Source organism: Pinus tabuliformis, chromosome 7 (genome assembly GCF_031772625.1).
Source record: "Pinus tabuliformis cultivar Carrire ecotype Pingquan chromosome 7, CPIR1, whole genome shotgun sequence".
Lineage (NCBI taxonomy): Eukaryota > Viridiplantae > Streptophyta > Pinopsida > Pinales > Pinaceae > Pinus > Pinus tabuliformis.
Genome location: NC_142293.1, coordinates 454,673,111 through 454,745,199, shown reverse-complemented (window position 1 = coordinate 454,745,199; position 72,089 = coordinate 454,673,111). Strand labels below are relative to the sequence as shown.

The 72,089-nt window shown below is 38.2% G+C and overlaps 3 protein-coding genes across 3 annotated transcripts; all 3 read right to left on the bottom strand.

Moving 5' to 3' along the window:
* Positions 1–28,545: 28,545 nt before the first annotated feature.
* On the bottom strand, positions 28,546–29,652 carry LOC149247927 (uncharacterized). The gene has a single exon (XM_089446238.1). It carries the CDS (start codon positions 29,650–29,652, stop codon positions 28,546–28,548), a length of 1,107 nt encoding a protein of 368 aa, XP_089302364.1.
* Positions 29,653–30,083: 431 nt separating this feature from the next.
* Positions 30,084–31,853, bottom strand: LOC149247926 (uncharacterized). Its single transcript, XM_089446226.1, has 2 exons — positions 31,145–31,853; positions 30,084–30,772 (listed from the first exon to the last, which is right to left on the bottom strand). Exons 1-2 carry the CDS (start codon positions 31,851–31,853, stop codon positions 30,084–30,086), a joined length of 1,398 nt encoding a protein of 465 aa, XP_089302352.1.
* Positions 31,854–33,269: 1,416 nt separating this feature from the next.
* LOC149247925 (uncharacterized) lies at positions 33,270–35,926 on the bottom strand. Its single transcript, XM_089446219.1, has 2 exons — positions 35,888–35,926; positions 33,270–34,121 (listed from the first exon to the last, which is right to left on the bottom strand). The coding sequence occupies exons 1-2, from the start codon at positions 35,924–35,926 to the stop codon at positions 33,270–33,272; spliced, it is 891 nt and encodes a 296-aa protein (XP_089302345.1).
* Positions 35,927–72,089: the final 36,163 nt, after the last annotated feature.

Here is a 72,089-nt window from a genome sequence, read left to right as displayed (position 1 = left end):
ACCGAACACACTAATTGACCTAGGGGCAACCATAAACATATTGAGAAAACAAGTTATGGACACACTTGGTCTTCCTAATCTTCAATACACACCAAATTTGTTGCAATTAGTAGATAGATCTGTTATTAAACTAGATGGTGTGTTAGAGGATGTTTGTGTATCCTTTGATTCTTGGGAATATCTTGTTGATTTTATGGTCTTAACACCCAAGAACAATCTAGGAGGACATCCCTTAATTCTAGGAAGACCTTGGTTGGCTATAGCAGATGCTTTCATCGGCTGTAGGTCAGGTGATATGTTTATCTCAGATGGAAATTCTACAAATAAATTTACATTATACCCCTCTGCAAGAACAACAATAGATACAAAAATTGAAGAATGGACAGAAGATGGAGAAGACATACAACCTATTTTTGTCACTGAACAAGTAAAATAGGAAGACAAACTTTTAAACTTGTTTGAGAATAGTGAATCTTCCTCACATTATGAGCATAATCGAAATGAATATCTCTCCTCCAAACAAGTATCATTGTTTTCCATGGAAAAATTTGGGAATTCCTCGATAGAAATATTTCCAGGAGAAACCTTAAATACCAATGAAAACTTGGAAGACATTCAAAAGAAACAATTGATAGAAATTTTATAGAAGCATTCTTCTGCTTTTACGTGGGAATATAGTGACATGAGAGGGATTGATCCTAAAACTTGTATACATCTTATCTACGTTGAACAAAATGTAAGACTAGTTAGACAACCTTTGCGAAGAATGAATCCAAATCTAAAAGAAATTGTTAAGGAAGAATTGCAGAAATTATTGAATTTAAATTTCATTTATCCAATATCTGATAGTCAGCGGGTTTCACCCTTGGTAATCGTCCCTAAAAAGAATGGAAAATGGAGAGTATGCATCAATTATAGGGAATTGAATAAAGAAACATTAAAATACCACTTTCCCCTAAATTTCATAGATCAGGTCTTAGACACTTTAACAGGAAAAGTATATTTTTCCTTCCTAGATGGGTTTAGCGGATACAACTAGACTTAGGTAGCCCCTGAAGATCATGGTAAAACCACATTCACTTTTCCATGGGGAACCTATGCTTACCGGGTACTTCCCTTTGGATTATGTATTGTTCCTACAACATTCCAAAGTGTATTCCTTGGTATTTTCTCTAACCTTATCCATGATTGTGTGGAGGTATACATAGATGATTTCACAGTCTATGGAGAATCTTTCAATGAAGCACTAGGGAACCTGGAGAAAGTTTTAATAAGATGTCAAGAAACAAACCATTCATTAAGGCATGAAAAATGTTTCATTATGTTTAGCAAAGGAATTGTTTTAGGTCACCATATTTCTGGAGATGGAATTATGGTAGACTCATCTAAGGTGGAAGTCATTTCCAATTTATCAGTGCGAAGTTGTCAAAAGGATGTCAGAATTTTTCTCGGTTTTACTGTATATTATAGAAGATTTATAGAAAACTTCACAAAGATTACATCCCCACTCTTTAAATTACTTACAAATGACTATGAATTTAGTTGGGATTTCGAATGTCAAGTTACCTTTGAAGCATTGAAAAAGAAAATTCCTGAAGCACCCATCTTAAAAGGACCTAACTGGAAATTTCCTTTCCATATCTCAACAGATGCTTCATATTCAACCTTAGGAGTTGTTTTGGGACAAAAAGATCTCACTCCTTATGCCATTTATTATACCAGTAAAAATTTGACCCTTCCAGTGTTAAATTATACTTTAACCGAGAAGGAGTTCTTAGCTGTGATTCATGCCATTAATAAATTCAGACATTATATAACTGGCTATGAAACTTTTGTCCACACAAATCATTCTACCATTAGATATCTAATGAATAAACCAGTCACTAATGGAAGAATAATGAGATGGCTCCTACTTTTACAAGAATTCAACATAACAGTTCTAGATAGGCTAGGAAAACAATATACAATTGTTGACTTTCTATCTAGAATAAAAAATGAAAACAATGATCAACCCGTAGAAGATAAATTTCTTGATGAATATCTTTTGTAGTATCTACTAAATCACCTTGGTATGCAGATATTTCTAATTATTTGGCCATAGGAAAAATTCCATTTCATTTAACCCCCAGTGAAAAAAGAAGAACAGTCCGCAATAGCACATCCTACTCATGGATAAATGAAGAATTATATAAGACAGGACTAGACCCCATCATCAGAAGATGTGTTCAAGAGGATGAAATACCAGAGATACTAAAATCTTGTCATGATGAGCCATGTGGAGGACATTATTTTGACATGAGAACTACCTACAACATCCTGCTTCTAGGATATTATTGGCCTTCTATTTTTAACGACACCAAAGAATATGTTAAGGGATGTCACAGTTTTCAGAGAATGGGAAAACCCACTCCTTCAAATGAGATGTCATTACAACCATAAGTACTTATCAAACCATTTAAAAAATGGGCGTTGGATTTTGTTGGACCAATCAGCCCACCCTCAAAGCAAAAGAACTATATTTTGGTATGTATTGATTATGTCACTAAATGGGTAGAAGGTAAAGCACTTCCTTTCGCTACTGGAAATATTGTAGTTTCATTTCTTTTTGAGGATATTTTTACTCGTTTTGGTGTGCCAAAAGAAATTGTAACAGATCAAGAGACACAGTTCACATCCAGACTAGTGCATAAGCTTGTGGACCAATACAAGATAAAACATCGGAAGTCGACTCCATATCATCCACAAGCCAATGGACAAGTTGAGTCCACAAAAAAGGTATTGAAGCTATCCTTACAAAGACTATACATCTACACAGGAAAGACTGGGTGGAAAAACTTCCAGAAGCCTTATGGACCTATAGGACTACATGGAGGAATACTATAAGACATACTCCCTATCAACTTGTTTATGGGAAACAATTATTACATCCAATAGAGTTCCAGATCTAGACCTATAAGACAACAATATAGTTAGATCTTAACTTGTTAGAAGCCCAGATGCAAAGGATGGCACAATTAAATGAGCTCGATGAGATCAGACAAGAAACCTTTCAAAGGACGAACTTAGTACAAAAACAAAGGTCAAGATGGCATCATAAGTACATTAAAGAAAAGAAGTTTCATCTGGGAGATTGGACATTTCTCTTTGATTCAAAATTCAAAAATTTTCAAGGGAAATTCTAAACTCATTGGCTTGGACCTTATGAGCTTGAGAATATCTTTGATAATGGTGTAGTTAGAATCAAGACTATTGATGAAGAAAGAACCCCTCTATTAGTAAATGGACATTGACTCAAGCTTTACCAGAGACCATTAACAAGAGAGGAATTTGTCAAAATATTTCAGGATAATTCAGAACTAAAGATGTTCAAGAAGAATTCTTCTTCTTTTCCACTTTAGATATTTTCATTCAGTTTGTTTCTTACTATATATATATATATATATAGAACAAAAATATAATAAATAAATTATATGTGTATATATGCATATATATACATATAATAATATAGAATAAAAAAAAATCGTATAAACATGAAAATCAACATGTTGTTGGCATGTTGACGCAGAAAATTTAAAGTGAAAACCAATTTATTGGCACTTCAAATTTTATTTTCAAAAAAATAAATTAAATTTAATCTAATAAAGTTTTCTTTCTCTTAAGCTGCAGACACAACAAATTTCCGCAACTCATCCAACTTTTTGTAGCTTGGACAAGTTTCCGTAGGCAAGCAAATTTCTGCAACCTAATAATTTTGAAGTTTACAAGAATGTGTGATGATCTGGAATAAATGACTGTGACAAGATGCACCTGCAGAAGATCAAAGGACAACAAATGAGGTTAGCAATAGAAAATTAAAGGTACATGTTGCTTTAATTTAACAATAGGGAAAGATATATAGCATGTATGAGTAAGGAAATACATTACTAAAGTACAATCATTATAACCTAAGGGTAATGGTTGTCTAATGAAATATCATGTGTTACCTCTCTAAAAGGTCATGTCACAACATTGTGCCAAATCTGCCAAATTAATGATCAAATCACAAGTTTGAATGCACCTAACGGTGAAATCCATTTCCATAATCCTCTATATAACCCATCCATTCATCCCTATTCCTACACTCCATTCTTTCACAATCATACCATCTTTCAACCAACCAACAAACCCAACCAGTCCCATTTTTCGGTCAACGTAGCCAATTTTCAAGGCAAAGCATCCTTCAGCATGGGGGTAATTGTTAGGACTGATCCAACAGGGAAGCAATTCCTGGAGGGGTACCCACAATGTAAGGGGTTGCTGCAAAGAAGACAATGGCTACAGTTCATTAAGCAGTTTAGCTGTTGGCACAAAGAGGTAACCAAGACATTTGGATGTTCCTTTGATGGAAGGGAGGTTGAAATTGGGGACATCAAACTCACAGTAACAGAATCCATGATTGCTAAGGCCACCAGTTTGCCAGTGCATGGAGAAAAATGGTTTTAAAATAGAGGGATTGATTGCGAAGACTAGAGGGTTTTCCTTAAGAATCCAAGCATGGACACAGGTATACAAAAAAGGTATTCCAAGCTCTTCTCCTAAAAGTAAATGGAGAGACTTATTGCTTGTGCTTCAAAAGTTTATCACTTGTGAGGGTAGGATTGTACAAATGTACTTTTATGATATTAGAATGATGATGCACTTCCTAGAGGATCATTAGATGAATCTCCCCCATTTTGTCTTGAATAGCCTCAGGAAAATGGCTACAAATGTTCAGAAGAAAGTTTAGTGCATAGAAAACACCATGTACCATCATGGTCTGCTAAAAATATTGGTCGAGTTTCACCTCCAAAGTACAACAGATGACTGGGAAAGTTTCGTGATAAGGAATAATTTCGAGGAAAAATGCCCAGAAAAACCAAGTAGCAACAAGATCCTTAGAGGGAGAAAAATAACCATAGAAATGACAAGCAAACAAGCTCCTCAAACTTAGACAGAGGTAACAGAAGAAGAGCTGCCCATAGTAAAGATTTTGCAAAGAATGAAGAGCGGAAACCCTAGAAGAAAGAAAGCCAGCCCAGGAAAATAACAACTCTCACAAATTGAAACCCCTTCTCTAAAAGTAAAATCAGATAATAATATGAGGAAAGCGCAGAAAATACAAACCCCAAGGTTGCGAAGAAGCATAAGGTTGAGAATGACTCAACAAACAACCCCAAAATCTACAGAATACATCAACCTGGAGGAAAATGAGCCGACTGAAGAGGAGCCAATAGAAAACACTCCAACGGAGATTGAACTATTAGTGGATGAGCCAACTAGAAGCCTTGGGGATCATCCAAGGCAGTCACCAAGATCATCACCATAGCCTTACAACTCACCTCTAGGAAGCTCAATACATAGTCCAAGTATTGACCCTACACAGCAGGAAATATATGACTACATAGAATCACTGGAAAGGAAGGCGACAATAACAAAGGAGACAATATAGAGTCCTGGACAAGTGATCCAGATTTAAACAGGAACACAAAAAATTACAAAGGTAACCATAAATACAGAGATGAGATAACCATAAAAATAGAGATGCAACGGAAATACTACTTCATTTCATTGCTGTAAAATAATAAAGATATGCTTACAAAGAGAAATGGAAATAAATCAGCTAGGGTGATGGTAGCTTATCTCTGAGAAGAGATGTGGCGGCTACAGGCCTCTGAACTATGTTACAATGAGGCTCGAAGGCCTATTTATTGTTCAGAAACAATGGGAAACCCTTAACATTCCAAAACCTAACCGTAGAAGATGAAATGCCAAATTATGGGCCCCGTTTGGGTAAATTGGTACATCAATGTCCCGGGGTTGTAACTTTGGCATACAATCTTCGTTTGACGCGTACAATAGCTTGCTATAAAGATCTATCTGAGAACTACAACTTTGGGAAGAGCAACATCGGTCCATGGACCCATGTTTCTCCTAGATTTCCCAAAAAACGTCATTTAGGGCCTCAAAACGGCTCTGGAAGTTCAGGATGCGAAAAACTACTAAAAATAGTAAACTGTGCTACAATTTAGGAAACTAAAAAATTTAAAGAGACTATTGTGGGGGTCAAAATGGGATAGGTAGGTGGCCACTAACATCCACTGGATCATTCCTCCCCCCTGACGAAGAAATGGTCCCCATTCCGTTGAGTTCATCCATCTGCTGAACTTGGTCCTTGGTGAGTTGTTCTGCAATATCTAACGTGTCTAGTAAAGGTGGGAAGCATGGTAAAGGGCGGTACACATTGAACACATGATGTAGGTGGAGGAATGGAGGAATATTGTGCTCCAAAGCATTATTTCCCACAACCTTGGTAATGGTGTAAGGACCATGTCAGTGTGGTCGGAGCTTCTGATGGGCTCTTGTAAAGCGTTCTTTCTGCAAATGCAACCAGAATTTGTTGCCCACCTGAAGCTTGTGTGGTACCCCTATGGGTGAGGAGAAGTTGTTCCCGTGTCTTGTCATGACCATATCCCTTTCTTGTTGCTGCTGCGTGGAGGAACCCTTCGCGGGGGTCATGGCGATGATCTTCCCCTTACTTTGGGAGTGAACCAGACAGAGGAATTTCCTAGTCTGGGAGATGAGCTTGTTGCCTTTCTTAGTCGTGGTCAAAAAGGTTGTGGTAGGTGGGGCTACCTCCGGTATCATATATAATGAATTACACAAAGAAATAATGATATCATGAGGCCTTAACTCATACACAACATGTCACCTCCACAAGTATGGCTGGCCTAATAATACATCACAAACATCTAGAGGTGTAACATCACACAATACCTCGTTTGCAAAGGGCTTGATGTTGTAGGGAAGCCGACACTGCTGGCGAACTTTGAGATCTTGTCCTTCGTGAACCCACCCGATACTGTACGACTGTGGGTGTGGGGTAGTCGGTAGGCCCAACTTCTTCATGACCTCTATTGAAATGAGGTTCTTTTGGCTCCCACTGTCAATAATGAATTGCAGTGGCGAACCCTTCACCCACGTCTATGAGTGGAAAGGATGCTCCCCCTCCTCTGGATTTTCGGGCTCATTTTTCTGGATCTGGCGGTGGCAACAGTGGTGCTGGGATCCGAATCAATGATCTACTTCCCTTTTCTATTCCCCTTGTCAGGTTCTGGCTCAAGGTTGGAACATGCATCTGATTCAGAAGATTTAAACTCAGCCACCAGCAACTGCTTGGTCCGACACTCACTTGTGTTGTGAATGGGGGTCTTGTGGAACTCACACCACTTTCTTGTGTCCTTCTTCGACTTCGTGGTGTTGTTCTTTTCTTGCGGTTTTGACGAGTTGTCTTGGGTCACCCCACCTTGCCTTTTTCCTTTGGTCTTCGGATTCACAGATCCAAAGTCTCGCATCTTCTGTTTAAGCTTATGCTCAATCTTAATAGCGTATCGGTACACCGTGCCGAGAAAGGATATGTTCAGGAACTCCATCTCTTCCTAGATGTATCTGTGTAGGCAGCCATGGTATTTGAGTACCAGATGCAGATCAGAATCTTTGATACCAAACTGTGTGTGAAGGGTATGAAAAACGTTGGTGAACTCTTGCACATCTTGGTCCCTTCCCTGCCATAGCATGGGCCACTTTATGTATTTGACCTCGTAGCTTTTGACAAGATAGTATTGCTCCTTGATGGCATCCCAAAATGAATCCCAAGTGGGTGCGACCAAAAATAGTGAGCCTGTGCTTTCATCCTTCTGCTCGCAGCAAGTTTCCCACCAGTCCTTGACATGGGCGGCCACTTTGAGAAGAGTGAAAATAATCTTTTCCTGGCTCAAAAATTCATGAACAGAAAAATACCCATCTAGCATATTTAACCATTTATCTACGACATCTACATCTATTTTACCCTCAAAGATGGGGATTTCAAAATTGAATTGTACCTTAAAGGGTGTGGTGTTTCCAAAGTAGCTGTTGGAAGTCGATGCGTCATCTCTGGGTAGCCGTTGAAGGATCTACGCAAAGTTGTCCATCATTGCATTCCTTTGTTGCTCGAGGGCTTCTTCGAGCAAGATTTTGATAGGATCTCCTGCCCCTTCATCCTTCTTCTCATTTGCCATGGGAGGCTATCAAATTTGTGAGGCTGGTCTTGCAAAGGTTCGACCAGTTCAAGCCCTAACCCCTTATATCCCAATCTCATTGAGTACATGCAAAGAAAAACAGAGAAAAAGCAAACCCCTCTGATACCATTGATCCAGATTTAAACAGGAACGCAAGAAATTACAAAGATAACCATAAATACAGAGATGAGATAACCATAAAAACAGAGATGCAACAGAAATACTACTTCATTTCATCACTTTAAAATACTGAAAATATGCTTACAAACAGAAATGGAAATAAATCTGCTAGGGTGATGGTAGCTTATCTCTGAGAAGAGATGTGGTAGCTACATGCCTCTGAACTATGTTACAATGAGACTCAAAGGCCTATTTATTGTTGAGAAACAATGGAAAGCCCTTAACATTCCAAAACCTAATTCTAGAAGATGAAACACCAAATTGTGGGCCCCGTTTGGGTAAATTGGTACATCAATTTCTCGGGGTCGTAACTTTGGCATACGATCTTCGTTTGACACGTAAAATGGATCGTTAGAAAGATCTATCTGAGCACTACAACTTTGGGAAGAGCAACATTAGTCCATGGATCCATGTTGCTCCCAGATTTCACAAAAAACATTGTTTAGGGCCTCAAAACGTCTCCAGAAGTTCAGGACCCGAAAAACTGCTACAAATAGTAAATTATGCTACAATTTAGGAAACTAAAAACCTAAAAGAGACAATTCTGGGGGTCCAAATGGGATAGGTGGGTGGCCACCAACATCCACCTAGATTAAGAAGGATGCAACCGGGTAAATGCACAATTGACCTCAAACATCTTGAAGCAGGAGATCTTTGAACTGGAAATACTGAATCGATATCCTAAAAATGAAAATCAATCCCTGAAGACATAGAGTGAAATACAGATCACCAAGAGTGATAATCTAATCCTGCATTTAAGCCTATGGTATAAGAAAAACAAGAAGCTGAAGAAGCATAACAGAATTATGTAGAGAGAGATAATCAATTTAAAGTACAAAATCCTAATGAGGAAGCCTATAATTCCAATATCTGTCAGAAAGAAGAAAACAATGAAAAGAGGAAATAGAAAACACGTGACACACGCAGAAGGAAAGGAAGAAGTGTATGAGTACATACAACATCTCCAGTTTGGGGGAATGTAGAGTCTGAAGATTGCCCTACCATGACATCTCTTTTGCCCAATAATCCTCTCTTTTTCATATATATTTACCACTTAATAAAGCCATATCTCCAAGGTTTTGATGAAGGTATGCATTAGTATGTTTTCTTGCTCATATTCAGTTGTATACCCTATTTTTTTAATTAAAGTTGTAATTAGCTACCTAATCAACCTGTTTCTGCAGCTAGTCCAACATTCAGTAGCTTCCTTCATTATTCGCGAGGTTCTAGAGCTCCAGTTCAGCAACGAAAGGTGCGGATGGATAGAAGGTGACTGCCTCATAGATACCTTCCTATCGACTCGAAACCATTTTCCAAAGGTGGCATAGAAGATCGCAGTCAAACCCTGAGTCAACCACTAGATTAATGCAGAACCGAACCGAGATCAGTTGAAACCTTATTGTTTTGCTTTCGAAATAGAAAAATGATGGTTTCAAAATATAAGACTAGACAGGGTTAAGAGATATTAGGCTTAGGATTATCATACAGTAATGCAAAAGACATGCTATAAATTTAATGGCCACACTGTTATTTGGGTGCGCGCCGAACGAAATGTTTTTTGAACAATTTGTGACTTTCGTGTGAAAGAATTTGGTTTCTTTGTGCAAGTATTATACTAGTTTAAAGCTCTAAACTGCTATGTGGAGGGCCCCTGTAATCAGTGTTAGGTTTTGACCAAATAAAATCTGATTTTCTTGAATTATTGAATTACTCTGTTTTGTGTGATCATGCTGTATAATGATTTCAAATTGTTATCTGCATAAGAATTCTACTTTGCTTTATACCTATATTAGGTTGTTGCTTACTTTGCTTTATACCTAGTACTGCATACTCATTTCCTTTACTTATTATCCCACATAATTGAAGTGTGTTTAATTCAGAAGTGTTGCTTGGATTACATTGCTTGAGCAAATATTGAACAAGCGAGAAGACTTATCCTAAAACAATTGAGTTCAACAGTATTCCTTCATAGATGCTAGAGTAAGATTATAATTTACACTTAGAGGATTAGGAGTTGTAGGAAAAAGATGTAAAATCAAATTATAATAACCTAACATAAGTAAAATCACTCTAGCATCATCGACGAACTGATTGAATAACGATTAACTGCTAGGAAACTTATCCTTAAGAATGATAGCATTGGCACAACTAACAAACATCACCATGATCCTAGGACTAGACTTTGAAAAATACATAACAACATACTAAAACAACTTCTAAGCACATATTGTGCACCTATACTTCTTAAGTCTACGCACCCTGGTTGAAAATTTATGATTTCCAATTCAAGGACATTAAATTGACCAAACAGGGTTATTGGAGGGGACTTTATTATGATTAGAAATATTGAAGAGAGGAGAGGAGTCTGGACATTAGATCCCTCTTCCCTGGTATTCAATGACTCCATAGAAGATCGCCACTTGGTTAACATTCTCCTCAAACACGAGCTTCACACCTAGAAAAATAGACGAGGAGGATAGGACAAGGTGGCCAGCCGGTTGGATCAATTTCCCCTTTCAGAACATCTTATTCTACAAGATCCAAATGTTGTTGAGATCATGCTCTCCCTTGGCTCGGACCATTGATCGGTCAATCTGGCAGTGACTCTCACGGTTGCTCCTCGGAGAAAGCTCTTTTTATTTGAAAACTTCTGGTTATGACACCCAAGTCTTTTGGAGAAGCTTGAAACCTAGTGGACCACGATGGAAAACCCCCCATGCAATAAGATGCAATCCTTCCAAAAGAAACTTTAGGCATTGAAACTCAGAATCAAAACCTAGAACCACAAGGAGTTTTGCAACATTTTCAAGGAGAAGCACAAGATGGAATCTTTCTTGGAGGAAGTTGAGAGTATGATAATATGGGATGGATACTCCTTGGAAGTGGTGGAGGAAGAGGGGCTCCTCATCTGAGATTTACAATAGAGAAGACTTCAAGAAGAGATTCGATCGCATAATAAATCGTGAATTCAGTGATTGCCAAAGGGCGAGTGCAAATCTAAATTTTTTCATAGATCTATTATCAATCTACTGGCACTGACTATGAACAACAAGAAGATATTTAGAAGGAATTAAAGACCTATTTCTCCTATTTACTTCAAGATGATTGCTATGATAGGACATAAGCCATCTAGACGATCATGCAACATATCCCTTCCCTGGTCTCTCCTGCTCAGAACAATGGCTTTCTTAGTCCCATCATGCTCTATGATGTGGAAGAAATGGTCAAGGCCATGCCCTCTAATAAATACCCTGGTCCTGATGGATTCACTATTCAATTCTTCAAAGCGAGCTGGTCCTTCCTGAGTCAAGACATCTGGGATCTGGTGGAGGAATCCCATCATCTTCATCAAATCTGGTCTGGTCCTAATTCCACCTTCCTCATACTCATTCCTAAAGCCCAGTAGGCCCTGTCACCCAATGATTTTAGACTGATAGCCCTCTGCAATGTCATCTATTAAATCCTCTCCATAATTTTGGTCACACATCTGAAACCTATCCTTCACCACATTATCAGCCAGGAGTAATCAGGTTTTTTTGAAAGACGCCATACTCTAGATGACACTGTCTAACCCCATGAGACCATCCATTCCATGTAGGTTCACAAAACAAGAGGCATGTTGCTAAAGTTGGATCTATCAAAAGCTTATGACCACCTGAACTGGGATTATCTATTGGAAATCCTCTAGGCTTTTGGATTTGTTGAGGATTGGATCCATTGGTTCAAATCATTGATCTCCACCGCTTTAATCTAAATCCTGATCAATGGATCCCCCTCACCGACCTTCACGCCTTCTAGATGAATCTGTCAAGGGGGCCCCATATTGCCATTCCTCTTAATCATTGCATGAGAGGTCCTAGAAAGACTGATCAAGGCCACCAAGAAATTGAACTTGTTGAATGACATCCACCTAAATGGAACTAATTTTCATATGACACATGAAGAGTTCATGGACGATAATATTTTATTTGATAAGGCTACTATGATGGAAGTGAACCAGTTGAACAACATTCTTGTGGACTTCCAAGATGCTTCAAGCATGTTCCTAAGCAAGCACAAATCGAGTATTTATTTCTTCCATATTCCCTGGACAGTTCAAGCTTGCTTGGCTAGATTTCTAGGTTTCAACATCAGATCTCTTTCCAATAAATATCTAGAGGTTCCTCTTATATTTAATCCCCTCTTCATTACTCCTTGGAAAGACCTCTGCTCCAAGATATCGAAGAAGTTGTTGAACTAGACCTTCCATGTCCTCAACCTAGCAAGAAGAGAACCCTTTTGAAATTGGTATTGCAAGCCATGTTGATGTATCAACTGTCTACCCTCCCTTCCCCCAAATGTATCTACACGGAGCTAACAAAAATATTCAACCAGTTTTTGTGGAGTAGAGCCTCCTTGGGCTAATATATGGTGGAGATGGATTCAGGGGGGAGATGAGATTTGAAAGTCAATTTGGACCCAAAAATACAAACATGGGAGCCCTTATCCAGGAACCTCTTCCGAGAACATGATCGAAAATTTCAATTCCTGTCAATAGTAATAGTGATCTGATCCTAGACCATTTCTTTCGGGAAGTCAAGAAAGGTAAGTCATCCTTCTTTCAGCAGCACTCCTGGCAACAATTTCAATGTCTCGATCAAGATCAATCCCTTTCATACCTAATGCCCCTTTTCAACTCGATCTCAACTATTCAGGTGGCAGACTACTAGATCAAAAAGGCTGATAATCAGGGATGGCAGAGATGGAACTCAGATATAGTGTGGTCACTGTCTATTTCCTAAGGAGCCTGTGAGCATCTAGGTGCCCATATTTCACAGTGGCATGCCCATGTATCACTAGAGCCGGATCAGCTCAGATGGAGGTTCTCTATTACTAGAGCTTTCTCTGTCACGAAAGCCTACCTCATCACGACTAATGTAATGACCCATTTGGATAGCCCTTTCTGGCAGCAAATATGTTGCAGTAACTTGTCGCCACGGGTAGCACACTTTCTCTAGCTAGTTGGCTACAAGCGTGTATTAACCTGGGGTAGATTACAAAAGCGTGGATTTGTTAGTTTGTCTATGTGTCCTCTATGCAAGTAGGTGGAAGAATCCCTAATCCATCTCTTCGATGGATGTTTCATCATGCGTGAAGTATGGGACAAGGCCTCCATTCTTTTTGGCCCAATAGATCACCACCCTGAAGACGTTTGAGAGCTGCTCGAAGACTATCTCACTTTGGGGCTACTTCTTTGAAATACCTGGAAAGATAGAAAAAGAGCCATTTATGAAGCGAAACCACCTATCAGTGCTCATATTTGGATCCAGATGACTTCCAACGTTTGAGAAACCATACTAGCAGAAAAATGGGATCCTGCAGACTGGGATGTGACCTCCTGAATCTTAGATTCTATCCTAGCTTAATCTCTTGTTTAACTTAGTTTATCCCAAGGCTTCTACCCCCATACCTTCCTCTGCCCATTCCCCCTCCAGATTTCTCCCACACCCAAATGGTTGTATCTAGGTTAATTTCAGTTGGGCTTTTAAGGGAAATCCTCACCCGACAGGTTTTGGAGGTACCCTCCAGGACTCCTCAGGCTCGCCATGGGCAGTATGCTCAGGCTCATGTGGTGTAACAATGAACAATGTGGTGGAAATGACTGGACTCAAGGTCAATATGAGCCTGGCCTCTCACCTTCATTGTAGGAGGATCAGAATAGTGGGATACTCATGCCTTATTATTGATATGGTCCAGAGAATTATCGATGGCACCACCCCCCAAAAAGTGGCCAAAAGTTGGCCCTATATTCTCAAAACTCCCGCATCTAGTGAACCCTAACCTCTTCTGAGTATATCACTACCAGCGATGTGCTTTGCGAGGGTAATAAAGTAACAAATTATTTTTCCAACCATGACTTGACCACTCTGTAGAGAGAATTCAGGATGACATGGACAGACATTAGATCAAAGGCTTCTCTCGACCCTGGAAAACTACATTATGTGCAATCATTATTAATGTTTAACGTTGAAGTACCTAGTGAGGGTGACCATATTGCAGTCTACTTGGCGGTGCATCAGATTGTGGATCCAGAGGGGTCTCCATAGGCCACACAAAGGAAATGAAGGACTGTTGGAATCCGTACCCTGCTCCCCATTAGCAGTGTTTAAAATCACACATGGACATGCAAGTGGTCATTTGCAGGAATTGGATGATGAGGAGAAAGTGTCAAGAGAGAAATACGTGTAGTTCATTTGTGTCCTGGCTCAGGTTGTGGCTTGGTGAAGAAAAACAAGACGAGAATTTCAAATGTGGACAGGAGGAGAATTGGCACCTGCATTAGGCATGGCCATCGGATATGGCAGAAGAGTTCTATATCTCAATTAAAGTATTATTTGTTCCCAAGACTGGAATGTGTGGCTAGGGAGCAGACACAGGGTTATCCTTAATCTGACTCTATCTCTGGTTAGAGGAAGATTCATTGGAGAGTCAGTTTGCTAGGGAGAGCGACTTCAAGTGCCATCTCTAGGGCGTTTCGTGCTCTCTAAACCCCAGGATCTGTGGCGTGCCTTCCTACTTCTTTACAGGTTGTGGTTACAGTGCTGGTGTTTGGGACTTTACGCTCTTTATATCTGGTATAGTAAGTGGAGTTTTATTTCAATATAGTCAATTCATAATTTCATGGTGTGTTTCTCAAGGAAAGCAATATGCTTCCCATGGTGGTGCGGTCGGTGGTGGTGGTGTTGGCTGTATGCATTTTTAGCAAGGGCGTACCCATAAAGGGGGGTTTTTCCCATGTATGGATGAATTCCAATAACATGGAGAGCCTAGCTCAGACTTTGAGTCAACTGAGACCCATCATTCTAATGCGGACACGACCATGTTTGTAGGCCATTCCCTAGTCAGCGTAGAAGCTCTAGTCACCTTGGAGTCCATTATGGCCAAGCTGAATAACATCCAACTCAACATTAATACACTGAGGGAGAATTGTCACATTTTGATGAAGACTGTCTCTTCATCCAATGTCACATTACAACAACTATGGTCATCCATGGTCAACCATGGTCCAACGTCGCACTCTGACAAAGATTCTCTCAATATGAAAGCTAACAATGGTCAACGATGGTCGAACATTGCATTATGACAAAGATTGTCTTAATATGAAAATAAATCATGGTCAACCATGGCCCAACGTCCCATTATGACAAATATTGCGTAAATATGAAAATCGACCATGTTCAATGATGGTTAACCATGATTATTTTAGGGTTTATAATATTTATCTTAGGGTTTATATATCTTAAGTTTATAATATTAAACCCTTAGGTTTAATTTATTCCCTTCGATTTTTAGTATTAATCCCTTACGTTTATTAGTCCCTTGGTTTTATAATATCAATCCCTTGGGTTTATAATCATCGCAAACCATGGTCAACCATGGTCCAATGTGACATTTTGACAATGATTGTTTCGATATGAAAATCAACCATGTTCAACCATCTCCAAACATGGTCGTTCATGGATGACCATGGGCCAACGTCACATTATAACAAAGATTGCCTCAATATGAAAATCCACCATGGTCAACCATATTCAATCATAGTCAACCATGGTCAAATGTCACAATGTGATAAATATTGTTTCAAAATGAAAATCAATCATGGTCAATATAAAAGTAAACCATGATTATGCACGGTCTACCATGGTCCAAAATCACCCATTGTTAACCATTTTCAGCAATTATCAACCATGGTCCGACGTCGCATTGTGACAAAGATTGTCTCAATGTGGAAATCAACCATCGTCAATCATGGTCAATGATTGTCAACAACCATGGTCACATTGTGACAAATATTGTCTTATGGTCCAACGTCACATTGTCACAATCATGGTCATCAATGGCCAACCATGGTCCAACATTGGATTGTGACAAAGATTATCAATATGAAAATCAACGATGGTCAACCATTGTCAATCATGGTCAACCACGCTCAACTTTGGTCCCACGTCACATTGTGACAAAGATTCTCTCAATATGAAAATCAATCATGGTCAACCATGGTCCAACATCACATTGTGGCAAATATTGTCTCAATATGAAAATAAACCATGGGCAACCATGTTTGTTTTAGGGTTAAAATATCTATCTTAGGGTTTATATACCTTTGGTTTACAATATTAATTCTTTGGGATTTTTAGGTTTTTAGTATTAATCCTTTATTTTTATTAGTGCCTTAGGTTTATAATATCAATCCCTTGGGTTTATTAATCTAAGGGTTCATATTCCTAGGGTATAATATTATTGATAGGGTTTATAATATAAACCCTAGGGTTTAATATATATCTTGCAGATTTATTATCCAATAGGTTTATAATATAAATTCCTTGGGTTTATATTCCTAGGGTTTAATAATTTTTTTTTGTCTGAAGCAAGTGAAAATCCTTCTATTTCCATCAACCAAAAGAAATATTACAATATATACAAAATACCAGACTAAAACATGGGCTTCGGAGATATCCAGGCCATTCGGCCATGAATATAACCCTCCAAACTAGCTAAAGGACCCTCTATTCTCACATATGGTACTCTCGGTTAACTGATAACTCTCCATCAGACTCCACCGTGTCTTCAACATAAACTTACAAAGTTTGAACTTACAAGTGGCCCCATAAATTTTCATGACTAAATCGGACCGTTCAATCCTGCTACGCAAATGAACGGCTTGGAGAAATACTGGAAAGCCAAGATGCACGAGCCTTACGGTGCGATGGAGGGTGGTAAATCGTAGCCTACCATTACTACGTGTCGAGAGCCTAGTTGAATCGCTCTCAAAGCACCCAAACTACTTACCACTTAAAATCATAGCGATCGCCTGCAAATCGCTTGGAAACTACTTTAAAGCCTAGATAGCCAGCCTGAAATAGGAAAATATTAGAGTTTCCTTCGCCGGGAGGATCCAATTATTCTTCCCTCGATAGCTTATTTCTGGACTCTCAAATGACGCAACTGCTGACTGAATGTAATAACCCTGAGTAGAAATATGAAGGAAAACAAGGTTGGTTATCTTACCACAGAGGCTAATGAAACCAATCAGAGTTTGACCTTCTTCAAGGTGCCAACCACGGAACTGTGTTTGAATCAGCATACTGAGCTTCATTCTGTGCCTTCCCTTCTTGCCCAATGTCTAGAAACTTCTTTGTCCTCTACTGCCTGTTCATTGCAATGAGCCTTTAATCTGCTCTGCGGTGCCCCTAGCCACTTCATCTCAATTTTTCTTTCCAAAGTAATCACTCCTTGGTTGGCCAATAAATTCGCTAATTTATCAGCTTTCCGGCGAACATGATTAAAGCTAACAGTTCTGAGACTTAGGAGATGTTTTTGGATTCTTTGGTACACTCGTAGTAGTCTCCAGTGTTTTGAGACCCTTTCTAGCGCTTTTCCACAACTGATTCTCTTCACTGCCTTTATAGAGATCTATGAGTCAGCTTCGATAATGACATTTGAGCTATGATTTAGTATAAGAAGCTCTAAACATTGTTCCAAAGCCATTAATTTAGCCATGTTATTGGTGGCTCTACCTAAATGGCAATGGAAAGAAAAGATTATATTCCCTTCTTCATCTCTTAACACCCCTCCATAACCTGCTGTACCAGGGTTGTTTTTTGAAGCACCATCAATATTGCATTTCAGATAACCTTTCGGTGGAGGTTGCCAGATCTCCTTTTCCATTTCTAAATCTCTTTCCTTTCTGTTAAAACCATTGTAAATGATCTTCTGCATGCCCAGATGCCGGAGAGATTTCAATTCACTTGAAGTGGGGGGGTTCTTGGGATAAGTGCTCATAGTGGTGGAAACAGTCTCCTTAATCCGTTTCAAGATCAGATCCATCAGGCGAAGAGGAGTAGTTTTTTCCTCCTTGAAAATTCTTTTATTCCTTTCTTTCCAAACATTCTAGATAATGAAACTTGGTGTAAAGGTCCAGGCCAAATTAAGGATCTCGTACTCCGAAAAAAATTTCCACCACTTATTCAGGGTATTAATGATGCTACCCTTGTCTCTATCTATATGTTGGAAAATGATGTGAAAAGAATCCCACAGCCAGGTGGTATAGGTGCAACTGTTCAGAATATGCTCCATTGTCTCCTCTTGAGCTCCACATAACTGACATATAGAAGGTCCTATAACCCCCCTCTTCCTCATATTGTCCCAAGATAAAATTTTCTTATGAAGAACTAACCACATAAAGAGCTTGATCTTCATACATCCTTGGTGACTCCAAAGTTGTTGCCAGGATTTCGCCAAAATATAGGGATCAAGGTTCATGATATAACTTTTTGCTTCCTTAATGTTGAAGGAACCTTCTTTATTGAGCCCTCATCTTAATTGATCATGCTCGTCTGTTAGCAAGATCTTCCTTTGTTTCAACATATTCATGAGTTCCTCTGCTTTTGTTTTGTTGGGATTGTCCTCTATGCATTCTATATCTTTCCACTTTCTCCACTTTTCCGATTCATGAGGAAGATGCCAGAAATATTTAACTTTTATTAAACCTAGGGACTCTGTTTCTTACTTGAGGCTTATAAAGTCCTCTCTTATCAGCATTTTTTCTTGTTGCCATTTGTCTTCCCAGAAGAGAGCTAGATCTCCCGCTCTGATTTCCCAGAAGCTGTTGTTTTGAACTAGGCTTCTGTTAGCCCAGGCTTTGTTCCAGATGTAAGAGACTTTTATATTTCCCAACATTCTTATAAGATCATTTGTATGCCAGGAGCTAGCATATTTCTCTTTCGAGGTTTTCGCCCATTGAGCTTCTGGTTCTTTAACCCACCTCCACCAGAGCTTAGCACCTAAAACATTGCTTAGAATCTCCTGATCATCCAAGCGAAGACCTCTGTGACTTTTGGGTTTACAGATTTTGTCCCAAGAAACAAGAGCACATTTTTTCCTTGTTTCCTCCTTACCCCAAAGGAAATCTCTCTCGATATTCCTAAATTGCTGTAAGACCCCTTTGGGAGCTGGAAGGGCAGATAAAAAGAAAGTTGGGATAGATTGTAAAAAAGGCTTTGTCAAAATCAACCTACCAACAAGGTTCAAAGATCTGAAAGTCTATTTTTTGACTTTGTCTTGCATCTTGTTGAGCACCGGTTCACAAATGCTTTTGTGTAGTGGTTTATCTGTAAGGGGAATTCCCAAATACTTTTAGGGGAGAGAATCCCTTTGAAAGTCCAAAATTCTGGAGATATTCCTTTGAATTGCAATGCCAGTATTAAAGAAAAAAATCGTTGATTTAGGGAGATTGACTTCCGTACCTGAAGCCAAGGCAAAGTCATTTAGGATTCATTTGTATGTTGAAGCTTCTCGACTGTGGGGATCCCCTGTAGCATGGTGTCATCCACAAATTGTTGGTGATTGATTGCTTGACCATTCTCCATTAATTGCAGTCCCTTGATCTTTCCTGAGATTTTGGCTTGTTTAATGGATCTGCCCAAACCTTCCATCATGAGGATAAAGAGAAAGGGAGAGAGTGGGTCTCCCTCCCTGAGTCCTATGGAAGGAGTAAAGATCTCCGAGGGCGAGCCATTCACCAAAATAGAAAAGCTAGAAGAAGTAACCAGGGCCATAGCCCATCTTACCCAATTGTGATCAAACCCAAAAGCAATAAGGACCTTCTTGATGTACATTCAGTTCACTTTTTCATACGCTTTAGCAATATCTAATTGCATGATCATACCGGCCTACCTTTTGCTGGTAAGTGAATGAACTACCTTGTGGGCCTAGATAATGTTGTTTAGGATTTGTCTTCCTTCCACATAACCCGATTGTTCCCCTGAAATTAAAGAAGGAAGAAGAGGTTTGAGCCTGTTGGCCAAAATCTTGGATATGATTTTATACACCACATTGCATAAAGCAATGGGTCTGTACTTATCAAGCGTCAAGGCTGACTCCTGTTTGGGGATCAGGGAGATGAAGGATGTGCTGAGGGCTTTCAAAATGGTTCTGCTCCTTCTGGAATCCTCTATAACATTCAGAATGTCCTGTTTGACAACATTCCAACAGACCTTGAAAAAATCTACATTAAAACCATCTGGACCTGGAGCTTTACCATCCTACATGTCTTTAATGACCTCACTGATTCTTCTACGGTAACTAGTATATTCAGGTTAAAATTATCCTCTCTAGACACCATCTGAGGGACATTTTTTGTAATTTCCTTGATGCCTTGTTCTCTATCTAGATAACTTTCCTTTGTGATGCCTTTGAAATGGTGAACAAGCACAGCTTCGATATTCTTATGGGTGGTCTGAAGCTCCCAATTCTCATTCAATAACAAAGAGACTCTATTGTGCACTCTATTGGCCATGGTGGATCTGTGGAAAATTTTGGTATTTCGTTCCCCTTCTTTGAGCCATTTAACTCTAGACTTTTGTCTCCAGAAGAATTCCTCTTGTTTGCATAAATTCCCCCATTCTTGATTGTATTTATCAGCTTGTGCACTCTTGATTTTATCAAACCCTTCTATGATTAATGCTTGGTTTAGTTCCTGCAGTTTGATTTCCACTGATTTTTTATTTATGAAAATGTTGCCAAAATCCTTTTTGTTCCATTCTTCGAGTCCGAGTTTAATGTTCTTCAATATTTTATGAAGGAGGAACATTCTAGTGCCCTGGATCTACAGATCTTCAGACCACCATTTTTCAATGTTGCTAATGAAATCTCAGTGGGAAAGCCAGATATTCTCAAATCTGAAGGGTCTATTTCTGGGTGAATCAATTCCATTGATTTCTAGTTGAATCGGCGAGTGATCAGAGCCTCCAAAGGGGAGAACTCTAGCAATTATTTCTTTATTTGTGAGCATCATCTCCTCAGAGATCAAAAATTTTTCCAATTTGGAGGCAACCTGGGCTTCCCCTCCTCTTTTGTTATTCCAAGTAAAAAGGCCATTGTGCATTTCAGAGTCAACCAGTTACATATTGTCTCTAAAGGCTTGGAATGCTACTGAATCTTTACTTAGCATTCTGGTACCTCCTTTTTTTTCGAAAGAGATTTAATCATATTAAAATATCCTCCCAAGACCCAAGGCATTTCTGCATGTCTGCATCTGAGATTTACTAAGGATTCAAGAAATTTGAGTTTCTCATCTATTTGTTGAGGACCATAAACATTCGTAACCAGGAAGGTGTCCAACATCCACACTAGTTGAATGATGATTGATAAATAATTTCTCGATGCCTCCACATCTGTTATGCTGACTTTTTGGGGATTCCATAGAGTGAGAATGCCCCCAGCTGTGTTCTCTGCTTTAACTTCTAGAAACTGAAATCTGTTAAGCCATTTGATGTGTATTTGTTTTAGTTTCTGAATGGAGCATTTTGTTTCTTGAATGAAGATAATTTCTGGTGTTTCTATTTTCATTCTGTTACTTATCATTCCTTGTTTCCTTTTACTACCTAGACCTCTGATACTCCAAGATATGAACTTCATGGTTAAAGATTTGTAAAGGAGTAACTAGTTAGATCTTTCATCTTACCCAAATCTATCATTAGCTTTCCACACTCCATTAAGAGCTCATTTTGTTTTTTCCTGCCGCTTTTCTTTCCTGGATTTCGAGTAGCTAATTCGCGAGTTGTTTTCATTGTTTTCACCCCTCCGTGCTCCTGTTTGTGAATGTCTTTACCTTTACCCAATTATTTTTCCTGAGTTTTCCATAAAAACACTTGTTGTATTCTATTGCATTTCTCTTGAGGCAGTGAATCTATTCCTCCTTTGGTTCCCTGCATTAAGAATCCTTCCAGATCCAAGTTTTCCTTGTTGAGAATTTCTTGTAGTTCATGTTCTTCCAGATCTGTTTCACTTAGGGTGATTTCCTAGTCCATCACCATTTCTATTTCACTTATCATCATTTCTTTTAGAGAATCAATATCAAGAGATTGTATTTTGTCCTCTTCTTTGTCTTTTTCATTAGTGCCTTTCTCTTGATATTGGCTTTCTCTTGTGATTTCTTCCTTCTCTTCCAGCACTTGAAACTTGTTCTGATTTATCTTCAGCCCCTCATTGTGTTGTTGCTTTAGCCCCTTTTTTCTCCCTTTTCCTTTGCTTACCACTTTCTGAAAGTTTTCTGAGTCCTTCGTTGGATGGAGTTTATCTTTATTGTCTGCTTTATTAAGAGGGCAGTCTCTGAACAGATGTCGATGTTTGTGGCATCTATGGCATCTGAAAGGGATATGCTCGTAGTCCACTATCTGCACCCATTCCTCATCAAAAACTTCCAGGATGACTTCATCCGGAAGCGCACCTGACAGATCCATTTCTACACATATCCTAGCAAAGGAGGTATATTTTCCTCTTCTTGTGGCTTCAGAAGCTTTGACAAAATGTCCTAGTTTATTTCCAATGGCAGCTAGCGATTCAGTTTGCCAGTAATCAAGAGGTAGAGAGTAGAGCCTTACCCATACTGGTACCGAAGAGAATGTTTCCCTCTTTGGTACAAAGTTCATTCTCCAAGGCCTCATATAGAGACTGGCTATAGTAAAAAAGGAGGGTCCTCCTTCGAATATTTTGTCTTTATCTTCGATGTTTGAGAACACCACTGTGAAGAATCCCTTTGACCCAAGACGTAGGTCAATGCTTCCTTTGGGTTTCCAATGATACTTAATCCATGTTTGTAAAGCTTTTTCAGTGGGCCATAGTCCCATGAATTTACAGATAATGGCGTAGGTCCCCATGTGTTCCCTATGTGCCTGCAGAGCAGGATCATTTAATATTACTCTAGGAGTGATTTCTGCTTTTGGTTTTCATGGTCCTTTATTTTTATCTCTTGAACCTTGACTTTTGTCTTCTTCCTCTTTGTCCGTTGTGCTGTTGTTTTCCTTGGTTTTGGTCCCCCCTATTTCCTTTTCATTCTCCTTCATCCTTTCATTAGAACAATCTCCGTTGTTCCCCGTCATTTATTTACTTCTGCTAGCTACAGTTTCTTTGTAGGAGGGATCCGAGTTCCCTCCTCTGCCGCCCACCATACGAGACGTGCTCTGCTATTTTCAGAAACCCCGGTCACTTCGGCTCTCCCGATCCCTAATTTTATTTCGTATTCCCCTTATCCCTAGGGTTTAATATTAATCCCAATGTTTACAATATTAATCTCGTGGGTTTATTAATTTTATGATTTATATTCCAAAGGTTTAATGTTATTCCCTTGTGTTTATTATCCCTTGGGTTTTTAATACTAACGCTTTGGTTTTATTAATCCCTTGGGTTTATAATATTAATCGTCAGGCTCATGATATGAATCTTATGGTATAATGTTTATTTTAGGGTTTATAATACTTATTGTAGGGTCTATACCCCTTGCGTTTATAGTATTAATCCCTTGGGTTTAATATTATTCCCCTTGGTTTATAATCCCTTATGTTTTTAGTGTTAATCCCTTGGTTTTATAATATCAACAGTTTAATACTATAAGATTGGGATGGTAAAAAAATGTATCGAATATCACAATTATGGAAAACATTGTCTCAATATGAAAATCAATCTAGCAATCATTATTGCAATGTTACATTACATTGACATTTATTCAATGTCACATTGTTACATTACAAAACTTGATTTTAATACAAGGTTTATAATATTAGGGTCTTTTAATATTAACTTTATAATATTAAAGTTTAATATTGGTTTATAATTTGCAGTATTAGGGTTTATAATATTAATCACGGGGTTTAATATCAATCATTTCGATTTATCAATCCCTTGGATTTTTAATATTAATCATTTGGTTTTATCAATTACATAGATTTATAATATTAATCCCTTGGGTTTAAAATTATTCCCCTTGGTTTATAATCCATTGAGTTTATAATATTAATCCCTTAGGTTTATTAACTACTTGGATTTATAGTATTAATCTCTTGGGCTTATAATATTAATCCTAAGGTTTATAATATTAATATTTGGGTTTATGTTCCACTTGATAGGCTGAACAAAGAGGTACTGGCTAGCTGGCGACATATTAATAAATTCTAGACAGATTAACACTCTAGAGGGAAATGCATCCTCCTTAGGAATTTCATCTTCATGGAAAGAAACTCGACTACAAAAAAACTATCTAAAGTAGGTCCTACGAATATTTTGGGAACTTGGAAGATCTTTAAGAAGGTAGATGAAAACATCTATGAGTATTATCATCGGCCTTTCATAGAGGATGTGCATATGGAAATATAATTTGTCAAGCTAAAAAACTTCCTATTTCAAACTCTCTCATAAAATTTCAAGGTAACTCAGGATATGTAAGTAATGTTGTTTTTACTTTATATGTATCACTTTTGATAAACATATATTTTGGACATGATAAGGGATTTATACGGGGCCTTCTTTTATTTATTTTGGATGGTTTTTTAGCCAATTTTTTACTACATTAAAGTGCATGTATTCAAATATAATTATCTTATCTATAACGAAAATTACAATTTTCGTTTGAAAAAAGTACTTTTGTTTAAGTTAGGTTGAATTAAGAAAATTTAAAAATATAAACGTTAATATAATTCAATCTTATTACATAAAATAACACTAATAATTATATATATATATATATATATATATATATATATATATATATATATATATATATACTATTTTATTTTATTATAATAATTTATATTTTTTATTGGAGTAAATTTTAAGTGTGACTTTTTAGAGCTTTCAATAGATTTCTAGCTGAGACCGACCAAAAATTTCTGGCCAAAGCTTGATTCATGTTGCTTAAATTGATTTTTTGACTACTTATATGGATTCAACACTCTCAAAAACTCGGGGGCATTTTGATTGTGAAAAATTCACCTGACAAACTTGTAATTTCAATGAATCCTTGCCAGATTCTAAACAAACTAAATAAGAAAATAAACCAGAAAATTTCAGAAAAATCACACAATAAAACTAATTTTTAATTAGTAATAATAATAATAATTATTATTATTATTTTAATAAATAATTAATTATTTTAATATTTTTTAATCAATTCCAAAAAAATATTTCTTTCATTTTCATAAATTTAAAAATTACACAACATTATTATTATAAATCTCCTTGTAATGTAATATTTTAAAGTCTTTATAAAAATTGCACACCATCAATATTATGAATATTGTGGTAATTTAATACTTTGAAGTGGTTTATTAACTGTTTATTTTGTTCATATATATAAATGTGATTTTTTATTATTTTTCATTTTTGTAATTTTAATATTCTAAACGTTTAAACTTTTGTTTTTAAGTTCTTTGAATATATTAATATTTCATAACTTAAAAAATAAAATAAATAAATAAAATCTATATTATAAATTTAAATAATTATAATTTAATTATAACTATTGTTTCATAAAATATATATCAAAATAATGTTATTACACGAAATAGTAAATATATAATACTTAATAATACATATTCCTTTTAAAATTTAATAATAAACGTATATATATATTTTGGTGATAATATGATAGGATAGAAAAATTTAAATGGAGTGTTTTAATGCTAAAGGGGTTGGGATGAGTGTGGGTTGCCATCAGCTTTCGTGGGTAAATGGCAGGGGATAGGTAGTATTACCCAACAATAAAACAAATGATTGCCATGTGTTAATAATACTTTTCTTAAGGTGAGTTGTATATTATATCCTTGATCCCGAGACCATGTACCATCGACACCTTGAAGAGTCATTATTTTTCAAGGACGGCCATATTTTTGTTTGGAAGATGAACGGGGTTAGCATATTTATAATATTGATTCCCCTTCTAGTGCAATGCTATTTGGATACTGATACTAGACAAACTCCTCTATCGTTTGTCACTCTTTACACAATTGAGGGCATTCAACCTCGGGAGCTTTGGTAGCTCACCTTAATGAACCCCGACCAAGACCTATCACATTTTCCATTACCACCCTAATCAAATTTAGTTTTATCAGAATTATCCTTCATCCTAGGCATTATAGGGAAAATTTCCTTTCGACCCCCTAGTATGTAAGTCAGGGATTTTTCTTGGATTTTCAGCGTTTCATGCAGGTTGGAATGTTGAATCATGCGTAGATGGCAGTTGCGTGGTTCGCACCACCCACTATGGAAGTTAGACTCGTGCAATGACTTCTAGTATGAAGGTTTATGTTTTGTGTATGATTCCTTATTCAATTACAATCTTTGATTTCATAATTGATGTTCAATCCATATTGGCCCACTCTTTCTCTGATGTTCTACACACCTAGAACAACTCATTGTTAAAGTTGTATTTCTCAATCCAACTCTACTAGTAGCTCTGTATCACCCTTGATCCTTAACTAATGGGGTATTGCCTCATGGATCTAACTTTCTTCGCAGGCTCTCCATTTATTTTCTTCATCCCTCTTTGTTTTTTCATAGTTGGATCGCAACATATTACTTCACCATCTCCTCTTTTGCTCCGCCTTCTTGCTTCCATTCTCCTCTCACGTCATTATGGGGCTCTTCACCCTAAGGACGTCACCCACCTATCTATCTTCTCATAAGTTCCTCTTAGCATCAAATCATGGTTCCTTACATGCCTCAAAAGTGATTACGTGTCTGCCGAGGGGCCACCTACTATTAGGAATGAGCCTTCAAGGACATACATGTCTTTGTCACAGGTTTCAAGAATTCATTGCCAAGTTTCAAGACCTAACCCTGGAATCCATCCATGATGAAATTTTGCATGCATGGAATGAGAAGGGGCCTCCTAATGCCAACAAATTCCAGATACAGAAGTCCTAGAGGATTTGGGTAACTAGGTGCTACATGTTGAGCACACTTGTGGTTGGTTTAATCAATTCGTGTACGCCATTGATTTGTATTTTCATTTGAAGATCCTCTTAGGAAAAATTTTGTTGGATTGTCTCAAGCATAAGGTTGATATCTTACACTCTCTAGAACACTCAAGTGTCACTTTAGAGACATAGATCAGCTCATGGATTGTCTTGGACAACATCTAGGCATTCCTCCACTGATAGGAAACATCTTTGGCAACTCTAAAGATCGTACTCAAGTGGTCATTACTCACTCTGCTTCGTAGGCTTAGCTCTACTATTCTCATTTCCATTTTGTTTTTACAATATCTACTTCTATTTTGCGATGAGTCTAACCCATTTTTTTAAGTATATATACCTTTTACTTAATTTTGCATGATCACACTTGTCTCTTTACAAGAAGTGTGGTTTCGGCTATGACTTGGCCTCCCTAGTGAAATATTGACCAAGCATTTTTAAAATATCCTTGTAAATTTCAAATTTAAAAGGAATACAATATTTATCTATAAAGTAAAATGTGAAAGCATAAATATAAATATATTTTAAATAGTTTTTTTTGTTTTTTTAAATATTAATATAAAAAAATATTGTTAAATAAAAAACAACCACCATTATTTAATACCTATGCTCATGATAAATAGCCTTTCTATATAAAATTACTTATAATTAAAATGTACAAAATTTTAAATAAATATAATTAGAAGCTAAACACTATGGGATTCATAATAAAATGATTTTATATATATATATATATCTTTTAAAATTTTATTAAATAAAATATTATAAATATCATTAAATAATATATCATAAATATATGATTATAATTTAGAAAAGAAAGCATTATATAGTTATGAATTTTTATGGAAGGAATAATAAATGGAGAATGTTGAATTTTATTTTTTTTAGACTGTAATGGTTAATGAGATTAATGAGCGGCAAAACAGCTGTCGCGGACTGGAGCGTTACAACAATGTCTGAAGCTGAGATTCCTGTTACACAGTGAAGGATCTCGTTCTTTGATACAATTAAAGAGGTCGCGGTGGAAATCGAGCCTCATAATGTCTGAAATCTTAATTGAAATTACACAACGCTTGCAGTGGTGGTCTTGATAGTCCAGCGTAGCCTTTGCATCTTCCTTATTGCAGATTTGGAAGCTGAGGTTGGATTTTTTAATCGATCCATGGAGGCTTTGCACTGGCATGTTAAAACGGCTTTGAACGCCCTTAGCTTGAATGAACCAGCCGGTAAAACGGACAGGTCCCAGCCTGAAGCCAGAGGGCTGCTTCTTTACTTTGACGAACCTCCATTTCAGAGTAACATCACCCTTAGAGCCAGATGACAGAGTCCGCCTATTGCTTGCCCAGCTGCTGAGACAGCAGAGGTCGTGAAAAGTCGGGAGAGATGTTGGCGTGTCGATCCAGATAGAGACCGGGATCAAAACCTTTGACTGCATGAAATGGATCGAACTTACAGGACTGGGTTTTGAAAGCAATTTTGTGAACAGGTCGACCATTAGGAGATTAAGGAATGATGCAATTAGACTCATCAGAGTTGACTAACAGGGATCTTCTGCAACGGGTAGAGCCCAGATTGGCTTCAAGGTCAGCTTGAGTGTTCAGGTGCCTCAGAATATGGAAAAGGGATATTTTTCGGAACTGGGCCAGAGTAAACCTGATTTTCTTGAAAATGGAAACTAAGTGAATCTGCGAAGGATTTGAGTTGAGGTTCAACGCTTGGATGATCAGCCTGGAGTCTCCAAAGACCGACAGAGTCAGAAAGTTCCTTTTGATAGCCAGATTAAGCCCTTGCCACAGAGCCAGAGCTTCAGCTCTGTTATTAGATTCGATGCCCAGCCCCCATTGGTACCGAAACTCAGTTGATCCATCCGGATTCAGAAGAACCCCACCCCCACCCGCAGCTCCGGGGTTGCCTTTAGAGGCCCCGTCGAAGAAGAGGCAGTGTTCATCCAATGCAGAGCGCCATTTGATAAACTCCTGTTCTTCCAGGCGGATTTCCCAATTAGCATGGGAAATTGCAGGGGGCAAGGGCTTGAAAACATGATTTGGAACAAGATCTTTGAGCCAAAGCTCCTCCTCACTGTCCAAAGCTGCTTCATTCCTTATTGCAGGTTTGGTATCCAAAGTCTCTCCCAATAAAGCTTGGATTTTAGTGATAATTTTGCCAGGAGTACATTTTTCATCCCTGAACAGCCTATTGTTCCTCTCCAACCACAGCTTCCAGCAGGTGAATTTAGGGATCCATATCCAGGCTGTCTTGAGGAGGCATTTTTTAGAGAGACCAAATGGAGATAAATTGGCCCAGTTGTGAAGCAGGTTTGGAATATTACCAGGAAGCTCAACTTTGTCAGCCCCTGACCTCAGGACCCCCCTCCAGACATCACGGGCAAAAGGGCAAAGCAACAAAAGATGGCTAGCAGACTCTTCCTCTGACACACACAGAGGGCATCTGGAAGGCCCTTCCATTCCACGTTTTCTCAGAATATCTCTAGTGATAATGTTGTTATGAGCTAACGTCCAGCAGAAGAAGTCAATTTTGGGAAGCGAAGGAAAGGCCAAAATAAATATCCATTGAGTAGGGTCAGGAGGGACATTAGGAATCGCTGTCATACTTTTTTAACCTTCAGATACTGAGAAATTTCTAGTGAGGTAGCCCCACGCTCTTTTGTCCTTAGCTGTTTCTTTGGTCGGAGATTTTCCTTGGAGCTTATCTAAAAGAAATGATGCTTCAACCTGTAGCCTTTGGGGAATCTCTCCCAGGTACCAACTGTCCCATCATCTTCCAGTATCATCCGTCCAAGTTGAGATGTCCCACAGGGTATTCAGGTTGTTGGACTGTAGCTAGATTTTAGTGTTTGCTAGGCCTTCAACATGGTTTAGAGGTTGTTCACCAAGGATCGTATCATCCCAAATTCTGAATTTTTTTTTCCATTACCTGGTATCCAGTAAAGGTTGTGACTGAAATGCTCCATAGCAGAAAGACAGAGTTTGAAGATCAGAGAACCTTTAATGGTTTTTGGGGGCTGGTCCAAACACCTCAGTCACTGTCCATTGAAGTATTTCTTCCACAATACTCTCTTACTCCAGCTAGCCTTTCCAGCAACAATATTCCACAAAATTTTAGATCCTAGGGAGAGATTCTGGGCACCCAGATCTCTTAATTGAAGACCTCCTTCCAAAATTGGCTTTTTAATAGTGTCCCATTTAACTAAATGAAGTCGTTTTTCATTATTTTTCCCCCCTTCCCAGAGGAATCTTCTCAGCAGACTATCCATTTTACTGAGGAAGGTTTTGGGAGCAAGTAGAATGGAATGCTGATAAAGAGGCAAACTTATGAGAACATATTTCATCAAGATAACCTTCCCAGCATTGTTCAGCCAAGAGGCTCCCCAAGCTTGAATTCTAAGTTTTAGTTTGTCAAAGAGGGGCATCCAGTGGGCAAATATAGGAATGGATTTGAAGATTGGAATCCCCAGATATTTAAAAAACTCCCAGGTCTGAATTCCTTTCATCTCTAAGAGCCTGGCAATATCAGCGAGTTCCTTGACCGAGCAGTTCCAGCCGAAGATAGTGCTTTTTAGATAATTTATCTTGCCCGAGACCTCCTTGTAGATGTCCAACTCCTTATTAAAGGATCTTGTAGAATTTATTCTCGCTCCTCCATGAAATAGAGTATCATCGGAAAATTGGGCATGGTTAATGTCTTTAACATTGGGAACCATTCTGAGGCCTGGCAGAGATTGGATTTGTTGACAACAGTCAAGTTGGAAGCTAAGCACAGAGGCTTGAATAGCGTAGAGGAGCGGGGACAGCGGGCAACCTTGTCTTAAGCCCCTTGAGGCATTGAAGAACTTTGTTGATCGGCCATTAACCAGCGGTGCAATCCAAGGGGAGGCGATGCAGGATTTCACTCAATTTATGAAGGTTATAGAGAAGCCCAGTTTCTTCATAACAGCAAAGAGGAAATCATGTTTCACCCTATCAAAGGCATTTGCCAAATCGAGCTTTATCACCATTCCTTTCTCTTTTCGGTGGCAACTTGAATGAACTGCTTCTTGCACCAGCACAATATTGTCCAGAATCTTTCTCCCTTTGATGAAACCTCCTTGATTTTCCAGAACGATGTCCGGCAAAACATTCTTGAGACGGCTGGCTATTGTTTTGGTGATCAGTTTATAACTTGTGTTACATAGTGAAATGGGCCGAAATCTACCAAAATCAGAAGCTCCTTTCTCTTTCGGAATCAGGGCAAGGAAGGACGAGTTGGTGCTGCCTCTGATCTTGGAACATGATTGAGACTTCCTGACCATTCTCAGAAGGTCTTTATTAATTATAGACCAGCAAGTCTGAAAAAATCTGGCATTGAACCCATCAGGCCTAGGAGCTTTATCCGGCTCCATGCAGTCCAAAGCCTTCTTGAGCTCATCCATGCTGATCGGAGCAGTCAGCATAGAATTAACAGAATCGTGAACACAATGAGGAATTAGATCAAAAGGGTAGGCTTGGGAGTCTATAGGAGGGTTTTCAGGAGCTGTATAAAGCTCTTTGAAGAAGGTGAAAGCAGCTCTTTTGATGCCTTCAGAATCTTTGACCACAGCATCATGGGAGCGAATTTTTGAAATAGATTTGAATTGCTTGCGAGCTTCGGCTTGCTTATGGAAGAAACTGGTATTCTTGTCGCCGGCCTGTAACCATAAGTTTCTGGATTTTTGTCTCCAGTACTCCTCTTCTTCCCTACTAGCTCTATGGAGAGTTTTTTGCAACTCAACTTCTCTTTGAAGCAGACTTTGAGAAACAACAGAATTCTCCATTGCACATTGATGGGCAGCAAGGTTTTCTAAGGATTATTTTCTCTTGGCAGTGGGTGTTTTCAGATTTTTAGCCCACTCCTTGAGTCTTCTTTTAAGGCCCCTCAGTTTTTCTTCCCACACATAGAATGGGGATCCCAAGATCTACTGATTCCAAGCTTCTGAAACCACTTCATGGAAACCATCTTGCTGGATCCACGAAGGATGAATCTAAAAGGAATTGGACCAAGGTTTCCATCAAGGGAGAGCCTGAGGCTAATAGGTTTATGATCAGAAGTGCAGTTTGGAAGGATTTTAGAAGAGTTTGTTAGATCACATGTAAGGAAAGAGGATTGGACAAGGAATCTGTCCAGACGAGCAGCTATGTGGTTGGGCCCTAAGCTTTTGTTAGTCCAGGTATATTTCCTAGTAGAAGGCTTGATATCCTCAAGATCCCAGTCTAGCATTATGTCTTCCACCCATTCTCTAGCTGGATCCGTTACTGGGGAACCCCCCTTTTTCTCATCAATGGCTAGAGTAACATTCAGGTCACCTGCAATAATGTTATTTTCTAGGTTGTGCAATAAAAGAAAGGACTAAAGCGAGTCCCAGCAAAATTTTTTCTCCACTGGAAGGACCGGAGCATAAAGATTGAACATACTTACTTTTTGACCAGAGTCTTTGTGGAGGAGCTGGATGAAAATCCAATGAGAGCAGTTTTCTTCTTGAATCAGTTCATATTTGGAGCTGTCCCAAAAGGAGGCAAGCCCGCCAGAGGTGCCCCTTGCACTGACAGCTCTTCCGAGACCTTTACACCAGAATGTCTTACTAGTATGGAGGAGCAGATTATCCTCCATATTTGTCTCCTGGATGAGAAGGATTTTAGGCGAATGCATCCTAACAATGTCTTTCAGGGCTTCTTCTTTCAGTCTGTTGCCTAACCCTCTGCAGTTCCAGGAGACGTACTTCATTATTTACTGACTTGGGAGGTGGTGGCTCCTTTTGGAGCCCTGCTCTGCTTGCACTCGGATCTGGTGTTCATCATTCCTTTGAGAGTTTTCTGGGAGCCTTGTAGGACGTCCAAATAAGTTTTCTCCTCTCTCTGTTTCTTCCTGGATTTCCGACCCCTAGCCGACTTGATAGGAGTGATTTGCGAGCCATCTGATTCGGTGTCTCTCTCTTCTGACTCTTCCCCTCAGTCAGAGGCTAGATTGATGTGCTCCTCAGTACCTTCGGTTCCCCTTTGATTAGCAGTTGTTAGAGGAACAATTGATTTTTCTACGGTTTCTTTCCGTTTATTCAAGTGGTCTTCAGTTTCTTCGTGATTCTCTGTTACATTCACCTTTTCAACTCGGGGGGGCCTTCTTTTGTGATTGGTTTGGTTTGAGAATTGGACTGGAGTTTCCCCATTGTTCTAGATTTTGTCTGTTTAGAACGCTTTTAGACTACCTTGCCCTTTTTTATCTCTTTCCATCCTTCTTCTTCCACCTTGCCCCTTGATGGGGCTTTAGGATAGTTTTGTTGGAAGTGACCATGCTCGTGACAGATTCTGCACTTAAAGGGAAGTTGCTCGTAGTCCAGTTTCTGGAAGTGATGCCAATCTCCAACTATAAGTTTAATGGCTTCCAGCAGACTAGCTTCCAAGTCAACTTCCACGCAGATTCTTGCGCATGTGTATTGGCCCCTATTGTCAGCATTGTCAATGAATCGACCCAGTCCGTTTCCAATCTTTTGCAGGGATTGGTAGCTCCAGCAGTGGATCGGCAGGTTGGGGAGCCGGACCCAAACAGGTACCTCCTTTGGGACATCAACTGAAGGGTCGAAGTCAGGGGTCCATTTGTTCAGGAAAAGGCCTTGATTTCCCATGAAATACGAACCATTTCTAAACACCAGGTCACGGTCTTCCTTGGTAGTGAATTCGAAAATGAAAAACCCTCTACCAACAGCATAAAAAATCACGTTGTTCATCAGCAGAGGCCTCCAATTTCGTTGAACCCATTCATCTGTCGATTTTTTTGATGGCCATCGACCCATAAATTGCCCAACCAAACCTCTGTCAGCCAAGGAAAGAGATATTTTGATCGGTTGTTCTTCAGGTAGAGAAATCTCTGGTATTTCTTCAAGTTTTTTGATGAACGTCGGGACTTCAGGTGTTGGACGTTTTTTCCCTTTCTGAGACAGGAGGTTACGAAATGCATCTGCAGAAGAGTTTGGAGGGGGGGAGAGGGCTCCCCGCCCCCTGGCGCACCCATGGCGGCGGCACAGACCACGCAGCGATCCCTGACCTAATCGCTGCAGAGGAGAGTTGAGAGCGTGCGCAAAAAAGAATGTTGAAAGTTAGTGATAAAAAACTAGATGTATTTCAATTATTTTGAAAAAACTATGGGTTATGGGTAAGTTTGGTTATTTATTAATAATATATTAATTGTAATAGATTGATTTTGAAATCATAGAATATTACTAGTCCTTTCTTTTGGCATATCAAGTACTATAGCAATCGGTAACCGTTGACCGAGCATCAATTCCAGTTGACAACCAAAGTATTTAAGATTTTGATCTAAGTTTTAACAAAATTATTTTATAAAATAAAATTTTACTCAGTGTTTTAGTTTGTACCTCTTGTTGCCAACAAAAATGTATGGTTTTCTTGATTTTTATTAAAACTGAAGGGAACCAACATTGATTTGAGTTTAAAACTTTTACAAAATTGAACTAAAGTGAGCATTAGTCCGAAACATTTAATGTGATTGCCTTTTTTTTTAATATACAGACTTTTGCCTACCCACTCAACCTGCAGGCATTGCATGCCGCCTTTACTCCTTCCTTGCCTACCACTCAACAACATACCTTGTCTTAACCTCGCACACCTGTCGCCTCAACACCTTACCTTGTATTTGAATACAAACATGATTTCACTCCAATATTCTACTATCGCCTCATATCCTCAGCGTAGATCTAGACAAAGGCCTGATTTCATTTGGGTTCCGGCACAAAATTGCCTCTCCTTCTCTTGTTCCTAACTAAGATGTTGAGTATCTCTGGGTCAATGATTCGTGTCTTTTTACTGCCTTGGGCATGGGCTGTGGTGACTCAACTAAAACTACTCCATCTGCAATTGAATATGAATCCTTAACTGAAACTACTCCATCGCCAATTGGATAGGGATCTTCGATCGATACTTAATCAATCAAAAATGGATTTGGGTGGGGAACCTTAACAACTACTCTGGACACTAGATCTCCAGATTCTCTGGGGTGAAAGACAGATTGAAAAAGAAAAGACAATAGATTAGGAAGCATCAATCTTGACACTATTTGGATTCTGGTAATTGCGAGATAGATAACCAGTTAGGTGGTGCATCCGAACATATATAGGGGTGACTGGGATAACACCAATTTTCCTAAACCAAAAGAAAACACACAGGTGAGTTTCTCCATTATGAATTTGAATTAAGAAATAATTATTTGCTTTATTTTTCGACCTTTGCTTAGTGCCAGGTCCAAATGTAGCAGTTCAATCTATTGGTTTAGCAAGAAAATATGCATATCTCTGTACATATGATGTTATTGACCTCACACTAGCTACTAAGATAGAACCATCACCAGTAGAAAAGGTATAAGAAGCACCAATAACAACTCCTTTATATGGTTTATACTGATGGGAGATGTCGGAGCGGGAGCGACTGTTGACGCAGGGAGTCAACCAGGTTTTCGGTCCGTTGACAGTATGCCAATGAAGCTTGCCACCTCTATGATCCTATCTTGAGCTTCATATTTCTAGGCCTCCTCCCTTTTCATTGACATTTTGCCACGTTCCTGCTCCACAATCCGGCCTTACCTTGCATGCTCCATACACATTTTCTCATGGTAGCAGATGCATGCTTGTTTTATCTTTCTCCCATTACACCTGGCCTGGGACACACAACTTTCATCTCCATCTATTTAACCACTTCATCCTCTGCATTTGCAATTTTCTTGGTCTCTCGACTTTCTGGCCTTTCACTCCCCTCATCTATGTGGAGTGGCTCATATGTTCACCGTTTTGTTTAACCTACTCACTTGCACTCTCAGTTTCTCCTCGGAAGGTAATGTTGGCATACTTCACGTGCTTGGTGTTTCTGTCGCTCTCTCTCTCGCGGTTGTGAGGGGGTGGTATAGAGGTCAATATTTTTTCTTCAGTATTTTTTCTTATAATTACATGCTTTTTTCTTTTCTGTTCATACTTTTTCTCGGGATTTTTAGTTCTGGTAATCTATTTTAAAGGGGCAAGGCTTCATATCCCTATGAACTGCTGTTAATAGGTTGAATCTAGCTTGGTATATGCTACATTTTTGTCTATAAACATAAGCTGGTCCTTCTGATAATTACATGCTTTTTTCATTTTTGTTCATACTTTTTCTCGGGATTTTTAGTTCTGGTAATCTATTTTATAGGAGGAAGGCTTCATATCCCTATGAACTGTTGTTAATAGGTCGAATCTAGCTTGGTATATGCTACATTATTGCCTATAAACATAAGCTGGTCCTTCTGATAATCATTATCAGTTTTGCTGTTTTTGGGTCTTTGAGGGTCTTTTTCTCCACGGATTAATCTGAAAAGATGCTCAAGGCACTCTTCTACAAGCTGAAGAATTCCTTTGTCATTTATAAGCCATGCTCTGATTTTCGTATTACAATCGGGGATTGGTGGTGTATCCTTGTGATGTACTGCTGTTGTATAGACTGCAGGGATACCTCATCTAGTTAGATGTCTTCATTCTATGGTGTTTTTTCGATCTGGACTGTTTGCATGTTTGGATATGGAGGATTAGCGGTTTCTGGTTTTCTGGTTTTGGGTAGGTCTCGCCCATTATCTCCCTTTCCTGGTTTTTTTTAAAATATCTCCTAGAAGTTATTAGACTTGTCCTCCATGAGATGTGGATTTGGTACTTAAGTGTACTATCCCACTGGGATCTTCCTTCTTTGTCAATATGGCGGCCTTATATCTTCATTTTTTGTACTTCCCCCCGTCCTAGTTTTCTTCTCGCTGTTTGTGTCTTATATGTAAAGCACATACTTCCCTCTGGAGAATTCTAGGCGCGGTTCACTATGCTTTCTCTGTCCCATCTTCCTTAACTTCCCCCATCTGGATTTCTCTCTATCCTGTTTTTACATTCATTTTTGGATCGGGGGTATAAATATCCTTTGTCCTTTCCTATCCTTTTCGCATTTAAGGAAGGGGATTTTCTGTCTGTTGTTGGATTTTCTCTTGTATCGATGGAAGGTGGTTCAGACTCTTCTGCCATGGAGGCTATGATCCATGCCACCGTCATGGTGGAAAAGTCTTGTGAGAAGTCCACATTGTTCGCCGAGTGGCAAACCACAGTGGATGATATGATTGTTAAGCCTGCGTGGCATGGGAAGGATTTTCGGCACCACAAAAAGGCTTCTCTCTACAACAAAGCGAGGAATCTGGTTAAGACTTCATCTCCTGCCAAGGCCATCTCTCTGGATTGCTCACATCTCTCGAACCAAATTGGCAGTCTACAGAATCTTGCATTGATTGGCAGATGGCATTTCTCGATTATGGACGATGTTGTTATGAGGAATTGGCGTGATGAGCGGTGGAAGCCTTTGATCGGATACACTCCCATTATCTCTCGCCTTATGAAAGATTGGTACTACTTCCATTTCCTTAAGGCTTCTGATTTAGAGATTGTTTTCAAGAGTCCCCGGGTCAGTGGTAGGAGCTTCCTTGCTCTCTATCGGTGGTATATCAGATTTGACCCATTAAAAAGCACTCCATCCAATAGTTTGATCTGGGTTAAACTCCCTAATCTACCTCTAGAAATTTGGTCCATGGAATCCCTCATAGCGATTGGAAACTCCATTGGCAAATTCGTTTATGTGGATCCTTGGTTCTGTGGAGAAAAGGACAAAAGGATTGCATGGATTCTCATCGAGAAGACTTATAATGGTGGTTATCCTGACCATATTGAGATTGTCTGGGGTCGATCTTGTATTAAACAGTGGTTAGACTTCTGGGGTATTCCTTTTAGGTGCTCCTTTTGCCATAGGACTGGTCATCTCATTAACAATTATAGGCGCCATGCAAATTCGTCTTCTAGACTATTTTTCCGCCATTGCCGTTTGGACCCGTCCATCAATCTTACCGAGAATTTTTCTTCATCATCTCTTTCTTTATCCGATGATGATCCTTTTATTGTGCGGGCCCCATCTCACTAAGAGCCTCCCCTATCCCCTCGGCCGCCTCTTGCAAACTCCTCTATCGGGCTTGTCAATGGAACGTCCTCCTCTGTCATTCACGAACCTGTGGCCATCATGGCGGTCCCTTCTCCCCCTCCCCTGCCCATGGGTGATTTCAATGTTGGTTCCCATTCTATTACCATCTCTTCCTCCTCCCCGAAGAAGCGCACTCATCCTTCCACAAAGGGTAAAGAGCCGCAGGAGACTGCCACCCCTTACAATTCTCCTGTATCTTCTCCGGCGAACCGCTTGGACAGTGATGTTGATTTTCTGCTCTGTAAAAAATCACTTGAACTGGAACCCCTGACCATTCATAAGCCTAATGGTCCTTCTTCACCCTTTATTAGTCCAAATTCCACCAAGAATATTACCGTTAGGAAGAAACATGTAGGAGGTAATCGACATTTCAGGGGGAGATCTATTGCTTCTGCGTCAGGTGTGAGGAATTTGACCCTCGTTGATGTTCCAATTCATGATATGTCTGAACTTCAGCCCCTTAGAGCGAGCATGACTGGTGAGCCTTCTAAATGACTTTCATTGTTTCCATGAACATCAGGGGTTTAGGCGCTAACCCCAAATTTTTGGCGCTTAGAGAAGTTTTCCTATCGACTCATCCTAAGATCATTATGATCCAAGAAACCATGCACAACTATCGGGACTCCATCTCATACTTTCAAAAAATGTTTCCAACTTGGTTCATGGTTGCTACGGAGGCAAGAGGCCTTTCTGGTGGTTTGGCTGTATTATGGGATCCCGTGTGGATGAGTGCTAGAGCATTTAAATGCTTTGCTGGTATTCTTATTTCAGCAACCCTCAGAGGCCATAGTTTTCATTTTAACATTCTGAATACCTATGTGCCCTATAAAAACAGATTCCCCTTCTGGGAAAAAATGTTTGCATCAGAAATTTTTGATCTTGATTTTCTGATTATTGCGGGAGATTTAAATTTCACCTTATGCTCTGATGAATGTTGGGGAAAGTGCCGTAAAAGTGACCCGCTGGTTGACCTTATTAAAATGGAGCTTCTTAACAGGAATCTTGTGGATATTGCATCTTCTAAAATGATGCCTACATGGGACAACGACAGATCGAGTGATGCTTATATTGCAAAAAGGATTGATCGCTTCATTATTCATGCGAGCGTCATCGACAAAATGGGCATGCCCTTCTCTTATATTGGGGCGGCTTTTTCTTCTGATCACAAGCCTATTTTACTAAGCTGGAGGGTAAAGGGTATCAGAGTGGGTTACCCTTTCAAATTTAATCAGACTTGGCTGGAGGTCCCTGAATTCAATTCGCTTATTTTGAAAGCATGGAAGGAGTTATCAACTGGAGATTCATCCCCTCCAATGATGGTTTTGAGGGAAAAAATGGTGGTAATGAGACAGGTGACAAAGGACTGGCAACAAGACAGGAAAAAAAGGGACAGGCAGTTGCTTCTTGATTTACAATTGGAGTTGGACCAACTCATTGGCTCCACCTGTACAAATGATCTTCCTCTCAGTATTAAGTGTCGCATAAGGGAATTGGAGATCAGTAAGCAAAAACTTCTTCTTCAGGAGGAGGCCACATGGAGGCTCAAAAGCAGAGCCTTATGGCTCAAGGAAGGGGACCAGAACACTAGTTATTTTCATAAAGTTGCAAATGCTAGGCGGGTCAAAAACTCAATCTGGAAAATTGCTGATGGAAATGGTGGATACTACGTATCCCATCAAGATATCACAAATGAAGCATTGCGGCATTTTAAATCACAATACAAAAGGAAGGAACGCTGCGACATTCAGGATGTTCTCTGGGGGATCGAATTGGCACCTACTATGTTCGACGCTGATGGTATCGCGAGTCTTCTCCAGCCCATTACTGAGGGGGAACTTCTTGGCATTCTAAAAGCATTTTGTAAGGATAAAAGTCCAGGCCCGGACGGCTGGACCATTGAGTTCTATATTCACTTTTTTGACCTTCGCAAAGACAACTTGTTGCGGATGGTAGAGGCCTCCTGATTATCTGGAAGTATTCATCATAACACTTCATCCACTCTGATTGCTCTTATTCCTAAGAAAGACGAAGCAAAATCTTTTCATGACTTCCGGCCGATATCATTATGCAATATATCTTTTAAAATCATATCCAAGATTATTGTGGAAAGATTGAAACCGACGCTGGCTTCCTTCCTCACTATGGATCAACATGCCTTCTTAAAAGGTCGCAATATATTGGACGTTGTTGCCATCACACAGGAATGTATGTTTTCAATGATAACAAAATCTATGGATGCGGCCATTCTTAAAGTTGATTTGCAGAAAGCCTACGATTGCATGGATTGGGGATTCTTGAGGTGTTTGCTGGCTAAAATCGGACTAAACTCTCAATCCATTGATTGGATCATGTCTTGTGTAGAAAATGTCCATTATTCGGTGCTTATTAATGGAATTCCTTCACCATTTTTTCCTGCGGAAAGGGGACTTCGCCAGGGATGCCCCCTTTCGCCTCTCTTATTTATTCTAGCTATGAAGACTCTCAGTCTTGAGATAAACAGTGCCGTGGTGGATAAAAGGTGCAAGCCAGTTAGGATCTGCAGGGGTATCTATGTTTCACATAATCTATTTGTAGATGATGTGCTCATCTTCGCCATGCTGTGTAGGTCGACATGGATATGCCTCAACGAGATTCTAAATAGGTTCCAGAGGGCCACTGGGTTATATATTAACAAAAGAAAATCTTCTCTTCACCATAATGATACAAACTTGGAAATGGTTATATGGATTGTTGATCTACTCGGTATTGGTTTAAAATCGATTAACGATGGCATGAAATATCTGGGCTTTCAATTAAAAGCCAAAGGTTACTCTAGTGTGGACTGGCACTGGATCCTGGAAAGGTTCTTTAGAAAAATCTCGGCCTGGGAACACAGGACACTCTCTCTGGCCGGGAGATTCATTCTGTCTCAGTCGGTCTTGACGCAGTTAGCGGTGTATTGGGCTCATATTTACTCTCTTCCGGCTAGCATTATCCTCAAGATAAATCGATTGCTGGCTAATTTTATCTGGGGTGGAAGTTCCAATCAAATCAAAATCCACCTAACGAAACTGGAAATGATCTCTATGCCAAAGAAGTACGGTGGTTGGGGCCTGCTCGACATGCGTTCTTTCGGTAGAGCACTGTTATGTAAATCGCTGACGAGGGCCATTTTCGGAGAAGGTCTATGGAGTTCATCCATCAGGAAAAAATACCTGCAAGATAAAGATCTTGTCTTTTGGTATCGGAGGGGATCTATCGGAATTAGCCACGGCTCTGCTATATGGCTCAGTCTTAGGAAAGTCCAACATTACTTCCTGCAACGCCTAAGTTGGAACCTTTTCTCTGGCGACCGTGTCTTCATCGGCATTGATTCCATTGCTGGCGATCGTGGGCACTCATGCATCCCTAAACGTTTGTTACCTTTTCTCTACAGAAATGGTATATTCACGTGGGATAAAATTATTTCATCTTGGTGCGGCCCTATCCCTATTTGGAAAGACGCTCATGAACTTCACATGCCTGTCTCGCTTCATTCAGATTGGAATTCAGTATTAAACTTTCTATGCAGTTTGGGCATCCACCGATCTGGTACTGCGGATATGCTTATATGGAGTGTTCCAAATAAAAAATTGCCTGTTAGAGTAAGAGACATATATGCGGATATGATTCTTTCAAAGGCCGAAATCTCATGCTCTTTATTTCCCAATAAATTCTGGAAATTGGGTTGCCCTCTTAAAATGATATTATTCACATGGCTGGTATTCAACAACCGCAATTTGACATGGGACAACTTGCGGAGGAGATGCTGGCATGGTCCGAGTAGATGTTCCATGTGTGAGGCTGCGGAGGAAACCAACCTTCATTTGTTTTTTCAATGCGGCTCCTCCCTACAGATCTGGTACGAATTGTCTCTGCTCTTTGGTTTTTCTCACACTGTTTTTGTTACAGTACAGGATGCTTTCCAATGGTGGAGTGCACAAAAAGTATTTTGGCGTTCTCTTTTTATCATCGTCTTATGGTGCTTATGGAAATGGAGGAACACCAAGATCTTCCAGGAGTCTAAAGAGCCTCTGATGTCTTCTTTGCAACATATTTTAGCCACCCACGGTATGCTGTCTGTCAAGGAACCCAAGAAGGATGTGCAACGAAAAATTGATGAGACTGTCCATATCAATACTCTGCCCGCGGCCTTCTTTGATGGGGCAGAACAGTTCAATATATGTGGATGCGGGGTTCATATAATCATGGATGAAAAGTTGCAATATTTTTTATCTTGGAACAAGGGGAGAGGTACAAACAGCCTGGCTGAGGCAAGGGCTTTAGCTGGAATGCTTGCTATCTGTGTGTTTATGGAGATTCAGAACGTTTCTATTTTTGGGGACTCGAAGTCATGATTGACCATGTCAGGGGTGCCTGCCATATAAATTATCCACATCTATCTGGATGGATGAATCGGATTATGTATTTTTGGAACAATTTAGTTCAACCATCTGTCAAGCACATTCGTCGCTCCCTTAATGATCAGGCGGACCGTTTGTCTAAGGATGCCCTGTCTCTCTTGAGCCTCGTGCTTGGTCCTTGCTGATATCTGTGGATGACCGAACATGCTTCATTTAGGATTTCTTCATCCCGGGAATATGATCTGATCTTTTTTGCTTTCTTCCCTATCTAGATATGTTTCACAGATTTTCTCTTTTTGGCTTTTAGTTTTTTCTACATCTGAATTTGCATTTTGTCAGACTATTTGCTATATCCATGTTTCCTTTCTTCATGATGATGGCCCCATATCTGTAACTGGTTCCATATGATCACAAGGCTGCTAGTGTTTTAGCTCTTTCTGCATCTCATATGTACTCTTTATATTGTCTCAATATAATACCATACAGATTTTTCTCTCTGAAAAAAGAAAATGTAGTTGAGAAACGTTTTAGATTCCTAATTCAGGCTTTTTAGAATCCACTGAATTGGATTAAAAAATATTAAAATATGTTTTATAGATACTAAAATAACACTCTTGCCAATTACTTATCTAGATCATGTAAATCGAAAGAAAGTCTCAATGGCCTTAGGGAGTTGATTTCGGTGTCGTGTAGTTCCTTTTGAACATTGGGTGACATACTACATTCGCAGTCATCATTTTGAAAATGATATAAGGCTAGAACACAGTTTCTCTTATAACAAGTATGGCTACCAGTGAAGTCAAGAATTGTCAAATTTTGTTCTATTTCCTCAATGTCTTCTAATCAGAATCGCTATGCCATTCAATATTTGAATGGTCTGCCCCCAGTCAACTTGATAAGGCACTCATGCACTCTTTATTTCATACTTTCTTGGAGAGTCCATCTGAAATAGGCCAACAACATCAACCTGGCATTACCTATTGGTTATCCAAGGTCATTGACAGGTTAGTTGCTACCTGCTTTACACGGTACCCCCGAGGCCAATGACTATTATGAGCCTCGAGGGAATTGAACTGTTACCACCATGATCACACAATTCATGGGTGAGGATTGGAATCAGAAAAAGCTTTTGGTGTCGATGTGGTAGTTATCCTGAAAATGTAAATTGAGCAACCAGAAACCTATTTTTTCATATCCAGATATTTACATGAAAAAAGATCTTTTTGGAAAAAAAATTAGAGATAGTAAACATATTTCTGATATTTCATTGTTTCGCATTTCAGGAAACAAATTTATACAGACTGCTAAAATCAATGAAGCTGCAAAGATATATCTAGCTATTGACTAGGCTTCATACATGTAACATCAGGATTCAGATTCATATATAAATGGAACGCAGAAAATATCTTCTTTTGTGGACAATTTAATACAAGTCATTTCATTGAAATTCAGAAAAATTCTGTAAGTTGCGCATTGTCTTTTCTCCCAAACACTGCTCACTATTTTCATCTGCTTCATCAGCTCCATGAACAAAACTATAAATCAGTCTCTGCAAGCAAGCTTGAACGATTCAACGGTAGTCGAAGTTCTGATATTAACGCTAGTGCAGAAGACAACAACCCTTAGCCATACATCAACTGAAAGGGTTCTTAGATGGATGCTTGTTGCATTGAGATACGAGTCATTACACCATCTCTTCCACCAAGGCCAAGGAAATCAGGAGTAATAATAGATCATCAGTCGTCGACACACATTGATACGCCTACAAGATAATGTTGTCTTGACATATGAAGCGTAGTACTAAGCCTTACGAATTAGGTTGGCATGCATTGTCTGTACAAAAAAAAAAAAGTTGATCAATACCCCCGGCCCATCCCTACTTAAGAGTCATTAAGTGACCTTAGAATGCATGTAAAGGCATTTTTAAGTTGTTCTGTGCATTTCAATCCATCCATACAATTGGTGCTTCTGCTTTGATTTATGGTCGTATTCCCTGGGACTTGGCAGGCATCTGCCCTCGACCAACTTCAATAGAAAAAATGGCAAGCTAACATTGACCAAGTTTAACACAAAAATGGCAGCAACATACAAGAGAATCAGAGATATGCTACTCTAACCTCTCAACCAACTTTACAGAAAAATGGCAGCAACGACCGCTTAGAGCCGCCTTGGGTAAACATGCATGTTGATGTATCTCACTGTGGACGAGTAGTAAGCAGATAGGCCTTAATCTCAGGAGTTGTGGGTGCAAGACTTAACCTCAAGAGTTGTGGGTATCTTTCTTTAAATATTCGACAATCAGACGGCCATGAGCGCGGTCAACAGGGTTGTGCAACTATTTGCGTATACTAGGTATAAATGCAACCCAGCTGATTAAGCATTTCAAAATTATCTCCTTGAAAGAACTATTTGCGTATACTAAGTATAAATGCAACCCAGCTGATTAAGCGTTTCAAAATTATCTCCCTTAAAGCATTAGTTTAGTTTATGAAATGCATATGTGCAGGCAGTCGTTTCAAATGTGTAGTATGAAACGCATAAGTGTACGCATACCGCGCAGGAAAATTATATCATGCTACCATGTTTATATGCAGATTGTTTACATATTTCAGGTTACCATATAAATATGTCGATTGTGTATATATTACTGCGACTGATCTCTAAATTTAACTTCTGGTTTATGTTTTTGGTTTTAAATTATTTATTTTTTTAAACAAATTTGTATTTTTGACTTTAAAATAAAACCCTTAAAATACATCTTTCACATTACTCACTCATTTCTACGAAAATTTGAAAAGTTTGCTTAACAAAACTCCCCTGTGGAGCTCCACACGGATTACCGCTGTGTTGGAACTACTACACAGCTACATGCTGACTCTTAGTTAGAGCATGGGACTGCACGCAAGATTCTTTTTGCATGATTTACTCCTTGATTTCCTCCTTCTTTAACTCCACAACTGGTTAGTTCTTCTGCATGATTTACTCCCTGATTTGCTCTTCTTTAACTCTATAACTGGTTAGTTCTTCTGCATGATTTACTCCCAGATTTGCTCCTTCTTTCACTCTGCAACTGGCTAGTTCTCTCTAGAACTTGTTCTAGGTGTGGAGTCTTCTCATTGATCACCACTATGGTGCATTACCTTGGGATCTTCACCCAGTAATGCTATATCATGAGCATTGTAACCTATTTTCTAATGAATCATTCTTTTGTTCTTTCGATTTTCTTTTAGTGTTTTTGCTCTGCAAAGCTCTGTGTTCAACCTTTACTAGCAAGATTTATCTATGCAAGTTTTCTAACATATTTACATGGTATCAGAGCCCACAGGTTGCTAGATAAAAGGTGCACCAGTACTTTATTTTGCAGGTCTTGCAGCTTGGAGATTGAAGATCGACAGCAAAATGGAGTTTTCCAAAGCATCTATCCTAACACTGTACAACTATCACGAATGGAAGGACCAAATGGCTCGATACCTTCGTCATAAAGGGTTGTACAAGATTACCATGGCTACAGAAGTGGGACCCACTTCAGCCATAGAGAAATCCAAGTACCTCAACTGCATGGATGAGGCCCACGGATCCATATGCATGTGCTTCTCTCTAGAGTTGCAGTTTCATCTATCTGCCTGCAATACTCCCAATGAGATTTGGAAAAAAGTTGAAGAACTCTACGGGAAACAGGATGAGATGAAAGGACATCTACTCGAAGCGGAGTTGCTATCATTGGATCCACGAAACTATGACAGAATTCAAGACTTCTTCACCAAATATAATAATCTATTGTTGCAACTCAAGGGTTGTGGAATTGACAAATCCAAGGAGGAGAGTCGCCAAGTTCTCTCTATTATGTCAAAGCTCAGACCAGAATACTCCGTCTTTGTGTCTACATTTCATTCAGTAAGTCTCGCAACAGGTAAATCCTACACTATGTCTTCGCTCAAAGAATTTATGGAGTCCCTTATTTTTGAGCAAGATAAACTCATTGGCATGGGGAAAATCAAACCTCCAAAAGCACATGCACTTGATGTGCATGATGGAAGCCACAATAAAAATCATAGATCTTACTCAAATCAGAAAAATCAGCAGCAAAAAGACAAGGGAAAAGCGCATTCCCATCCAAAGAAGGAAGGGTACACCATGCCCTTCAAAAACTCCTCCAGCTCGAGAAATGAGAAAGGGAAGAAACGAAACAAATGCACCTACTATCAACGAGGATTCCATCCAGAATCATCTTGCATGAAGAAACAAATTGACCAAATGGCATAAATCCTTCAGAAGCACAACCTTGGGGACCACATCCCTCAAGGTGCCAAGAAGAAAACTGAGGATCCGCCACATGGGAAAGGTAACAATTTTCATGTTTTAGTTGTAATTAATTCTTCTCCTGATGCATGGATTATAGATTCTGATGCATCACATCGTATGGCTACTGCAAAGGAAGTCTATTCCTCTTTGGATGCATGCAAAGGACTTCCCATCCTCATGGGAGATGACTCACCTATTGAGGTCACCGGAAAAGGTAGAGTGGAACTTTTACACGAAAGCTTTGAATATGTGCTTCATGTTCCAAAACTTTTGGTAAACCCACTTTTAGTTTATTAGATCACTCATTCCAACACCAGAAAGTGAGTGGAGGTCACTCCAGATGCAGTGAACATATATGACCTACATAGCAGCTCCAAAATTGCAACCAGTGAGGTAAACAATGGAGCCAGACTGTATAAATTTTCTGAATTTATTGAATCTGAATCCTCCTTATTGCTTACACATGCTGATGATAGTAGTAGGCTTTGACATGAGAGGTTTGGTCACTTAAATTACAGGTATATGGAGCAGCTAAGAAAGAATGAGATGGTCGAAGGCTTGCCATATATCAATTTCTCCAAAGGAGTTTGTGAAGGGTGTGTCCTTAGCAAACATCCTAGAGAAACGTTTGACACTGGCAAGACTCACAGAGCATCCTCTCCTCCAGATCTGATCCATAGTGATCTCATGCGGCCTTTTCCTCATCCTTCCATCAACAAATCCAGGTATGTGCTTACATTTATTGATGATTTCTTACGATATACTTGGGTGTATCTTCTCAGGGACAAATCTAAAGTTTTTGTGCACTTTGAAGATTTCAAAGCACTAGTTGAGACACAGTCAAAGAGAAAGGTCAAAGCCCTCTGTACAGACAATGGAGGGGAATATGTTAACACGGCACTTCAGAACCTTTGCCCTCAGTCCAGCATACAGTTGCAGTACACAATTCCATACACTCCGGAGCAGAACGAAGTTGCTAAGAGAAAGAACCGATCTCTCAAAGAGATGGATTCCTACATGTTGCATGTTAAGTCACTTCCTCATAAGCTATGGGGTAAAGCACTTAATTGTGCTAACTACATCCAGAAAAAATCTCCTCATAGGTCTGTCAAGGATCAGACCCCCTTTGAGGCTTGGAGCAGCACTAAACCAGTGGTCACCCACTTCCGTGTTTTCGGCTCCCGAGCATGGGCCAGGATCCCCTTTGAAAAGATAAAAGCTCTTGATCCACAGAGCATTGAGTGCATCTTTGTTGGATACCCTGATGGTGTGAAGGGATACCAACTCCTGATTTCCTCTACAGACAAGCTCATCATTGAGTGAAGTGTCAAATTTGAGGAAAGTGTCTGGCATGCACCTCAATTGCCACATGCAAACACCTTTTATCTACCTCATGTCCAAGATGATGACTCAGTACACTGAGATGTAGATACAGAGCATGCAGATGCCGAGGTAGAGCATGCAGATGCAGAGAATCATATTCCCCTATCATAAATCAGAGAAGAAGGCGCTTATGTGAGATATATGCACAAGACCACCTAGCTACTATAAATGGTCTTGTGGGAGATAATTCTGATCTGCAAAGGACTAGCTCAGAGTTTATTGAGCCTCCTCTTGCCCTCACTGCCACTGAACCATCGCAATCCTAACATTGTCATTTGGTTCATTCTTATGATCCATGGTCTTATGCTGCTGTGCATCCATCTTGGGATTTTGCCATGGAGGAGGAGTATAACTCCCTCCTTGAGAACCAGACCTGGGATCTGGTCCCCCTTCCTTCAGGAAGGAAACTTTTCCAATGCAAATGGGTCTACAGGACCAAGAGTGCTGCAAATGGGAAAATCACCGAACGGAAAGCAAGGCTAGTAGCCAAAGGCTTCCAACAAGTGCATGGCATTGATTATTATGAGACCTTTGATCCAGTAGAAAAGATGGATTCCATACGCCTTACACTTGCCATTGCGGCTGCCCAGAGGTGGGAAGTACATCAGATGGATGTGAAGAATGCCTTTATTCATGGAGACCTATCTGAGGAGATCTACATGGAGCAGCCACATGGTTTCATTCAAGATTCATCTTTGGTCTGCAGACTGAAGAAATCTCTCTACGGCCTTAAGCAGGCCCCGAGAGCTTGGTATGCGAAGATGGATTCTTTTCTCTTATCACACAAATTTGAAAGATGTAAGTTTGATCCGAATGTTTACATGCTCAGGACGCACGATTCTCTGCTTATCTTAGTTTTCTATGTGGATGATCTCCTAATCACCGGCATCTCGACATCAGGTATTGCTACAATCAAGAGGGCCTTGCATGATAAGTTCTTGATGATGGACATGGGTCCATTACACTTCTTTCTTGGTCTTGAGATCAACCAGGATGCCACAGGAATCAAACTCTCTGAGGCTAAGTATGCATGGGATCTCCTCAAGAGATTTCACACGACTGACTGCAGGCCAGCACTGACACCTTTTCTATCTGGGGTTCGCCTTGAGGATGGAGGTGACACTCCATTAGTTGACAGCACTCTCTACCAATAGCTAGTGGGGAGCTTATTGTACCTCACCCACTCCAGACCAAATCTCTCATATGCAGTAGGGGCAGTTTCCAGATACATGCAAGAGCCGCATGAGCTACACTGGAATGCTGCCAACTGCATCCTCCGATATGTGCAGGGCACCATCACCTTCGGGATTCACTATGCAGCAGGCACTGCATTGAATCTCCTTGGCTTCACAAAATCTGATTGGGTGGGAGACAGCATTGATCACAACTCCACCTCTGGATATTCACTCAGTCTAGGATCTGGCCATATCTGTTCGCCGAGCAAGAAGCAGGCTGCTATTGCTCTCTCTTTAGCTGAGGCGGAGTACAAAGGAGTAGTCAACATCACCATTCAGGCTCTGTGGCTACAACACTTCCTCACTGGGTTGAGCGTCTAGTTCCACCAGCCAATTGTCATCTGGTGTGACAACCAGAGTACTCTCCAATTTTGCAGGGATCCAGTACAGCGGCAACAGACAAAGCACATAGAGATCCATATGCACTACATCAGAGACTTAATACATGATCAGGTCATTGATTTGTAGTTCTGTCCTTCAACAGAATAGACTGCAGACATCTTCACCAAGACATTCACTAAGCAGAAGTTTCGCTCTCTGCGCGATCGTCTTGGAGTGAAGGACATAGTTACTTAGCAACTGTCTTTTCTTTCTCTTTTATTTTGATTACATTGTATTTTGAGGGGGGGTTTTTTCCACGAGGTTTTCCCTCTTTCCTCAATTTTAGTACAAGTTGCACTGTATTTTGGGTGACCTTTGGCCTTAGTTTCCAGGGCCCATTTTTTATTTTTCCCCATAGTGGTGTTCAGGGGGGTGTTGGAACTACTACACACCTACATGCGGACTCTTAGTTAGAGCATGGGACTACATGCAAGATTCCTTCTGCATGATTTACTCCTTGATTTTCTCCTTATTTAACTCCGCAACTGGTTAGTTCTTCTGCATGATTGACTCCCTCATTTGCTCCTTTTTTAACTCTGCAACTGGCTAGTTCTTCTGCATGATTTACTCCCTCATTTACTCCTTCTTTCACTCCACAACTGGCTAGTTCTCTCTGGAACTTGTTGTAGGTGTTGAGTCTTCTCATTGATCACCACTATGGTGCATTACCTTGGGATCTTCACCCAGTAATGCTATATCATGAGCATTGTAACCTATCTTCTAATGAATCATTCTTTTGTTCTTTCGATTTTCTTTTAGTGTTTTTGCTCTGCAAAGCTGTGTGTTCAACCTTTACTAGCCAGATTCATCTGTGCAGGTTTTCTAACACATTTACATGCTGCCTTTAGACCTTGTTTATAAGAGGAGAGAATGTAAACATAATAATATTATTGATAATGATTAGAAAGTTGGCTGCCTTCAGCGCTGGTTTATAAGAAGAGAGAATGTAAACATAATAATATTATTGATAACGATTAGAAAGTCCGCTACCTTCAGCTCTTGTTTATAAGAAGAGAGAATGTAAACATAATAATATTATTGATAATGATTAGAATGTCCATCAGGGGAGAGGAAAAAAAAGTGTTCTTATAATGTTCAAAAAAATGTAAGAGGCTTTTATGGTAATGAGGAAAATATCACGATTAAGAAATTCGGTAGAACTGAAATAAAAATTTCAGAATGGTGAAATAGGGCTACAACAATTACATTTAACACTATTCATAGGAACTATGGACTCTTGGGAGAACAACATGGAAGTTTATTTCCCTCCAAACGTTTCAATATAACAATCATTGGATTTTATGGAAGAAAAGGACAATGTTTAGATGAAATTTACATAGATATGTATTTAGCCTAAGACCATTTTATATTATGTTTTTAAGTATGCTCACTTTTCAATACAAATATATACCTATTAGTGAATAAATATATAGTTTATTTTTCTACTCTTATGAGGGTAAGTAACATGGATATGAGTTGAAGGTTTCCTGTACAAACAATCCAATAAAAATAAGAGATTTATCCAACATCAACTGGTCGAAGGATAGACTATTCATGTTGCAAATGAATTTTTTCAGGTGAAGTTTCTAACCAATGTCTATCACCATAATCATATCATTCACTAAGATGTTGCAAAAGAGAACACTAATTCTTGATAATTTTACAAGTTTATGAAGGCCATTAGTGTTTGATATTTGCAAGAATTTTTTTTCTAAAATATATCATGAGAAAATATTTACTATAAAATCTCTCAATCAAGTAGACATTTTTGTAATCAAGCACAATCTTAACAAAACAAAACTTGAATGCTAAAATTGGAGCTTCTCAACTTGTCTACATTATATTAAAAAATGAAAATGAGGTGGTACACACAACATAAAGGTTTATGTATTGAAGAAGGCAGTAACCATGGCCACCTTGTTGCTTCTCGTACAAATTAGAGGTTGAATCCCTCTGTATGTACCTTGATTCAAGCTATGAGGTCGGATCTCTTTTTATGTGCCTGGACTCAAGCTATTTTTTTATAAATTTACTATATGTCATGTTTGGACATTTCTTTTGGACATTATGCAACGATACACTTTATTTAGTTTTTCCAAATCAATACATTTTAATTAGCAAAGAGTGGAAGAATGTGGATGATAGTTATCTATGACCTATGTAGCTCAATGGAATATTTGACTACCAGCTTAGATCCATCTAACATAGTATCTATCATGTGTTGAGAGGGATCAAATCCCTTGAGGTGTAAATCTTCTTTTTGGAGTGTATAATTTGAGGAAAGGTTTGCACTTCGAGGGATATGATCCATCTCGACGCATGATATATCCAGTATTAGATGGATCTAATCTGGTTCTAGTTGAGGACAACAATGTCACATTTTTAGATTATCATTATTGTGTATAAGCTTGATATTAAATTCAAAATTCACATTGCGTTTCTATGCATTGCTTGGATGCTTTGAGTGGTTTATGTGTTTACGTGTTTGGATTTATATGGTACTGTTTGTAAATGTTACAATTGTTGTGTGATATTTTTACATGTGTATATAATTGTCTATTAATAATTAGTTGGTCATGAAAAAGAGAGAATGTTTTTAATAATTTGCAGGAGGATTGATACTACACATCTATTTCATTTAATTTTAGGTATCATAACTTATGACAGCTAATTAATTCTTAATTAGGTCCCTCTAGGTACTACTAAATATATCTTGATGAGTAGTTTTAATAATTTACTGCATTAAGATTACTCTTGAAATAAATTGTTTCTTTGTTAATGTTTGAAATAGTTTTTTCCCTCGAAGGATATTTCAATTTTTTTTTCTAACTTAGTGACTGGAGAACCCACAGTAAAAAGCATTTTTTTTCAATGTTTCAAATCCCAACAGGGATCCCTCATTAGGACTTCTCGAATGATGATATAAGGAGAGATTGAATGAGGGTTTTAAAAACTATTTAAAACCCCCATTCAAGCTCTTCTTCTATGATCATTCGAGAAGTCCTCGTGATGGATCCCTGTTGGGATTTGAAGCATTGATGAAAAATGGTTTTTACTGTGGGTTCTCTAGTTACTAAGTTAGAATATATAAACCACATATGTCTTAAATCTAGAATTATTATTTTTATCTATAGTCTATTTTACAGAGTTAGGCAATTATGTATTTTTTAATTTTTTTTAATGAGTGACTAGATTTATAAAATATTTACGTCCAAACAATTATCACATCTCTTTAAAGAATATTTTGATTTGTTTGAATGTTTATAAATATATATTTTCCTCTTATAAATATTTTGAATACATTGTTGTAAGCAATTATATATTAGTAATTTTAAATATATGTAATTGTCTATTAGTAATTAGTTGGCAATTAGGAAGGGAGATGATCTTGTCAAGGATTGATTTGCACTTTGTAGGAGGATTGATTTTGCACATCTATTTTCATTTTAATTCTAGGTAACACAACTTTAGATATCTAATTAATTCTTAATAGTGTCCCTCTAAGTCTTACTAAATATATCTAAAAAATTGTCTTTTTTTTAATAATCTATAGCCTCAAGATTAACATCTAATTCATCTAGTGCAAGCAACCAAATAGGATTAGAAAACAACATCTACACTGAAATCAATGCATCTAGTGCAAGAAATCAAATGAGATTAGAAATCAACATCTATGTTAAAATCAATGCATCTAGTGTATGCAATCAAATAGGATTAGAAATTAACATCTACACTTAAATCAATACATCTAGTGCAAAAAATCAAATATAATTAGAAAATAACATCTACACTGAAATCAATTCATCTATTATAAGAAATCAAATAGGATTAGAAATCACCTTCTACACTGAAATAAATGCATCTAGTGCAAGAAATATTCTTCCCTCTCTCCCCCCTCCATCTAATCTTGAAAAGTATTTTTACTAATTTATAGCCTCAATATTAACAACATCTAATCCATCTAATGCAAGCAATCAAATAAACCTAGAAATCAACATCTACACTAAAATCCATGCATCTAGTGCAAGACATGAAATATAATTATAAATCATCATCTACACCAAAATCAATGCATCTAGTGCAAGAAATCAAATAGTATTAGAAAACACCGTCAACACTGAAATCAATGTGTCTAGAGAAAGAAATAAGATAGGATTAGAAATCAACATCTACACTGAAAATAAATGCATCTAGTGCAAGCAACTAAATAGGATTAGAAATAATCATTTACACTGAAATCATTTCATCTAGTGCACATAATCAAATAAGATTAGAAATCATCATCTACATTGAAATTAATGCATATAGCGTAAGAAATCTTCTTCCCTATCTACTCCTCCATCTCTCCTTCTTTGTCTCTCTATCTCACCCTCCCAAACACGCATTCTCTCTCTCTCTCTCTCTCCATATCTATCTATCTCTCCCTCTCCCTCACTCTTCCTCTTCTTTTCCTCTCTCCTCCTTCTATCTCTCTTCCCTCTCACTCTCCTCTCTCCCTCTCTATCTTTATCTCCCTTATCACTCCCTATCTCTCTTCCTTGCTCTCTCTATGTATTTCTTCTTACCTCCCTCTCTCCTTCTTTCTCTTCCTTCCTCTATCTCCATTTATCTCCCACCTCCCTTTGTCTATTCCCACCCCATCCCACCCCCCTCTCTCTCTTTACCCTCCAACCCAGTCACTCTCTCCCTCCCTCTCTCCTTATCATCGCCTTCCTTCCATCTCTCCCTTATCACTATCTCTTTCTCTCTCTCTCTCCCCACTTTTTTCTCTCTATGTATTTCTTATTCACTCCCTCTCTCCCCCTCCAACTACATCTCTTTGTCCCTCCCTCTCAAGTCCTCTCTATGGTCCTTTCCCTCTCTGCCTCTCTCTCTCTCTCTCTCTTTCTCTCTCTCTCTCTCTCTCTCTCTCTGTGTGTGTGTGTTTGTGACCTCAAACCTTGTCACTATCTCCCTCCCTCTCTCCTCCTCTCTCCCCACTCCATATTTGTGTCTCCCTCTCACTCTCTTACCCTTATCTCCCTCTCTCACTGCTCTCTTTCTCTCTCTCTATTCATTCCTCCTCCCCCCTCTCCTTCATTGTATCTCCATCTCTTCCTTGTCACTCCCTTTATCTCCCCACCTCTATCACTCTATGTCTTTGTTCTTCCCTCCATATATATCTAGAGTTAAATATATATCATGATATATTGATATATATTATAATATAAAAATTTAATATTATATTAATTCAAAATTATTAAATTCAATAATATTAATATTAATATTTTAATATCTATATTAGATTTAATGATGTTTTTTCTTGCCATGATAACAAAATTCATAATAAAACTTCATCAAATTAAGATATATGGCTTTTCTTTTTAAAAATTCATTTTACAAATATTTAATTAGAAGAAATATTAAAAGATTTTGGAGAAATATTTTTGATTCTTTGTGTTGAATTAACATTTTTTCCTTGATTTAAGAAATGGTATTGGCTTTAGTTAAGAGTAAATATGTTTAAAATGTTAACTAATTTGGAACTTTAATGTGGTAAAAAAATTGTTAAAATTAAATTTATGATCCATTTCAAATCTATGAATATGATAAAAGAGCTATTAAACACCTGAGATAATTTTTTATCCATTCAAATTATATATAATAATACATAGTTTTATTTTAATAATTAATCTTAGTACATTAATAAGATTATAAAGTTATGTATAATATAAAGATTTAAATTATATATAATTTAAGATTCAAATGAATGTTTTGACCAATATTAACCAAAATCATTTCTACTATTTCTAAATTACATGGCATACTTAAATATATAAGTCATATTGGGCTACAGAATACTCCTCTTCACGCAATAATTAACATCAAAACTAGTAAAAACATCAAATTCTAAAAAATACTTCATCTCATTGTTATATATATATATAAAACAATTAGTTACTATATTCAACATCTACATAAAATCCAAATCTAAATATATAATAATGACGAAGAATGAGACATTTCTTTTACGATATCTTGTTTAAATAGATATTATTATAAATCTATAACTGACATAATGGGATTAAATGATTATAAATTATTTAACCTTAAGTCTTTGTAAACGAAATATAAATCAGCTATGTACCCAGAAATTGGAAACTAATTTAGCGGAGGAATAAAAAGTGAGTGTGAAGACAAGGATGTGGTGGGACTTGGAGTTTTATTACAGGGACAAAAACTAATGCTTAGGAGAAAAAGAAAAGGCCAATTTCATAGCAAAACGAATACCATCCAGCAGATTCGCGAGTACAGATTCAGTCCAGATATATTCAAGACTATTTTCTCTCTTTGCAGGTAATTATACAGCTCTATAAATGGTCTTAATTTATTCATTTTCGTAGACTATGGTCTTGTATTGATATTTCTTAACCTATCATTAATTTATTACAATGCCATATACATTTTTTATTGAGTACATTTAGTAACTATATTGTTATGGTTTGATTAGTATATATTCCTAAAACTTCACAATTTTTAAGGTCTATGTTAGGTTTTGATTAATATATTTTCCTGAAACTTGAGGATGGGAGTGTTATATATTGTCATTGATTTGTGGCCTCACCTCAGATCTGTATGATCCATATTTGTAAGAAGTGTGCCAATCAAAACTCTAAGGAGAGGTGTGTCTCAAGTCATGCTATTTTTATATCTCCAAGAGGTTCTCTGATTAATTAAGTGCAGTTTGTAGATGCATGGCAGTGCATTCCAACCTCTTTGTTCGAAAGTAATAGTGTGGGAGTTGAGCTACCTGGTCAAGTTCTAGTTCCAGAGTTCACACGTTCATTGTCCATTTGGTTTACAAAATTGAGCAATGTCACACACGATTGATCCAGATTGAGTATATCCTCACTTTCACTGATAAATAATTAAAACGCTACAAAAACTCCACCTTAATTATGATTGTATGACTCAACATAGCTCACACATGACTTAAATATTCATGTTAGTCTTACAATAAAAATTGACTCAATTATCACTCAAACATGTCTGCACATGTCTGCTAGCCTATGTCTGTCTCAGCTAGGTTTACAGTGACACGAAACTTTGACAATTTTGCATTTTCTTTTTCTCTACTTCAAGATTCTATATCTTCGAAACTGCTTCATTCTTAGTTGTTTATGCAATTTTTCTTTCACTTGTCTTGAATTTGATCTGAGTTCGTCTTTTATAACTTCTTCTTCAAGGATTCATTCAGTTATGGACTGTTATCACAACTCTTCATCTTCAAATTGTTTTCTTTGCTCTGCTTATTGTACTTCATATCCCTCACTTTTTTTCTACCATATTTCTTTATAGTAGAATCTTATCTCTTCTCCATCACTGAAAAATGGTTTCAATGCATTCATCTTTGTCTTCAGAAGCATCCATGTCCTTTCTTGCATCATATTTTTCATATTCTTTTTTAGCTGGATTGTTGTTTTACATGCAAACTCAAAACCAAGATATATGAATCCAAAACATTGTCATGCTTAACAAAACACCGAAATATTTTTTTAAAATGAGAAACTTTACAAACCCATAAACTCACTTTCCAATAAAATCTTTTTTAAGAAAAAAAAAATAAAAACAAATTAATAAGTAATAATAATTATTTCTTAATCAACCTTTGTTAATGATAACCTTAAAATAACACTCTTATTTTTTAATAAAACCCTTTTAAAACATCCCATATGCCCTTTCAAAAGAGGCCCTTTTAAAAATCACGTGAGGCATTATAAATCCATACCATTTCAAATGATTTTTTTAACAAAAAGCATTAGTAAGGAATTTAGAATTCTTTGATCCATAACATTGTTTAGAAACTCTTCGCTCTAACAATCAATGGATTAGCGAGCATTCGACTGACTTAAGACATGGTAGGACCAAGTCCTCAGCCCTGGCTTAGCATGCGGGGAAGACTATGCATCATGTATGTATAGAAGAGGCTCAAGTCATTGCCAAAGTTGCGCAGTTTCACCATCGCAAATTTAGAGAGGCCCTGGAGATTGAGAAGAGGCCGAACAATCTTAATAGGGATGATGGCTGGAAGATTAGCAGTTGCTGGGTCCCAGCCTTGTCTTCCTAGCCTCCTCATTCCCCTTTTGTTAAGTCTTAGGGTTTCTGTCTTCCCTCTCCTTAAGTTTTGTTTTTGGCGGTTGGTCCCTCCTTTCTTCCCGGGTTTTCTCCCCGTTAATCCTTGCATCCTATAGTATTCTTCGGTTTAGTCCTATTATTATAGGGGGTATGAGTTATGAATAGGTTATAAATTAATTTCGGGCTAATTATTGTATTAACCTTATCCCGTTTATGATACTATTGGGTATATTAAAAATAGTTTAGATTTTTGTTTCCATAATTTCAATCATTTATGCATTTATATTTAAGTCTACTATACCTTTAGATTTGAAATTCCCTTTAACTAATTTCTTATATATTTAATTAGTGAAAATTCCTTTTTAAACCTTATAAGTATTAATATATTTACCTAATGACATAGTTAATTTTAATAATTTTATAACAGATTATTCAATAAATATTGATCATTTAAAGAATATAAATTATTAAATTAATTATAAGAGGAGATCTAATTTACCAATGGACCATTAGGTTTAAATGAAAAATAAGAAATTATTATTAATAAATATAGGATATACCAATAGTATTGAGTTAGTTTGAGTTAGTTATTTTTATAGATATACATTTATTAATAAACATATACTTCAAATTATGGTATTTACCTAATGTAACTAGATTCTAAGAATAATAAAGATTTAACAAGAATACTATTTGTTTGCTTTTAATAATATTGGAATTATAAATTATTAAGTAAATATAGATTATTTAATAAATATAAATTATTATATATAACTTATTTTAATTTCGAATGGGCCATTATATTTTTTTTTTTCTCTGTAAAAGCTATCTAAGTAATATATTATATGTACAAAAAGATTACAAGCATCATGTCATTCCTTCCAGAGCCAAAAGAATAGCCCTGGGCCTGCAGACTGTAAACCTTATAGCTCCCTCTCAGGGGCAGCTTCTTCCAAAACCAAACTAAGATGTCCAAGAAAACAAAAAACCCACACAGGGGCGACAAAGAGCTAAACTTTCATGACAGTGAACTAGACATATGAATGCCCACGCAGGGGCTATCAGCAGAAATATTTTGACTTGTATAACTGACAGGTGTCAACGTGACTGAGTTACAGATGTCAGCTATGCAATTCAAATTACCAGTGATGAGGCAAAACCAAAGACATGACCACAAACTCAGAGTTAAGCAGGACCAAGAGACAGGAGGCGAATGCCAAAAGACCGAAACAGAGGAAGCATTAACCAGAGGATCAAAAGACAAAATCCAGACGTTACCCGCCATGGCTTCAACGAGCTGAAGATTGCTGGATGGAGGCGAAGTGTGCATCTGCCGCTTCAGCCAGGCTCGGATCCTCCACAACATAAGCCCACCCGTCGCCTTCCTCGCGCCCTTCCCACATTTTCCGCCAAGTGTCTTCGTCAACATCTGGAGGAGGTGGCCCCACCGGAGGGAAGCGGTCTTGCCGACTCGTCTCCTCCAAGCTTCCAACAACAGACGTTGGTTGCGCTTCAGCAGCATTCTTTTCCACGGATGATTGTTCCTTTCCAAGTCTGATCTCCCTGCCCATGTCTTCCAGTAGTTTTTCCTGCGGGTTCTGGAGATGCTCCTCATCTGGAAGTTTTGTGAACATGATGGAGATATGGGCGTTAACGCCTTCATAATCCTCTGTTCTCGGCAAGGTGAAAACCACAGAACCAAAAGCTGGGAGCTTCGTCTTCCCTTCACAAGATCCCCCAACCTCCACATATTGTCGAATGGGAAGCGGGGTTGCTCTAGCTCTCCGGTGGCAGTAGCAGCAGCAACAATGATGGTGCTCATTTGCTGCAGGTGGTCTTGAGGATGATCCTTTGGATGGACCTCGTCTACATGGCTGCCGTTCGCGAAGTTTTGCCATTGTAAGTCTAAAGCTGCCTCTGTGTCTTTGATGTTGAATCTGGAATTGGTAGCCGCAACAGTTTCCTCCCAATTCACTCTCAAATGCTCGGCTTTCCCCTTGTCTTCCTTCGCTCGTTGGCCAACAATTCCGCTGCCAGACTCGATGCTGCAAGGCACCAAATTGCTCTCTCTTCCCCACCCAGCAACCAGAATGGCCGCAAGGACAATTCTCCAGGCTGCAGGGGAATGAACCCGAACTTGGCTGGAGCTTGCTATGCTTCCACGACCGCCAACTTTCCTCAGGCCAGAATGCCTTGATCGAGCCATGAAACTTGTAATATTCTCCCCTAAATTCTCGTTGCAGGTGCACAATAAATCTGCCCTGCTCCTCCATCTACCCCGTCTCTTCTGCATTGAATGCCTTCTCCACTTGGGGTGGCTTAATGGCCATATGACGGCCTTCATTGGGGAGCTTATGGGTTTACACGGGGCAGCCCATGCACTGCATGTGGCATGCCTGTACGTCTGGCTTCGACACCCGCATCCGGGGAATGGGCCATTATATTTAAATAATAAGTAAAAAAAATATATATATATTTTACCAATGGACCATTAGATTGAAATAATTATTGAGTATATATACAATTACGTAACGAAACTAAATTCTAAGAATAATAGTAATTTAAGACTATTTGTTTATATTTAAATAATATTGGAATAATAATAAATATAGATTATTTAACAAAGATGAATTATTTATTAATTTATTGACCATTATATTTAAATATGGATTATATAAATATTATATGTTATACCTTTTATTAAACGAATTCCTTTAGTTAAAATGAATTCTTTTAATCTTAGCTAATTTTTAATTATATATTATTTGTTTTTAGATATACATATACATTTATTAACAAATGAATTCTTTTAATATATTATTTACCCGATTTAGCTGTTTTCTAAGAATAATAAGAATTAAATATATCAAGAATATTAGTGGTTTGACTTTGATCATTAGGTCAAAATTAGCCGTTAGCAATATAGCCGTTGGAGTCTCTGCACGCTCTATTTAATCAAGCTAAGCCGGATTGGTTCTTCAACTTGTCCTGACGATGAACCACACTGGTTGGTTCGAAACGCGTCGACAAAAGATTGGTTATGTGATTTTGCCGAAGAGTTTCTAAAAAAAGCATTAGTATTTCGAGTAGCCATGAAAATGTATAACCTTTAATCTTGCCTACACAAAATTTTTCCTTTTTAGAGCATACCTAACTTTCGACCTTTTACTCTACGGCAACCAACAGTTGATACGCTTGTTCAAAGAAGTTATGGCTATTTCTTCAAAACAAATGGATTTCGAAACCCACAAACACGGGTTGTCTGCAGACTGCTCACAACCTTCTTGTCTCTTTTCGTTCTTCCTTGGTTGGTTGCGTTTACGGCTGCAACCCTCTTTATTTAGAAAATTTCGATAAACTACGACTTATTTCTCAATGGCCTTGGTGAAACTTTTGACCCTTTTATCACTCTAGGTCTCTGCTAGCTGCCGCTACAGAATCTCTGGTTTCTTATGTTTTCTTGCTCTAATACTAATTTGTTGGAAAGGAAAAGGAGAGGAAATACAAATTGGACAGACAAACAATAACATGAGATGTGACGCTTCTATTGATCACACAAACTTGATTCTTACAATGAACTCATAAGGGGTGTTTATGCTTTTTTGGACTAGCTACTCACCCAAAATAACTCAACATACACAAGCACACTCTAAATTTGACTTTTCCCAAAATATAATTTAAATTGAAGTCACTCCACTTGCCTCAAACCCTCCTAAATTTAGCCAACTCTAACATGTGAGAGTAATTACAATTTCTATTCATCAATATGCAATGAATTCAAAACAGAGTCATGCAAAACTACAATACTGCTCCATGAAGCCTTGGAATTAGTGTCGTGGAGGATCACTGGTAATAACAATGGTAAATGATAACCAGGTCATGATTAGCTATTCATCGTTCACAGCTGCATCTTCTAGATTAAGCAATGCATGGAGCACTAGTCATTCCTATTCAAATGATCATGATCATGACATTTATTGTTGAAAGCGACTGCACAAAAAGATCAATTGAGAACAACAGTGCTGATAACTGGGTCACGATAAACTATGGTAAAATAATCTAATTACTCCCACATGAGGAGTTGGCTAAAATTAGAGACTCAGTTAACTGAGCGTTTAGTCAAATCGAGTTTAGCCATAATAAAATTTATAGTGTGTGGGTTGCATGTCAAGTTATTTTAGGTGAGTCGCTAGTTCATTGTAATAATCAATTTTTTGTGTGATCAATAGAAGAGCCGCATATCATGTGTTTTGTGTGTGAAGTTTGTGTTTAAGCTGTTCTTCATTTCCAACAAATTGGAGAAATATGGCCTTCTCAAATTTTGAGCCCTAGTTTCCACTGTTTACAGGGAAGGATTATGATGTGTGGTCGATTAAGATGGCGACCCCGTTGTGCACTCATGATGTTTGGGATTATGTCCAGTTTGGGTTTTCAAAACAAAAAACTGAAGAATAAGAATGAGCTCTCACTAATGCAGAGAGGGATCTATTAGGGAGCTTATCCAGGAGGAAGTGGACCAAGCAGTGTTACATAAGATTATTATCACATCTTCATAAAATGAAGCATATAATACTTTGGTGAAAAACTATAAAGGTATGACCAAAGTCAATATTGTTAAGTTGCATAATAGTAGGAGATATTTTGAAAGTCTGTAGATGAAGGAGACAAAGGACATAGATTCTTTCATGAATCAGGTCATAACGGTCATAAATCAGTTAAAAGTTTATGGTGAATAAATTAAATATCAAATAGTGGTTGAGAAAGTCCTCATATCTTTGTCTACCAAATTTGATGTTGTGGTAACATCCATAGAAGAAACCAAGGATTTCACATCACTGACAGTTGATGAAATTATTGGATCACTTCTATCACATGAGGCAAAGATAGACAGAAATAAAGATTCCACTTTAGAAATTGCTTTCAAAAGTAAAGTTTCTATTTCAAAAGATAGAGTTCAAGGCAGAAGTAGATCAAGAAGCGGAAGATATGGTGGTCAGAGAGATGGCCGAGAAGAGCATGAACATGAAAGTGGAAGCACCATCAGAAATTTTAACAATAATCAAAGAGTTGACAAATCAAAGGTGAGATGTTATTATTGCATGAAATTTGGTCATTATGCCCATGATTGTAGGCAGAGAATAGCCGATCAAGGGAACTAGAAAGCTAATGTCACTACAGAGAGTCCTAACTCCATGTTCCTAACTTTTCATACCATGCATGAACCTTCTGATAATGTGTGGCTATTAGAAAGTTGTTGTATTAACAATATGGTAGACAACAAGAATTTGGTTTCAAATTTGGATCAATCTATGAAAACAGAGGTAAAGTTGGGGACTGACAACACTTTGGATGTAGATGGAAAAGTAGTGGTCAAAATTCTGACCAAGTAGGGGGAGTCAAAGACAATCTCAAAGGTATAATATGTCCTTGCTCTCAAACATAATTTGATAAGTGTTTGTCAATTGACACATAAGGGATACAAATTTATCTTTAAAGGACAAGAATGTGTTATATATGACAAGCCCCTAAGCAAGCAACTGATAGAAAAGGTGCATATGAGAAGGAATGGACTCCTTCCTATAGCGATGAATTACATTGATCAGGTCAGTTATTTTACAGTTTCATGTTCTAATGATTAATTGTTATGGAAATTTTGATTTTGACACTAGCACTTTTCTGGTTTAAGATTGTTGCAACAGAAATATATGGCCGGAGAGTTACCTCCCATCAAAGAACCTGCTAGTACTTGTGAGTGTTGCATCTTGGGAAAGAAACACCATGAATTTTTTCCAAAGGGAGTTGCAAACAGAGAAAAGAAACCTCTTGATGTAGTACATACAGATTTGTGTGGACCTATGAGGATGTAGTGGATTGCTGGAATTTGTTACTTCCTCACTTTTATTGATGACTATGACAGAAATAATTTGGTTTACTTCTTAAAGTAGAAGTTTGAAAATTTTGCAAAGTTCAAGGAATTCAAAGCCTTAGCAAAGAACCAAAGTGATCAACAGATCAAGGTATTGAGGTCATAGTGTGGTGGAGAATATGACTCAAAGGCATTTCACGATTACTGCAAATAACATGGAATCAGGAGACAATTTACAACTAGACAATTATGAACATGGCAAGAAGCATGTTCAAAGGAAGAAACTTGTCTAATGAGTATTCGGAAGAAGAAGTTGCATGTTTTATTTATATGATTAACAAATATCCTACAAAGAGTGTGATGAACAGAGTACCAGAACAAGCATGGTTAGGTATATCTTGTAGTGTATCTCATCTTAGAGTGTTTGGATGTGTAGCTTATGCACATGTGTCTAAGGAGCAAAGAGGAAAATTGGATGATAAAAGTGAAAAATGCATATTTACTGGTTATAGTGAGCAATAAAAAGCTTACAAATGGTATAACCTTATCACCAAGAAGACCATAATTAACAGAGATGTTGTGTTCAAAGAATAAGAGCCTGGTTAAGAAGAGTTACAAATTTGTTAAAATCAATGGTCAACTAGCATTCAACTAGAAGTTCTCAATCACCATTGGATGTCCATACCAATGCCCATTTGTAGATTATGAATTTTGTTTTTTGTTTTTTTCCACTCCATTTAATGATGGAGATAATGTTGTTAGTTCAAAAAAAAAAAAACTTCTTTGTATTTGATTTATTTAAAGTAATTTCTTTTTCATTTATAATGCCAATGGAAATAATCCAATAGGCCTCTCCAAGTTGATAGTAGAACTGGCCAATTTTATGTTCTAGATGGAGTTATGATCATGGGAATCATGGGACAAGATCGGATACTAATGAACGGGAAGAGAAATCTTCCTTAAAACCACGAAGACCATGAATTTTGGAAAAAAATATGGTGAATTTAGGATTAAAACCTAATAAAGAAACGCGAAGAAATAGAGGCTAAGTTAAAAGAGTGCAAATGAAGTAGTTTATGTAAGTGCATTCAATGAATTAAGAAATTCATGTAGCCATTGTAGCATATGTTTAATGCATTTAAAGGAATCTTGGATGTAGTTTTTTTTTTTTTTTTTTTAATTAAGTTTTACTTTTTTTAAATATACATTAATTTCGATAGTTCAAAATTCATAACGAAAAATATATATATTTTTAAAGTTCAAATTCTGTAATTAAAAGATAAAAATGATAAATTTGATCTATTTAATCTATAATTTTCACAATATATAATTTAATTTTTTTATAAGTGGGTATATATTGAAATTAGATGGAATTTTCCAAATTGAATGGGGAAATACATCCAATCATCATACTCCCTTTTAATTTTCACTGTCCAATCTTAAACTCACATGGGCATTAACAACGTCACCCCAAACTCAATCATCATCCTCTCTTTTAATTCTCATTTTCCAATGTCAAACTCACATGGGGATTAAAAATGTCACCCTGAACTCAATCATCATCCTCCATTTTAGTTTTCATTGTCCAATGTTAAACTCACATGGGGATTAATAACATCACCCCAAACTTGTTTCTGCCACCTCACTGCAAAGGTTTGTTGAAAACTTAATCCTTGGGGTATTATGTAAATTATTTGTGTGGAAGGGAAAAAGACACAAATGAACCTAAAAGTCATGACAAATCCTAAAAACCTTTTAAAATACGGAAGCAACTGTGTGTGTGTATATATATCATTTAATAATATTTTATCACAACTTCATCTATGTTTTATCTTTTATTTTGTTTACTCTAAAAATGTTATTGGAGTGGAGGTAATTTTAACTCATGTCTTTTATCCTTGAATAATGAATCTCAATGCATGTAGGTTGTACAAATAGGTTTGTCACTGGTCCCCGCACTATGTATGGTTGCATAAGTTCTGAGTCGCTTAGTAACTATTTTGTGTGTGATCATTTCTCTATTTATGCATCCATTATGCAATGTACAAGGAAAACATTCATTATGTAGTATATAAGGGAAACATTCATTATGTAGTAAACAAGGGCATCTATAGGTGTTATTCCACCATTCTCTATGGCCCCCAATGTTTCCTCTATGAAACCCTTGTCCCCATATTTCATCTCCTCTACATGCCCATCCTAACTCTACATGCATGTCAACTTTCTTCTATGTGTATTAGTGCCTCCCATGTAACAACCCCCCCTCATAATCCTTACCATAAAGTCGATTTAAAGCAGGAGGTTAGAATGCTGACCGAAGATCCAAGGTTCTATCATGGAAAAGGGGTCTAAAAATTTCGATCTTTCCAGCTTACTCAAAACCTTAGTTTGACATCACCATTGTGTTTGTCTTGTCAAGATGATTCCACTGATATAAAAATTTAACTCAATTTAACCTTTAGATCAGGAAATGTGATCATTGAAGTCTTGGTAATTGAGAGAGCACCACCTGATCATCTTGGCCACATGGAAATACCCCCAGCTATCCTCCTAATTCCACATGGAAATTGCTTATTGGTTGTCGACTCGTTCATGGGTTGGGTCTCCCCTATCAATATATATACATATATGTATATATACATATGACGAGTATCTCCATGTGGCCAAGCTAATGAGGTGGCACTCTCTCAATCATCAGGACTTCAATAATCGCATCTCAAGATCTATAGGTTAGATTGAGGTAAATTTTTATATCACTGGAACCGTTTTCACAAGACGAACGCAATGGTGATGTATAACTAATGGTATATGTGTGTGTGTGTGTGTGTGTGTGTGTGTGTGTGTGTGTGTGTGTGTGTGTGTTTGTGTGTGTGTTTGGTTATGTTATATTCTTTCCACAACTACCCCATGCGCTAGGGGGGTCACGGGGGGGGTCATTTGCCCCCTTGGTCAGGGGATATGAATGGGGGTGGTACCCCCCTTACACGATGTTCGGGGTAGTGCCCCGGAAATTTTTTTTGGACCCTATATTAGGTGGGCAGATGTTATAGACATATTTGGGCACTGCAACCCCAAACTCATATGTCCATAAACTAAGGACTCCTAAAGTCCCTAAAAGTGTTGCTTCATACCCTAAAAGATCATGGTCAGCTGATTACATCATTTCCCAGAAGTTCCACCTGAAAAACTACTAAGAACTAGCCAAAACGGGACCATACAGGCTACTCCATGGACAAGGTGCAATGCATACTGACTACCTAACTGGCCAGGTGCAATGCATACTAAAATGGCCTTCTGTGTGGTGCGATGAGTGAGAATAGAAAAATGGTAGAGACAGTTTGCAAGGTGGATGATCATGGAATCTTCCAGAAACTTCTCCCGTGACACTTCCTTCTCTGAATTCGCCCAGGGATGAGTAAGAAATCATGAAATCTCCAAGTGGAACCAAGAACTATCAGTGGAATGACACTAATCGAAAACCCAGAGTTGATTCACACCCTTGCAAGACATCTATAAATGGATCCCTCATCTGATAGATCTGCAGGCTGGAATTTTGTATTTTGTAAGGAAGTGCTATTGGTTTGGTGAGAAGAGACATTGCATTGTTGGGTGATTTTCTTGTTCATGAGGTGAAGAGGGCTTCTACAACTGGGAGGATGACGCTGGATCAGTCAGGTGGGTTGTAATCCTCTCTTACATTACTATTAATAAAGTTCTTTGAGTTTTCCTCCATATGATCTTGTATTTGTGAATCTTATTATTTATGAATGCAATTGTATGGTCAATGTGTTTCTGATTCCATACTGGTTATGATGTTTTAGATAGAGATGCTTTGATAGTTTGCTGTTACTCTAACCCTATAGGTAATCTTTGAAGTGGGACAAGTAGGACGGGAGTAGCAAATTCTATCAAGGAAAGGAGAAATTAAGCTAGGATCAAATCGAAGGATCCAGGTTGGTCCTCCATTCTTCTCTTCCATCTATCCCACTTAAAGGAACTCTTGAAAAGCTTTCATTGTTTCTTTCTGAGATAGCTACCTATCTTAGTGGGACTAGCAGTTCGAATCGGCACTAGTTTTCCCTGAAACAAAATTGCGAATCCACTGGGGAACGAATAGTTTGTTTTGTTTGTTTATTGTTTTCTTTATAAACTACAGACAAAGCCTGAAGTTAGCCAGCAAGCCTTCCAAACACCTTTTCTTTTCAATTGCGAAGTAGATAAACGTTGCCTCAGTCAATCTCTGGGTTGGTTTATGAACTAAACATCTGACTTACAAAGCATCTTAAGTGCCCTTGTGGTAGCTCACAACCTCATCAGATCCTACCCTTATGCTTTGTGTTTACAGTCCATCATTAGTCCGCCTAAATCACTGAACTTAGCTGCAAGTTTTGAGCAAGAACCAAGTTGAGTTTCGCTCCTTGGCCCATCGCACTGTCTGTAACTGTGCAACCTAGATGCATCGCACCTCCCATGTGTTGTAGGTGAGATGCATCCCTGTTTCCTTGTGTTGCAGGTGTGATGATTTAGTAAACTGTGTTTTCTTCTCTAAAATTTGGTTTTTCTCTCTGTTTTCAGCTTTATTCAGTAGTTTTTCTATTTATGATCAGTACCTTCTTTTTGTAACCATCTTCCTTTACATTATTTTATCCTCCATCAGTTAGGAATTGTAAATTTTTTTGTGTATTTTTCGATCATTTGCAATCCTCCTTTGTCGAAAGTAGCCTAATCGAACTGTCATTTTTTATGCAAGTGTCGTAATTGTCATTCTGAATCAAAAGAAGAGTGTCGTAAAGTCTTCCTCTTCTAGATAGTTGATTGTGCTTTTGTCATTGTACTTGATTTTGAAATTATTATTATTTCAAGTGTCTAAAACAGTTTTAAATTCAAAATCGAAAGTGTGTCTTACTCTTCCTTTCGTTTTGAAAAGAGAAAATTGTTAGTACTATTGCTTTGAAATAAAATAGTTCAGATCTGTACTTAGCATTCTTTTTGTCATTCACACATTAAGAAAGTAGAAAACAAATGCATGCATGTGCATTTTCATTTTGACTGCTTGTTTTGATTTAGGAAAGTGCATTTAGTGTGTGCTCTATTCTCTCTGCTGAAAGAAAAAATCATTGTCTTCTTTCCTTTGTAGCTAGGATTTTCATTGCTAAAAGAACATAAATGACTGTTGATCATTTTATATTGCATATTTAGGAATTTCACATCTACAACACGCGGTGAACCTTGAAATAGATAAACCATAAAATAAACCTCAATGAACATAAAAAAGCTTTGGAATCTAACGCAACACATCTAGAAGTCTAGGCTAGAGATGTGTTCCAACATCGTAAAACCTGGTAACAATCGTTTTCATCGTAGGTTGGGTGATTCCTCCTCTTTGATACGACAAGTGCTAGTACAGACTTGTGCTCCCCGTACCGTCTAGTATATATTGGGAGACCACAATAGGCTATCATCCTTTATCCTTAGGAAGCTATTTCTGCCACCCTATCGATCGTAATGCACTAAACACAACATTCGGGAAGATTGACTGTCGTACATAACTCCTTGGCAATTTCTCTATCATTTATCACCAAGGTGTATTTTGTAGTTTTACGATCAATTTGGTAAACCCTCTAGCTAGACTTCCAGAGCAATCACTTTCGTTCCTTTTCGACTCCTTAAAAGAAAAGGTCCATCTGAGCACTTGTCACTTTGGGCTCATTAAAAATCGAAGGCGACTAGAGTCACCTTTAGCTTTTTCTTGACTCTTAAAAATTGAAAAAGCAAGTTGCATCAAAGTGTCTTAAAATTCATTTAAATCGGAATAACATTTTTCCCCTTTAATTTTTGAGTTGATCAAGTAATTCGCAATCGTGGAAGAAAGTCAATCAAAACCCCTTCGTTCGCGGAGACTAGCGAGTCAACCCTCTTTGACCCCGGAAACGAAACCATCTCTAGTAAATCTGCCTTTACAAAAGAAGTTCCATAGTTACAAGAGGACATTAAAACTGATCCTAGTGTAACGGTAGACACCTTTATTCCTGAATCAGCTCCACCTAGGATTGATCAAGAAACTGAAGTTCACTTACCTGAACATCTGGAAATTGAATTCCAGAATTCAAAAGGTGTCACCCCTTCAATTTCTGTTACTACAGAAGCTACACTTTCTTCAGCTCTAGAAATATTTTACCAACCCGATGGTCTACCTCTTCCACCCAGATTGATTGCTATAGAAGAGATAGTAGAGGATCTTCCACCCAGTACTCCTGTGCATTTTGGAACTGAGATCCACTTACATCCTTCTACTACAGAAGTTAGTTATTTTTCATCGCAAGTTCCTGACGAATCGCTAGGAAATGTTTTGGATAGACTAAACATGTCTGAACAACCATCAACATCTAGGATTGTGTCAACCGACACAGCTATGGCGGAACTTCCCGCTACCATTCCTACAATGATTGCTAGTATACCATCTGTCCCATCATGTTATCAACAAAAAGCCAAAGTCCAATCAGGGACTATTTTGACGACATGGTCAGTTCCTATTTCTTCATCCGGATTCTCATCTAGTATTTATTATGTTGAAACTCAACAAGTCGATCCAATGTGTCTTCAAAGGCAAATCTACCCTTTAAGTACCGGATTGCCACCATATGGTGGGAAATATGCCTTTTCATTGTTCCCTCCTAGAGAACAACCATATGAGAATTTACAACAAGGTTCAGGTCAAACTGGAATTACATCCAGCGGTTGGGTACCAATACTGCTTCAACAACCAAGGGTTGTATATTCAATGCAACCAGTCCATCCTGTGTTGAATATTCCCACTACACCTGCTATTGTGACTGTATCTTAAGTATAAGCGCTACTTGTTGTATGTCAACCTCAAGTTTCTAAGGTTGCAATGCAACAGCCTCTCGTCTCAGAGATTCAATCACAACCTTAGGTTAGTGCCTCCTTATCTGGAGCAACTCAGGCTCAAACAGGTACTATGAGTCCTCATCTTCATCAATCATCTAGTATTGGACAACAGCAAATGGTCCAACAACCATGGCTGGTTCAATACTAACAACCGCAATTCCAGTAATCATACCAAGGACCTAAGTAGCAAGTCATTGTAAGTAATGGGAATTCGCATTTCCAAAGTGGTTATCAATTGCCATACTATAATGGTTATGCCCATCAACCTTATCAAAGTTACCAGCATCAAATACATTATGATGGTATGCAGCTACCTTTTGCTCGGGTGATCCCATCTTATCCTGGGTATGCCTCGCCTAACCTGAATCAACAGTTTCACTTTGTAGCAACTCTAGAATTACCAGATATAAACCGGCTAAAAAATGATCCAATTGCCTATGCCCCTTGGTGGCTTCTGATTCCTCATAAACTTCCCTTTTATATTCCTAAATTCAATGGAAATCTGGGTGAAGGTCCATCGAATCATGTAATGACATTCCATTTGTGGTGTTCATCCAACATCCTAAATGATGATTCGATTAGGCTTTGCCTTTTTCAGTGAACGTTAACTGGTCTGGCAGCTAAATGGTATATAGAATTGCCTAGAGCTTCGTTTGATAACTTCAGCACCCTTGCCACTACCATTTTAACCCATTTTCAGTTACTTATAAGGTACAAAATAAGTACATAACTCCTTACCAACTTTAAACAGACGATAGCCACTGACATATCTGATCATATTCATGAGTGGCGGTGTCGTCAAAGAATGGTGAAGACGTACGTTCCTGATCAGATTTTAGCTGAATGGTTTATAAAGTCATTGTTAGCCTCTATTACAGAGGATGTGGCTAAGGGAGGAGTTGTTACAGAAAAGAAAGTCATTGCTCGTGCGCAATATTTAGATTTGATCTATACTCAGTCTGGCACGCTCTATGACAAAATTCCTGATGCTCCTAGACTAGAATTTTCCATTCCTCCTCCTCCTAAATCAAACAAAGACTCTCATGTTGGTGATGGTGTGATAGGTACGACAAGCACGAAAACCGCAAAGGCTACATCTAAGAAAGCCCATACGGTTTCTAGTCAAAACGTAGGTGAGAAACCTCTCGCCTCAAAGGTCAATGTTGTGTCAACCAACAAAGTCAAAAATGCTAAGCAACCAGGAGGCAAAAATAAAGGGACAAACAAAAAGAAGAAATAGGAGGATTCGACTCCTGAGAAACCTTCTGGAAACCCTGTTGGAAGGAAGAAACCTGGTCAGCCATGCTTCATATGTGATGAGGACCATTACACAAAATATTGTCCACATCAAACTGCAGTCAAGAAGTTCTTCAAAAAGACTTCAAATACCTCAACGGTATTGACTGA

Bases quoted from the DNA above. Each gene is read 5' to 3' on its own strand.
- LOC149247927 (XM_089446238.1), bottom strand. From the start codon at position 29,652: ATGACAGCGATTCCTAATGTCCCTCCTGACCCTACTCAATGGATATTT.
- LOC149247926 (XM_089446226.1), bottom strand. From the start codon at position 31,853: ATGGAGAATTCTGTTGTTTCTCAAAGTCTGCTTCAAAGAGAAGTTGAG. The intron at 30,773-31,144 runs GTTTCATCAAAG...AATCTCTGCCAG, and splicing joins CGTTCTGGAAAATCAAGGAG to GCCTCAGAATGGTTCCCAAT.
- LOC149247925 (XM_089446219.1), bottom strand. From the start codon at position 35,926: ATGCCAACATTACCTTCCGAGGAGAAACTGAGAGTGCAA. The intron at 34,122-35,887 runs GTGAGTAGGTTA...TCTCCTCTGCAG, and splicing joins AGGAGAAACTGAGAGTGCAA to CGATTAGGTCAGGGATCGCT.